Raw genomic sequence first — 72,089 nt, 5'->3', positions numbered from 1 at the left:
TGCAGATTTCAGGCAGCTCGGCAGGTTTCTTGACCCTGGCATCTCTGATTTTGCAATGCCCTTGGCCTCACTTCCAGAGGTGGTTGTCATTTGCCCTTCACCCCACAGAGCCACTGGCCTTATTTGTCTTACTGATTCCTCTTTCCTTTAGCATTTTCTATTTGTCCACCCTATCCCTTCCCTCCAGACCCCTCAGCAAGTCCAACTTCTCCCTCTGTAGGGTAAAACACTTCGGCCCTTTCTGGATTTTCCCACAGCCATGAAGGTGTTCAGAAAATATAGGGCCTCCTAGTGTACAGGATCCAACTTTTTTGTGAGGTACTTTTAATCATGAAGAGCAATATTTCTTTTCCTTTTACCCAAATCTAGGCTCCTGAGGAATAGACTAAGAAAAATGTCCATTTTTCCTGAATGGCTACTCGGTGATAAATGGTGTTAAGAACTGTTTACCCCATGGGCGGTGTGCATTCCTTACTGGTCACACTCCCCACGTGAAGGCAACAAATAATCCCTGAGGCTGGTGCTGACTCACAAACCAGTGAGTGCCTGGTTCTTATGATAATGATGAGAAGGCAATCCTTGTGGTGATGCATCCTCCTTCCCTCACTCTACCAGTTTCCAGAGAAGCAGACTTCACCCTTTAGGCCATGGCTTGGAGAATCTGATCTTGGCTAAAGCAGTCAGAGCAACCAATCTTCCCCAAGCCTTAGTGACTGACTTAAAGATGGCATGTGATCCAAGTCTGGCCACCTGTGAATCATGAGACTTAGTGGAATTTTGTTTCTACTATTTGAAAAGCAAGCTCCCTCTTTTTTGCTGGGCAGGGCAATGAGAAAATAGGAGGTTCAGAGCAGCTATTTGAAAATAAAACAAATTACAGGAACATTGGAACAGAGTCAAGAGATGGCAAACATGAATCCTTGCACCAAGAAGTGCCTGATGTCAGCCCTGCCTCTGGACGTCTTGGTTATGTGAAACAGTCCTTCCCCTTCTTTGGGCCTATCAGCTTGGGTTTTCTAGCACTTGTTATCATGAGTCCTAACTGATAAAGCAGGCAAAGACTGAACTCACCATTCATCAGAACTGACAGTCCTGTGATACCTCTTGACTGTTTCTTCTGAAAGTGGAGAGACTGCAAAACTGAAACAAAATGCTTCCCTGTTAGTAGTCTTACAGCTGCAGTAGCTCAAAGGCCAGAAACCTAAAACATGTGGGCCTTCCCCATTGCACCCTCACATGGGTCCATCATCAAAACATTGGCCAAGAAATCAGTGTCTATTTGCCATCAACTGAGACACTATGCTCACAGGAGGGTCCTCCAGATGGACCACTCCCATGGTTGATGGGATTCTAGTGAGAGATTTTCATGTGAAATTCACCAGTTACTTCCTTAAATGGCTAAAGGCAAACTAAAGTTAAAATTAATGGAAAACCTTGGCAAATTCTGGAAGAAAGGGGCTATACTCTCTACTTTAAACCCACTTGCTCCAAAGCCTTCTGGAAAAAGTGGCAGAAGTCAGCCAAGGGTAAGAATTCCTACTACAGTCAACTCTACTGGGTGTCTGCCTCTGGTATCCAGTGAAGAGGGGAAACCAAAGTTTCATGTTGTCCTTTTATTTCCAAGTTCAGATGTTTCCTCATGAATCTGGTTTATAGATGTCCATCAGTTAAATATCATTCTCTTTCCCAGGGACAGCTATTGCCTTCTTGTTTTGTTGTTGTTGCTGTTTGTTTGTTTTTTGTTTTATGTCCTGAGAATTTGGCTTATCCACCATCAGTTTGGAGGCCCCCAAAATAAGGCCAGACAGAAATGGGGGCTGCACTCCATTTGCATCTAGGGTCCTGCCAACAGTTGCTAATTCTCAGGGAGATTACCTAAGTCTTTCTTCCTTTTGGATATATTCAGGCTCTAAATCTTGGGAGGGTGGTATCTTTTGCACCCTCTTTGGGGACTTCTCTTATATCCATGGAGTTGTTCAATACTGTCAAGAGTATTTACTGCTTGCCCCAGATGAAACCTAGCAAGATACAGGAAAGGAGTTTTTTTTTGTTTGTTTGTTTGTTTGTTTTTTTGAAATAGTTCTATGGTCAAAAGTTGGCCAGATTGGAAGTTAATATTTAGTTTTTTTGAAATAGTTCTATGTTCAGAAGTTGACCAGATTGGAAGCTAATATTTGGAGGCTGATAGAAAATTTATTTTAGGCCCTCTTCCCTAAGCTAAATGAAACTAGGTACCTAGAGGGAAAGAAAGGCATTCCAAAGACAAATGTCTCTAAATATAGAACATAAGAATTTTTTGATTCCCATTTTCATTGAAGATTGTAAAAAAGCAAATAGAAGATGATACAGTTGAATAGTTGGCTCAGCTCCTTGACAGCATTCAGATTGCAAAACAATTCTTCAAGGAATTACACCTGTCTTATTTTATAAATTAAGTTTTTAGGAAAACAGAAACACAGCTCTAGAAGCAATTCAAAGCCCACCTGTCCGGGGGTGCCTGGGTGGCTCAGTCGGTTGAGTGTCCGACTTCGGCTCAGGTCATGATTTCGAGGTCTGAGTTTGAGCCCCCCGTTGGGCTCTGTGCTGACAGCTTGGAGCTTGGAGCCTGTGTCAGATTCTGTGTCTCCTTCTCTCTCTGCCCCTCCCTCACAAATGCTCTGTCTCTCTCTGTCTCAGAAATAAATAAACATTAAAAAATTTTAAATTAAAAAAAAAGCCCACCTGTCCGTTTCACCAACCACAAAACCTTCCTTATTAATCTCAAAAGGCTTGTAGGCATTGTAAAATATCTGGACTTAGGAAACAAAAAGCCGCTTGCAGATACTTGCATTATTTTCCTGTGCCTTTGAGATGTAAATTTTCTACCCAGTCTTCTCTAGGAGTGTTCTATATCTTTGAAATGCAAATTCAAGGTAGATAATTCTTATCAGAGGTGGAATAAAGGCTAGTATGGGCAAATATATTTGTAAATCTTTGCCACAAATATTACTGAAAAGCTTAAGCCAGCTGAGCAGGTAGCCTTAAATTATTCCATCTGCCAGAAACACAGTTTGGAACCAATTGTACTTTTATAAAGCAGCAAATTTGAATTATTGTACCTGTTTCACGGACTAAAAATTTGAAACAAAAACTATAAGATCTGTTTCTGTCTATATGTTTATATATGCATGTTATATAGATCCATGGAGTTTTTTGTACCTCCAGATGATATTGTCAAAATTAATTTGTAAAGAGCTCTATTTAATTGGCTTAAAGAAAAGTGCTCTATTAAAGTGTACTGTATAGATAGAAATATTCTCTCAAAAAAATTTTAAGAAGTAAAGAAATATACTCTCAGAAATATATAAATTAACCCAAATGTTTTTCAACTTCATGTGATCAAGATAATCTTCAGCAAACAAAAGTTTGCTGGTTGGTTTTATTAAAACAGGTGTGTCTTCAGAGTTACCAGCATTAAATACAATATGGACATATAAGTTTTGTTCCACCTAGGTTTCTAGGAGTCAAGCTTATGCTGTACCTTCCAAAATCTGTGAGCAAGAAAGATAGCTTAAGATGATGGTTAACAGTTTGTGTCTCATGATTTTTTTTTAATAAATAAGGTATGCATTATTGAGAACAGGTAAATTAGATATAAGTAAGATACAAGTTTATAGTGAATTTTTCAACTGTGCTTATTATATGTATACTTAAAAATAGTTGATAAAATATTTTTGGTAACTAGAAAGCTTAAAGTTATACCAAGTGAAGTTAAATGATGAATATTCATTGAATATGTAGATATCTTCCAAGTAAGATAAAATCTTCAAATTTTAAATATTGAACACAAATTTATCTACTTTTGATTACTTATTACAAAGGAAGTAAAGATATTTGGGTCTTTCAGTAAACGCGTATGCTGCCACATTGAAAATTTTACTATGAGGAAAAATATATTTTTAGAAATTGTGAAGCATATTTATAAACTTGCCAATCTACAGAATGCTAGTGCAACCCAGCGTCCACAATTGCTTACATCTTTGTTTTCACTAGGAATTAAGAATTATAAGGTTTAAGAATTCTACTCAATTAGGGGCGCCTCGGTGACTCAGTTGTTTAGGTGTCCAACTCTTGATTTCAGCTCAGGTCATGATCTCAGGGTTCCTCAGTTCAAGCCCTGCTTCAGGCTCTGCATGGACACTGCAGAGCATGCTTGGGATTCTCTCTCTCCCTCTCTCTCTGCCCTTCCTTCCCTCTCTCTGTTTAATAAATAAACATAAAAAAAAGAATTCTAGCCAATTAAAACTTCTTAGAAATAATGAGTGAAATGAAATAACTGTAGAGGCTGCTTTTAGGCAACAGGCTTGAGCAGTGCAAACCTGACAAGACAACAGAGCCCATAGGGACCCAGAGCTGACACAAACAGGCTCAATAAGTCATAGGCCCAAATCAACCAATGGGCTACTTAAAACCATGCACACTTCCTAAGATTACCAAAAAAGGAAAATTCTGTAGATCCCTGTACTCCCTCACTTCACCCTATAACCATAGCCCCTCACCACTGCTTCCTCTTGGCCAACTGTCTCTCCTTTTCTGTCCTGCCCGCAGCTCCCTTGAGGTGTCTTCAGTAAACTTCTATCTCCTTTGTTCTGCCTTGGGGTGAATGTTCTCAAGGCCTGTGCCTCTGGTGCAGGTGCCCCACAACAACTGTGTATGAAAAATAGATAACTACGACTGTTTGTTTTAGAATAAGAAAAGGAGGGGGGAACATAAATGGAAATACAAGAAGTTGTAGGTTTGTGAAAAAGAAATCTTGGAAAAAGAAATTTATGTGTAGGCAAGCTGGCTAAGATTGGAATGGATTTATTTGTTTATAATGAATGAATTTTAATTTCAAAAGTACACTTTTTATTTTGCAAAATTAAAATTTGATTTTCTCTCTAAAAAGACAGTGTTTTTTTTAAGATTATCAGTCTGCTCTTACTACAAAATTACAAATATTTTTCTTTATCTTTTAAGTAATCTGCTAGAAAACAAAACAAAACAAAAAGTTGTATCTTACCAAAATAACTTACTGTGCTTCATGTCTTTATCAGGTATTTGATTATTTGAGAAAATCCAGTCTTCTCAATATTAAAAGACCTATGTTTTGGGGATTTTTTTTTGTTTTTTGGAGTTTGTTTTTGTTTATTTTTTATAGCTATATAAGTTTCCATATATGCCGTCAAAGTCTTGAGTGTCACTTTGATTAAATGGGTAACTAAGTATTGTTTCACAGTGACCTATGATTCTATCTGATCAAGTGTTTTGAAGCCTTTTGATACGTTTGATAAACTGAAAAACAAATTATAAATGAAATCTTTTTGACCTCAAACTAACTATGGGATTTTCTACAGGGACTCTGAACATTTGAAAAGATTTGTTCATTCTCTCTCCTTATAAAAAGAGACTAAATTGGGATGCCTGGGTGGCTCAGTCATTTAAGTGTCCAACTTTGGCTCAGATCATGATCCTACAGTTAATGAGTTCTAACCCCACATCAGGCTCTGTATTGACAGCTCGAGCCTGGAGCCTGCTTCAGAATCTGTGTCTCCCTCTCCCCCCCCCCCCCCTCACACTCTGTCTCTCTCTTTCTCTCTCTCTCTCTCTCTCTCAAAAATAAACATTAAAAATTTTTTAAAAAAAGAGAGAGACTAAATCAATTAGGCTTATTTGATAAGCCTAAATTACATTGTTAAATTACATTGAAGGTATTGTCAAATAAGAAGTGATGTTTAACCTTCTTAGGTTATATTTGTATGAGTATATGTTTTATTTTTTTATTTATTTTATTTTTTTAATATGGAATTTATTGTCAAATTGGTTTCCATACAACACCCAGTGCTCATCCCAACAGGTGCCCTCCTCAATGCACATCACCCACTTTCCCTTCCCTCCCACCCTCCATCAACCCTCAGTTTATTCTCAGTTTTTAAGAGTCTCTTATGCTTTGGCTCCCTCCCTCTCTATTTTTTCCCTTCCCTTCCCCCATGGTCTTCTGTTAAGTTTCTCAGGATCCACATAAGAGTGAAAACATATGGTATCTGTCTTTCTCTGTATGGCTTATTTCACTTAGCGTAACACTCTCCAGTTCCATCCACGTTGCTACAAAAGGCCATATTTCATTCTTTCTCATTGCCAAGTAGTATTCCATTGTGTATATAAACCACAATTTCTTTATCCATTCATCAGTTGATGGACATTTAGGCTCTTTCCATAATTTGGCTATTGTTGAAAGTGCTGCTATAAACATTGGGGCACAAGTGCCCCTATGCATCAGCACTCCTGTATCCCTTGGGTAAATTCCTAGCAGTGCTATTGCTGGGTCATAGGGTAGGTCTATTTTTAATTTTTTGAGGAACCTCCACACGGTTTTCCAGACTGGCTGCACCAGTTTGCATTCCCACCAACAATGCAAGAGGGTTTCCATTTCTCCACATCTTCTCTAGCATCTATTGAGTATATGTTTTAATATAAAGATTCCAGAGATTGTATAAAATTCCTAAAAATCTGTCATGGTATAATGTTACTGCTCATAATTCCAGTTATCATCGTAAAATGTTATGTGTTACAGAAATAAAATTTTGGGGTCAATTGCACTATAATGAACTCTCGTGAGATCTTTAACCATGGCCATTTCTAAATATTTTGTAATTTACAGAAAGTTATTGTTTTACTTAGATGCTTTTGCAAAAGTGAGGTTCATGGAAAATATCCTACACTATGAAGATCTTTTTCCACCTTTTCTTCTTGCTCTGGCCTGGAAAGATAATGGCATTATTTACACATCTCAGGCTATTGCTAGGATGGGCAGGGGGGTAATCCAACCTCCAAATGACTATTGCAAATGCCATGATGGTGGTAGTTCTGTAGTTCTGCCTGTCACACACTTCTGATTTCCAGTGCCTTAGCTTCACTGGAGCACTCCACTCCTTCTCTATAATGTTGGCCTCCTTAACCCTGGGAGGACATTTTTGACTCTAAGGAAAAGATCAAGGTCCACCAAAGCTAGAGCTTCCTGGCAGAGTTCATTGGATTTGCTTGTAAAGTTGTCCTGACAGTAGACTAGCTTGGGATTAGCTACTTGCAGATCAAGAAGGAATTTGTGTAATAACCAACACCTGCTATATCTGGATAAATACTTCTGGGAAGGTAGAGACACAGTTACGTGAAATACATAAAAGGACAATTAATTTAAAGATGTATCCCCTTCTTTGGGATCATTTCTTGACTTACTTGATTCTTGCTGGTTTGGTTCATGGGGACCATGTCTCAGGAGTGCTCTCCAAACCATGGGTATCATTTTTTAAAAAAATATTTTTTAATGTTTATTTATTTTTGAGAAAGAAAGAAAGAGACAGAGCATGAGTGGGGGAGGGGCACAGGGAGAGAGAGAGAGAGAGAGAGAGAGAGAGAGAGAGACATAGAATCTGAAGCAGGCTCCAGGCTTTGAGCTGTCAGCACAGGGTCTGACATGGGGCTTGAACCCACAAACTGCAAGATCATGACCTGAGCCAAAGTCGGATGGTTAACCGACTGAGCCATCCAGGAGCCCCTCCGTGGGTATCATTTTATTGCTAATAATTATTATTATCTCCCTAATACACTACATTCCCTCAAAGGGTGTTTTTTTGGTTTTTGGGTTTTGGTTTTGTTGTTGTTTTTTGTTTTTGTTTTTGTTTTTGTTTTTTGCGAGAGAGTGCAAGCAGGGGGAAGAAGCAGAGGGAGAGAGAGATGTTAGTCAAAAATATCAAAAGGTTTTTAAAACACTTGATCAGATAGGATCATAGGTCACTGTGAAACAATACTTAGTTATCCATTTAATCAAAGTGACATTAAAGACTTTGAAGGCAAATACAGAAAATAACATAGCTATTAAAAAAAGGATCCTATCAAGTACTCTTGACCACTGACACTGCTGCCAAGTTACAGAGTATTGAAACTTGGGTCCATATTTCAAAACCATCTGACACCTTGTCCTTCACAAGTGCTAGAGATTCAGAATCAAATTGATGAGAAAGAGAAGTAGCCAACATTGAAGAAGGCTGCTCCACCCAAGATGTTGTATCAAGAACATATTTTTCCTTCCCTTTTTCCCTCTCTAACCACCCTTTTCCTAATTCTTACATTCTCAGGGTGAAGCCCAATGCAGGGCTTGATTCCATGACCATGGGATCATGACCTGAGCTGAAATCAAGAGTTGTACACTGACCCGACTGAGCCACACAGGTGCCTTCAAAAGTTTTAAATGCATGTAGGCAATCATTGACCAGGTGATAAATGGCCTCTGACCAACTAAAACAATGAAAGAAAACAGAAGAGTGTAACCAGCTCCAAGAATACAAGCTTGACATCTCTTGTAACTAGTACTCTGACACCCCAGAGGCAACGATAACTGAGAGTTACACTAAAGCCAGTATCTTCTCAGAACTCTTGAATGGTCAAGAGGATGATCAAAAGTGAAGCAAAGCTGTTGAAACAAATTTTTAGATTCAAGATAGAGCCACTGCTGCTCAGGATGCCACATCAGCAAACCTAACTTTCATGTTCTGTAGAGTCTCCACTTGACCAGAAACACAAACCATCCAGTCAGCAAAACCCCAAATGCCAGTCCAACTCTGAGCTTTATACTTATTTTCTTGTTCTTTGATCTTTCCAAATAAGGCCAGATATGCAACCTTTGCCAATTATGCCCTGTCTCCATGTTGCTGCTTCTAATGTTATATAAAACTTTCCCTTGACCAAAATTCCCCAGGAAGAGTGTGCCACCACTTCAGTGGCACTGTAGTCTCCCAATTCGTGCAGCTTTTCCTTGTATAAAGGACATGACACTTACTACTAAATTGTTTTAGTTTAGTCATTTGACAATCCCATGAACAAAGACAAAAGACAACCACAGAATGGGAGAGAACATTTGCAAATAATATAGCTAGAATGGAACTTGTTTCCTGAATATATTACAACTCAATAAAAAGACAACTAACCAATTTTTAAATAAATAAACCTAATTTTAAAAATTAAAAAGTAACCCAATTAAATTTTTAAAAAGACAACCTAATTTTAAAAATCCCAAAGGATTTGAATACACATTTCTCCAAAGAAGATATGCAAATGACAAAGAAGTACACACACACACACACACACACACACAAATGCTCATCATTAGCCTTGTCTTTGTTCATGGGATTGTCAAATGACTAAACTAAAACAATTTAGTAGTAAGTGTCATGTCCTTTATACAAGGAAAAGCTGCATGAATTGGGAGACTACAGTGCCACTGAAGTGGTGGCACACTCTTCCTGGGGAATTTTGGTCAAGGGAAAGTTTTATATAACATTAGGAGCAGCAATTAGGGAAATGCAAATCAAAATGGGATATCACTTCACACCCACTATATGGCTATAATAAAAAAAATTAAAAATCAAACAAAAACAAAACAGACAATAACAAATTGGAACCTGGTACTGTAGGTATGTAGGTACCTACATACCTGGTAGGTTCCTACCAGGTACATTCCTGGTAGGAATGTAAAATGGTGCAGCTGCTTTGGTAAACAGTTTGGTAGTTCTTCAAAAGTTTACGCAAATGGTTACTATACCACCCAGCAATTCTGCTCTGATACAGATACCCAATATAAATGAAAACATGACCACATAAAGACTTACACATGAATGTGTGTAGCAGTGCTATCCATAATCTCAAAAAAAAAAAAAGAGGAAGAACTCATAAATGTCTGTCAATTGATGAATGAGTAAATAAAATGAAGTACATCTATGCAATAGAATATGGTTGTGCAATACAAAAACTAAGTTCTCATAGATGCTACAACATGGATGAATCTTGAAAACATTACGGTATTTAAAAAAAGTCAGCAACAAAAGGACCACATATTGAATGATGTCAAATGGCTAGAAGGAACAAATTTATAAAGACAAAATGTAGACTAGTGGTTGCCTAGGGCTGGAGGCAGTGGCGGGGTGGGGGAAAGCAGAGAGGTGGATGGTGCTAAAGGGTAAAGGCCTTCTTTGAGGGTAATGAAAATGTTCTAAAGTTAGGTTGTAGAGATATTTGCCCATTTCTGTGAATAGACAGAGAACCGCTGAACTATACACATTAAATGGTTGAATAGTGTGGTATGTGAATTATATCAGAATAAAGCTATTTGAAAAAATCCATCCTGAAGCTCCATTTATCCAAGCCAAATGTTCACTCTGTGTTCTTTCCCATTTCAAATAATTTCCAGCCACATTGTCCATTCAAGCCTCAACAAAATTAAACAAGTACAATTAAACAATTGTACTCTCATTATAAATCGACATAGAAATTTCCCACCATACCTCCCCCCACCCTTATTAACTCATTGCCAGGAAAAATTAAAGTTCAAGACTAACTCCCCTTGCAAGGTGAAGTGCTAAAACATTAAAATCCAAAGGAATTAAAGCCCCAGGCAGAATTCTCTTATTCTTGTGTGACGTAAAACATCCAAAATTTTAAGTCAAAGTTTATAAACTATCCTCCCTTAATTCTTATTCAACTCAGACTCAGCCAAAATCTGAACCATTGAGATTCCCAGTTTCAGTGCTTGGGTAAAGTCCAACTTCCTATACAGCAGTTAGAGCCTGATTCTCACTATGATTGGGTATAGGGTTGAAAGCAGCAATTCCCAAACTGTGGTTCTTGGATCAGCTGCAGCAGCAGTAACAGCATCCAGGAATTTGTTAACAATGCAAATTCTCAGGGCCCACCCCAACCCTGCTGAATCAGAAACTCTGGGGGAGGGTCCAATAATCTGTGTGTTAATAAATAGGCAGCCTCCTGGGTGGCCCCCATGATCTTCTGGTCTGCACACCCTTGTGTAATCAGTCCCCTTCCCTGAGCATGAGCTGGTCTTAGTGACTAGTTTGCAATGAAAAGGCTACAGCAGAAATGAAGACATGTTACTGGCAAAGCTAGTCTATACAGTCTATAAAGACTGTGACTTCCATCTTGGGTACTCCCTGGCTCTCTAGCTCTCAGATCACTAGCTTCTGTGATGAAAAGACACTCAGAAAACCTGTGGAGACACTCACATGATGGGAAAACAAGGCTTGCCAACAGCCATGTGAGGAAGTTTGGCTGCAGTCCCCCCACCAAACAACGCCAGACAGGCCTCCATCAGAGACCACAGCTCTGGCCAACAGCTTGGCTATAACCTCACAGGGACCTTGAGCCAGAGGCACCCAATTAAGCTGTACACACATTCTTAACCCACAGAAACTTAGGTAATAAAAGGTTACTGTCTAAAGCTTCTAAGTTTTGCAGTAATTCATTACACAGAAATATGCAACTAATTTATATATTATTATGTAATTAGGTGATTCTGATACAGGGTAAGGTTTGTAAACCACTGCTTTCATGTTGGAGGTGGTCAATCCCCAACTGGAGCAGAATTTCTCACTCTTGCCCTTGCTTTGCAGTAAGGATCAGGTAAGTTTTGATGGCTTTACCTACTTCTCAGATTGGTCACTAACTTTTCCTGACTCTGGTGGGGCTTGTGTTATTTGCCAGACTGAGTGCCTCCCTTTCTTGCTTTTACTTTCTCCTTGCTTTCAAATCCCGCTCATTTCCTCTTTTTACACTATATTTTGCCCGAGTGGTACCCTCTAGAAAGATATAAATCAGTAAGAGCTAGTCTGTCAAAGTCATCTGCTATTGAAACAAGTCTTGTCCATTATCTCTTCCTGAGATGGATAATTTGCATCTAAGGAGACATTTCCCATCACAACGTCCACTCACCTCAGCTCCCTGTGGTAAGTGTGTCCTGCCTCTGCTGCACTCTCCCTTAGTTTCCTTCTGTTCATCAAGCACACTCTCCTGGAAGTGAAGCAAACTTACATCTCCACCTATAATGTCCACATCACCTGGAAACCCAGCAAGAGAATTTTAATGAGTTTATGTTGATGAAATTGATTGACAAATCCGATCTAAGCTGTTGTCCTCACCCTGGCTGCACAAAGAATCACCTAAGAGCATTGGACACATGCTGACCCCCAGACTCCACCCAGACTGCTGAAGTCACACTCCTCAGGTGATTCTCATGGTTTTAGGGAACAATCCCTCAACTCTTCTTACTGTGGGTACTCTTTGTGCAGCACCCTTCCCCATCCCCATAGTTTCATGGATCTTCCCCCTCCTCTACAGGTGTCATTCCATTCTGTCCTGAAACCTGTCTTCTCTTCACCAGTGGGATGCCTTTGGCTCCAGGCACTGTTTCTAATTCAGTTATAACATATGTCTCCTTTACCTCACCTTTTTAGTGCCCCCTTCAAGAGCAATTATACACACTGGTCTCTATTTCCCTATCCTGGCCTTCAAATCCATTTTGTGTTTCATGCCAGTCTCATTGATCGAGGTACTTAAATTCCTAGGGAAGACTCTTCCTTTAGCTAAATTGGTGGGTATATCAGTTAGTGTTCTCCAGAGAAACTGAGTCAATAAGTTTTATGTATATATACTAAGAAATTTATTTTAAGTAATTGGCTCATGCGATTATAGGGGCAAGCAAGTCTGGAATTTGTCGGGAAGGCCAGCAGCCTGGAAACTCAGGAAGAATTTATGTTATTATCTTAAGGCAGAATTCCTTCTGGGAAGCTCAGATTTTGCTCTGAAGGCACTAAACAGTGGTTGGACAGGACTTATCTATGACATTGCCAAAGGTAATCTCCTTTACTTAAAGTCAGGTAACTGAAGATGTTATTCATACCTCCAGCAATGTCTAGACTAGGGTTTTACTAAATAGCAGAGTCAAGGAGATACCTAAAATTTAATATCACCATTGGTTTTCTTCATTTTTGTTCTTATTCTTCCTCTGTTCCAGTTTTGAAAGCTAATCTGAAGAATGAAACACTTCTGTTCTTGCTTACATTTCCAAAGAAATATCATTCTAGGGACAGGATGTTCCATACAGAGGTCTTTCAGTGGTATTTCTGGCCTTTAGCTTTACAGTGATATCACTGGGAATATAAAAAATTATTTTTATAATTAGAACAAGGAGTGTAGTGACATCAGCAAGAAGGCTGTTTTGGGCCATAATATGAGCTTAAAGATTTGAGAGGATACTCATCTGGGCCCAGGTTTGTCTTTCAGAACCAGTGTTATGGCTGGACTGGTCTTTGTGGTTCTTATTATGATGGCAAGATACCCTCAGTAATAACCAGAAATATGTAGAAAACTTAAAGATGCAACAACAACAACTATTAGAACAAATAAATAAACTAAACAAAGTTGTAGGATACAAAATCAACACACAAAAAATCAGTTGCCTTTCTATACACCAATAATGAACTACCAAAAATGAAATTTAAAAAATCCCACTGACAAGAGTACCAAAAGAATAAAATACTTAGAAATAAACCTAACTGAAGAGGTAAAAGACATGTACACTGAAAACTATAAAATACTAATGAACAAAATGAAAGCAAAAACAAATAAATGGAAAACAGTCCATGTTCACGGATTAGAAGAACTAGTATTATTAAAATGTGTATACTACCCAAGCAAATTTACAGGTCCAATGTAAGCCCTATCAATATCCCAAATATATTTTTATATAAGTAGAAAAAACAACCTGAAAATTCCTAAGGAACCATAAAAGATCCATGAAAAGATCCAAAGCTGAAGGCATCACACTTTCTGGTTTCAAAACATATTACAAAGGTGTTGTGATCAAAACAGTATGGTACTGGTATAAAATAAACATACTGACCAATGGAACAGAATTAAAAGCACAGAAATAAGCCCACGTGTATACATTCTACTGATTTTTGTTAATGGTACCAAGAATAAACAATTGGGAACAGATAATCTCTTTAATAAATGTTGAGAAAACTGGATGTCTATGTCCAAAAGAATGAAATCAGACCCTTATTTTTCACCATAACAAAAATTAACTAAAAATGGATTAAAGGTTTGGATGTAGATTTGTTACCCCAAGTTCCCAGAAGAAACATTACAGAAAGTTTCTTGACACTGGTCTTCAGCAAAAATGTTTTGAATGTGATACCAAAAGCATAGGCAACAAAAGCAACAATAAACAAGTGGGACAATATCAAACTGAAAACTTCTGTACAACAAATGAAACAATCATCAGAGTCAAAAGGCAATCTACATAATGGGAGAAATCAGCTGCAAACCATATATCTGATAAGGAGTTAATTTCCATAATGTAATTTCATAATGTATAAGAAACTCATAAAGCTCAATAGCATAAATAAATAAAAAACCCAATTTAAAAATGACCGAAGAACTTGAATAGACATATAAACAGTCAAGAGTTCTATAAAAAGATGCCCAATATCACTAATCATCAGGGAGATGCAAATAAAAATCACAATGAGATGTCACTTCACATTCCTTAAGATGGCTGTTATCAAAAAAACAAAAGATAAGCATTGGGGAGGTTATAGTGAAACTGGAAATTAGACAGTGTTAGTAGTAATATAAAATGATGCAGCTGCTGTGGAAAATAGTATGTAGATTCCTCAAAAACTTAATAACAGAACTTTCATATGATCCAGCAGTCCCACTTCTGAGTAGATATACAAAATAATTGAAATCAGGATCTCAAAGAGATATCTCTTTATCGCATTATTCACAATGACCAAGATATGGAAACAATTTAAATGTCCATCAACAGATAAATGGATAAAGAAAATACAGTATATATTACACCACACACACACACACACACACACACACACACACACAATGGACTATGTAATTCCTCCTTTTAAAAGAAGTAAATCTTACCATTTGTGACACTGTGGATGGATCTAGAAGACATACCAGGTGAAATAAGTTACTCACAGAAGGACAAATACAGTATGATTCCTCTTACTTGAGGCATCTAACATAGTCAAAGATGTAGGCAAAAGAATGATGGTTTCTAGGGGTGGGGGAGTATGCAAAGTTGCTGTTCAAAGGGTAAAAATCTAATTTTATTTTATTTTATTTTATTTTATTTTTTCTAAAAGCTAATTTTACAAGGGAAGTAAGTTCCAGAGATCTGCTGTACAAACATAATGCCTATGGTTAACAATAAGGCATTGTGTTCTTAAAAATTTGTTAAGAGAGTAGATTTTATTTTAAGTGTTCTTATTACAAAAGAGGAGGACACAAGAAGACTTTTGGAGGTGATGGATATGTTTATTACCTGAACTGTAGTGATTGTAACATGAATGTATGCATATGTCCAAACTCACCAAATTATGTACATTAATTATGTGCATTTTTGGCATACCAATTATACTTCAATAAAGCTGAAAAAAAAATAAAACAAAGTAAATTCAATGTGTGACCCTGGATTGCATCTTGGTCTGGGGAAAATCATTTCTATGATGGATATTAGTTGAACAAAATCTGTATGTGGACTGTAGATTAACCATTAATGCTATATCAGGTTAAGTTTCCTGATACTTATAATTGTCTTGTGTTTCTGAAAAGAATGTCCATATTTTTAGAAAAGACAACTAAAGTATTTTGGGGTATTACATAATTGTAAAATGTACACACGAAGAAAAAAATAACAAAAATGTGGCAAAAAATGTTAATAATTAATGAACCTGGATATATGGGAGCTTTTGTACTATGTTTACAGCTTCCTTAGAAGTTTTAAATTATATCAAATAAAAGCTTAAAGGAGAAAAAAGATTAGGGCAAGGAGTTTATGACGCTCATGGATCCGCATTCTTTCTGCCCACACCTCCTAGCCAGCCATAACTCACTGGGCACCCCCAGCTGCAAGGGATCTGAGAACTGGTGTCCAGGCAGATGGTCTTGTGCCAAGTCACAGCTCAAGAATTCTATTGTTAAACAGAATACATACAATATAGCAAGAATGAGCAAATGGACCCAATTGTTATTCACATAAATAAAATGTATCTGTGTCACTGCTTTCTATATTCTATAAGTCAAACGTCAATGTCCATGAAATTGAACTGATCTTGTATGAATGCAAAATATACCATCACCCTTGTATGTGACTTAGAATCAAGGAGGGAATCTCCACCTCCATGAAATACCTTCCTTCTTTTATGTGTCCTGGATCCACTTCCTTGGGATATGCACAACCTTCTGAGAGCAATCACCTTTCAGACATCTCTCCCCCTGTTTCCTCTAGCTAGACAAGTCTCCTGCTGGTGCCACCCTACCCCCCACCCCAACTTGGCAGAGCCCAACAGGGGGCAGCTGGTCGCTGGCCCGAAAGTGCTGCAGAGGTTCATGGCCAGCGCCAAGGCAGAGACTGGAGGAGGGCCTGTGAAGCTTAGAGGCAGCAGTTGACAATTGGAGACGGTAGTCACAGACCCTTGTTCAAGATACAGTTAAAAATTTAAACCCAGCTTGCATGTGTGCAAAATATTTTCCACCACTTAATAGTTTTGTTCCTTCTTTAAATATGTGTGTATGAGCAAAGGGAGGGAGAGAGGGGGATTGGTTCTCTGATGGGTTAGATCCTTCATTTGGCTTGGGAAGGCAGGAGACATTATATCTTAAAGAAATTAGGGTATATGCTTTCAGGTTTTTATGATTTGTGAGTCAACACCCCAAAGGTGGATAAGTGGGAAGCAGACAACGGAAAAATCACTGGCAGAACAGACCAGGTGTGGGCAACAGTGCTATCATTCCAGGTACACGTTTTTGCTCTTTGGTGCTACATTTTCAAATAAGAAACTCCCTTGGGGACCAAAGGTTAACTAAAACTCTAAGTGACCATTAGGACAAGAAACTTAAACACAAGCACATTCTATTTCCAGAGGAATGACTACGTTTTCCGCTAATTCCCTAAAGCTCTTCTTCCTTACCTTTTCCTTAACATTCTTACCTGTGTTTTAAAAATATGTGGACAAAGCATTCCTCTACCTATAAAATTAACCCCTGACCCTAAGTGTGGCCCTTATTCCTTCTCGCTGATATTTTTCCCCTTTGACAATTGTTTCTTCCCTGTATCCTATTCCAAATGGCTGTGGCCCTCTGTTTTTCTCTTTTCCCTTCTCTCTCAGAGCTCCTATCTGGTTTTAAAAATGTAATTAGCACATCATTTCAGATGAATGCTATTTCCCAACCTCTTGTTGGAGAATTTCATTTGGATGTAGAGAAAGTCAGACACTAATATCCAACCCCACATGGAAACGTGGGCAGCCCCAGGACGTGATGAAAATATCCCAATCCTGAGGTTCCACACTGAGAAACAGATACTGTGTTGTCTTCTGTCTGTACTGGGGCCATTTGACAGGTTGCTGTGATGACGCACACGTTTTCTATCCACTTGTGGCAATTGAGCACTTGAACTAGCATGTGTGACTGAGAAACTGAATCTTTAATTTGTTACTTTGTTTTGAATGTTAAAACTGAGCCGTATAAAACTTTTTTCATTAAACACAATTCTGTTGTTTTGGTAGGATTACATTTAAATTTAACTGCTGGAAATTTGGTGTCTGGATCAAGATAAACTTGGTACCACAGAGCATCTTATTAATTTTTTTATATTGGTTGCCTATTGAAATGATAATGTTTTGGATACATTTGATCGATAAAACTATATTATTAAATAACTTAACCTGATTCTTTTTCCTTTTGAAAATGCAGCTCCATGATACTTTGAAACTATACACATGACTCACATATGTCTATTGATAGTGCTGGTAAGTATGGTAATGCATTTCAAATTATTTCAGCATAAACAGTGGAAAGTGTATGTGTTCACAGAGATAAAGTTGCACAATCTAAAAACAGCTGAGTGCTCATGGCTTCATCAGGAATCTCCATCCCAGGGTGGAGATTGGAATCAGAAGTCACTAATTAGCAAAATGGCCAGCAAAGTAACATCTGCTATTATTGAAACCTACACCAGAATGTTTAATCAGCCTAAAAGCTGATAGAATTTATTTGTGTGTGTGTGAAAATGGTATAATGTTTTGGCTGAAGAAAAGTTGCACAGAGTCTGCCACCCTTGGATAAAGGAGGAAAGCCCAGTAACCCCCAGCATCTCGCAGCAATGCTCAAAGTGGGTGGCTGTGCTGGCCCTGTGACACTCCATTTCCTGGAGGTCCTCATGCTGAGCCACACCCAGAGAAGGGAGGCTGGCCCACATAATGTCTTCATTCCCGAGTCACCTTCTCAAGTAAACACCAGCTGGAGAATGGAGAGTGAGCCACAGGGAGAGCCCACAGGACTGCTTGGTGCCTGCATGTTAATAATGTGTGTTTGGAAAAGTTGGATCTGAGGCTTGTTTCTATAGCTGTGTGATGCGGTTGGGAGGAAGGGGAGATCATGTAGCCCTCTCTTAACTTTAATTGGGAAGGATTACTGATACCGATGAAAAGATTGACTTTTACTAAATGACCAAATTAGCTTACTTTATTTCAGGACATCCCTTCATGGGCAACAAGGCTAGGATAACTAAGTGGGTTATAGTGCACCACATGCTACTACAGACATACATCTTTTTATTCCTCTCTCCCTCCTGTACTCTTAGCCTACCTCTTTTTTTTTAATGTACCTTCTTTCTCTTTTCCCTTCTTTGTCCCTAATCACCTTCTTTCCTTAATTTCCTTATCTCTGTTAATACAGCCATCATTTTCTTTACTACCCAAACTGAAACCTGTGTTGACTTCTCCTCCTCTCTCTTTTCTCACCCCTCTCCATATTAAAACAATCTTCATGATTGAGTCAGTAATCAAAAAGTTCCTAACAAAGAAAAGCCCAGGAACAAATGGCATTCACCTTTCAGTAGGTGAACAGATAAATATGCTAGGTACATCCACACAACAGAATATTATGTATTGCTACAAGAAAATGAGTCATCAAGCCATGGGGGAAACTTAAATGCATATTAGTAAGTGAAAGAAGCCAATATGAAAAGTATTGGGAAAATATGTGGGATTCCAGCCAGATGACATTCTGGAAAAAGCAAAACTACAAAGGCAGTAAAAAGATCAGTGTTTCCAAGACTAAGGAAAAAACAGGAATAAACAGAGCATAGAAGATTGCTCTTGCATTCTCTCTCTTTCTCTCAAAAATAAACATTTAAAAAAACCTCTCTTTTAAAAATTCATCACATTTAAAATTTTTTAATGTTTATTTATTTTTGAGACAGAGAGAGACAGAGCATGAGTGGGGGAGGGGCAGAGATAGAGGGAGACACAGAATCTGAAGCAGGCTCCAGGCTGTCAGCACAGAGCCTGACGTGGGGCTCGAACTCGTCAACTGTGGGATCATGACCTGAACCGAAGGCAGACGCTCAACTGACTGAGCCACCCAGGCTCCCTAGAAAATTCAAATTTTTAATGATAAAAATGAAAAATAGAGACAGAGGAAAACTACTTCAACATATTAAAGGTCATACAAGAAAAACCCACAGCTAACCTCATTCTCAATGGTAAAAGAATAAAAGGTTATACTCTCAGATCAGAACAACACAAAGATGTCTGCCTTTCCAACTTCTAGTCAATGTAGTACTGGAAGTTCTAGCCAGAGCTATTAGGCAAGGAACAAAGACAAAAACCATTCATATTGGAAAAGAGAAAGTACAATTATATCTGTTTGCATATGACATGATGTTATATGTACAATACCCTAGAGATCACACACACGTTCGAACTAATAAATTCAGCAGTTGTAGATACAAAATCAACATAAAAAATTATTTGCATTTCTATACACTAATAATGAACAATCTGAAAAAGAAAGAAAACCATTTTATTTGAAACGCATCAAAAATAATAAAATACTTAGACATAAACTTCACTAAGGAGATCAAAGACTTATATACTGATGAGTACAGGGTGTTGATGAAAGAAATTAAAAATTAAAATCCTGTATCCATGGAAGATATGACAATATCATTAAGATGGCAACACTATCTCAAATAATCTGCACATTCAAACTAATCCCTATCAGAATCTCAATGACATTTTGTAGAAATAGAAAAATCCATTTTACAATGAATCTAACCTTAAGAGACCCTACATAACCAAAACAATTTCAAAAAAGAACAACGTTGGAGGTCTCACACTTCCTAATTTCAAAACGGACTACAAATTTAAAGCAATGCCATCCTGACATTAAAAAAAAAAAAAAGTCATAAAGACCAATGGAATAAAATGGAGAGCCTAGAAACAAACTTTTGCATATATGGTCAAATGATTTTTGAGAAGGATACCAAAGCCACTCAGTTGGAAAAAGAGAGTCTTTTCAACAAATGGCTAAAACAAGGCAAGGATACTGCACAAGCTGTGAAAACTGGATATCCACATGTAAAAGAATGAGGTTGGACTTTACCTAACACCATATACAAAAGTTAACTCAAAATGGATATAAGACCTAAATGTAAGAGATAAAACATAAAACTCTCAGAAGGAAACATTGGGGAAAATTTTCATGATACTGGATTTGGCGATGATTTCTTGGGTCAAAAGCACAGGGGACAAAAGAAAAAAAATAAATAAATTGGATGCTTTTGTGCATCAAAGGGCATTATCAACAAAGTGAAAAAACAATCCAAGGAACAAGAGGAAGTGTTTTCAAATCACATATCTAAAAGGCATTAATATCCAGAAAATACAAAGAACCCCTACAACTCAACAACAAAAAAAAACAAACTCTATTCAAAGATGGACAAAGACTTGAGCAGACATTTATTCAAAGAAAATATGCAAATGACTAATAATCCCATAAAAATAATCAGCATCACTAATCATTAGGGAAATGCAAATCAAAACCACAATGACATACCATTTCACACCCATTAAGTATTAACAGAAATGATAAGAAAAAACAAAGCAAAACAACAACAAAAATGGAAAATAATAGATGCTGATGAGGATGCAGAAAAATTGGAAATTCAGTCCACTGTTGTGGGAATGTAAAATGGTATAGCTGTTACGGAAAATAGTATGGTGAGTGTGGTGATTTCTCAATAAATTAAAAATGGAGTCATCAAACAGTACAGCAATTCCACTTCTGGGCATATACCCTCCAAAATTGGAAGTAGAGACTCAAAGAAGTATTTGTATGCCCATCTTCATAGCACCCTTACTCACGACAGCCAAAAGGTGGAACAGCACAAGTGTCCATGGACCGATGAATGGATAAACAAAATGTGGTATATATATCCAGTTGGATATCATTCAGCTTTAAAAAGGAAGGAAATTCTGACACCTGCTACATGGATGAAACTTGAGGACATTATGCTAAGTCACAACAAGATAATCGCTCTATGATCCCACTTATATGAAGGGCCTGGAGTAATCAAATTCATAGGGATGGAAAGTCTAGTGGTGGCTGCCAGGGAATGGGGGGAGGGTAGAATGGAGAGCTGTGCAATGCATACAGATGGGGAAGATGAAAAATCCTGGAGATGATGATGGTGATGATTTCAACAGCAATGTGAATGTACTCAATGCCTCTTAAAATGGCTAAGGTAGTACATTTTATGTTACATATATTTTACCACAATAAAAAAATGGGGGAAAAAACCTCCAAATTCAGGCAAATTAATTTTCCCCTAGAGTGTTTCTTGCATTGATCACTTCCTTTTCAGTGGTTGCAGACACTGAAGTCTCGCCTCATGCCAGAAACAATTTTCCAAAATGGCAAGTTCATTCATTACCCATCACTAAGACTAGGATGGTCAGAGCAGGGTTTGGAGTGTGGATTTCTGAGGACAGTTCTCATCTCCCACAAAAGGCTCTGATGTTCTCCAGTAGGGACATGCTGGGCTAGGACCCAAAGAGGGTCACAGTAAGGAGAAGGAACAGTGTGTGCTCTTCCCATGAGAGCTCCTTTCAGTGCCCAAAAGATCCATGACTTGCAAGAGGCATGACATGGGCAGGACACTCCTTATGCAGTAACCCTGAAGAAACTTCAGATCCTCCTCCTATTAACATGTTGCCTTGTGCTTAGGAATGCATTCATTGCATCAAAAGATGGTGACACAGGAGAGGTCAGAGGACCCTTGAGACCTTCCACTCAGTGGTTTCCAAAGGCTGGCCTATAGATGATGCCCTTCCTGCTGCATCAGAATCACTTGGAGAGTTTGTTTAAAAGAAAAATGTAGGTTCCCATGCCCCACTGCCAGAGGGTCTGAGTCTATCAGATAAGACCTCAGAATCTCTATACATTTTTAAACTCTCCAGGTGTTTCTGAAAGGGAGTCAGATTTCAGATTGTTGCCAATGGCAAGTAACACTGAATGTAACCTGCAATTGAAGTTGAAGAGTTTGAGTGTAAGTCTGGTAGAGCTCAGTGGTCTCCCTGTAGCATAAGGAGGATTTGGACCAAATAGTCCCTGCCCATGCCCTCTAGGACCCAAGTAGACTTTGGGATTGGTTACACCTCTAAGACTTTAGTAACCCATCTAAGGACACAGTAGAACGTGTGAGCCTCTGGGGCTAGAGCACACCTGTGCTGGGCTGAATTCAGTACTCTGAATTTTCACTAAGGAATCCTTTGGTTCCTTGGGTATTTTTGTTTGTTCACTTGGTTGGCATTTTGTGTGTGTGTGTGTGTGTGTGTGTGTGTGTGTGTGTTTAGTGGTAGAGTGCATAAACATTGTTGTGAATCAATTTTTCCAAAGAAATCTTGCAATATCATGAGGCAGGATAGTGTGCAAGCTCTGAGGAAAAATGTCCAGAAGCAGAGACAGGAGCACAGAGATGGATTTAGACTGGGGAGCCTGAAGGCAGATTCCACAACCTCAGAATCTGACTGTGAAGACCCAGGCTTCAAGCTCTTGATACATGTGGTAGTGAATGAAGAATTTTCCAGGATTATCTTAGACCATTTAATTGTAAAACTAAAGACAAGTGCCACAAATTATTCCCCAAATGACTCACTGTATTTTTCAGGGGCTTTCCTGCCCTTCTGTCCTGCTGCTCACTTGGGTACCCATAAGGAGAATGGAACACCCCAAAGGAAGAGGGAGCATCCCCTAAAGAGAATGGAGCACCCCCTAATGCACTCTTTTACCCTACCCCACCCTTCTCTCCCTGATCCCCAAACTGTATCATCCTATTGACTCTGACAGCTTCCCTTTACAGTCAGGAAGATGAAAAAAAAAAGCTGAGAACCATTATTTTATTTTTGTCAAAGTAATGTCTGCATAGAATAGGAAGCATAGCTGAACTTAAGATGAAAAACAATAGTCTCCTCTGCTCCAAGCTACTGTCCTGGCCCTGAGAGCAGGCTGGTATCCTCCAGTTCCTCTAGTGCCTTCCCTTATGACTTGTCTAGGCCACAGGCTTATATCACCCTAACCATATTTTTCAGTGTTGGACAAGATCTGTCAGGTCTCTGATATGAAAGGTAGCAATTGATCAACACAGACATAACCCCATCTCCAATATTTGATGTTTATACTTCAATACCACTATTTGCTATCTTTTAATTTGAACTACTATGTATGTGGACATTGGAGATATACATCCCAAACCTAATTCCTTAGCCTGAATTCACATGGATTTCCCTGAAGCTTAAGAAAGACATTAGCTTAGTCAAGGGCAGCTGATGTGCCTAGAAAAGTAAAAAAGGTGGAAAATGGACTGGTTTAGTATTTTGTTCCCCAAAAGGAAGTGTTATCTTTGCAGCAAGTTGACTGTTTTATGTTTCCAAAATAAGTGCCAATGTTGGACATTTGTGGTTGATCTCCAAACAACACTAATTGAGGAAGTGGAAATTTGGCTGAGTCAACGGAAACTGCTGCAGAAGACCCAAAAGGAACTCTGAATGGAACTATTTCAGGGAAAAAGCAGCCGTTGTCCATGCATGGATAACCATTAAGGAAGGCAAAAAGGACACATTTGTCAAATTGGCCAAGTTTAAAAAGACTGTTTTGAAAGAAGCAGCAGTAAACCTTGCCCCAAACTGCCAAATTGAAAAGAATTGAGAACACTGTTCACAATGTGAGTAAAATGTCTAAGGCAGGACAACCTCGATAGGCAGTGCAGACAGGGCTCCTGTGACAAAGAGCCAGTGTGAAATAAAATGGAGCAGTTGGATGGAGATTTTTGAGGTTCTATTGCTTATTTCTTATTTTATAATGCAATAAAATTTGCTCCCAGTAGAGAACAAGAAGATCCAAAGGGTGCTTGGACTTCAGCATGGGGGTAGAGAACAGGGGTAATACACAAGGCAGCAGTTAAATTGTGTGTAAGAGGCCATACAGCATCTCTGTACATGCTTTGCATGTAACTTGACACAAAACCATGTCACAGATGAGGGGAAGGGGCTGCAGGAAAGCTGAGTATGGGGCAGGGGGTTCCCAGCTGCAAGGTCAGAACACAAGGACTTGAACCCAAGCTTCTCAACACCAATTTGAAGCTCAAGAAGGTGACTTTGGTTGGCAGAGCCTCTCAAAGAGAAAACCATCATACTTGATTCTCCAGAATAAGTTTTTTTGAGCTCTGATCTCAACATGAATCAGACCATAAGTCTAAACTTAGAGCCAAACAACAGTGTCTGTTCCTATGTCCACACCATCCCAGGGAGCCTGATAGTTGGTAACAGAGCCATGGAAACCTATGTTCCCCTGCCTTCCCCACACACGCCCTGGTCCCACAGCTCAGAATATGTAATAGTGCCCACCTTGGCTCCAGTCATCTCCTGCTGGGTATGATAATTGTTAGAACCAGCTTGGGCCCTGAGGGACAATTTTCCAATAATCAAGGAGAAGAATCAAGCACCACAAATATCATTTGTTGAGCACCAAGTTCTGCCAGACATTCTGCCATTGGCTTATGTACCATTGTCTCATTCATTTCATAACAACCCCTTGGGTGAGACACCAGATGATTCTAATTTCATGGTTGTGGAAACAGAAGCTCATGTAAAGTAAAAATGTGCCCCAGGACTGCAACCAGCAAGAGGTGCAAAGGGGACCCAAACTCAGGTGTGTCCAACTCCAAAGACCTCGTCAACTCAGCTTTGCCTCCTTCCATGGTTTCTATAAATTACATCATACTGATGATGCAAATCATCTGAAAACTTGAGCTTCTATAAATGGATACAATGATGGTACAGCTTGTTCATAATCAACCCATATTCTCAGTCTGCATCCCCAGGTTTTTCTCTTGCTCTTCTGGGCAAGGACTTGCCTGTATCCAAGAGGTAATTCCAACTTCTTAGCAATACAAACTTATTGAAGAATAAAACCAAAAAAAGTTCAGAAAAGGATAAAAGAACAAATTTCATGTTTCCAAATGATAAAGGAATAGGGTGCTGGGGATACTAACAACAGCATAGCTTATAATGGCTCATCCAGGAAGAGCTTCCTAAAACCTGGAATAAAACACAGACCACCTTCCCCAAAGCCAGACTCTAAATGCAGAGTGCAAAGGGCCACAGGCCTACTGACCTAAGGCCACAACCACAAGTTTGGGGCTGGAAGGGAACAGCCCTGTGCGGTAAGCAAGGCCAAGGCCTACTAATGTGTCCTGACATTTTATTCCCTTTTCTGGCCAAGGTTAAATAATCATCTGCTTATGTTAGGCCTATACCTTCTTAACCCAGCCAAAAGAATATAAAGGAATCTCAAAAGGAACCAACATGTCTGGAAAAGAGGCATAAGATAGATATGATTTTGGAATCTGCGAGTAAAGAAAAAATTGTTCCATGAACAACGCCAAAAAGCCACCTGTGCATCTGGGGACAGGTGTCAAGCCTCAGATCCCTACTTTACACCTAACACAAACTCAAACTCCAGCTGGATCACACACCTAAAGGAAAAATCAATGAAAATAACACAGTTCAAAGAAAATATAGGATAATATGAGAAAGGATTTTAAAAATAAACATAAAAAGAACACAAACCCTCAACAAAGATGTTGATACACTGAACTGACTTCAACTTAATCTGTATAATGTACTGTCTTCAGTTTAATCTGTATAATAACAGAAATCATTAGCACAGTGATCCTTGATGAGGCTAAAGGAGGGGTTATCCCATATCCTAACAATATTCCTTCAGAGGTCCACCCCAGAGTAACTCACACATCTGCATGTGGACACCAGGATGAAGGTGCCTGTTGCAGGACCAACTCTAACAGGAAAAGAGTAGGTCGACCTAGTGTCACCCAGCAGAGAATGATTTCATCAACAATAGTCAATTATGACAAGGTTCTAATGCATTACTCAAAAGCAATGCCAGTGGAAGAACTAGATTGACAAGTGCCCACATGGGCAACCTCGCCGATACGATTTGAGTAAAGCATAAAGTTGCAAGAAATGTAGTATGATATTATTTATGAAAAATGCTAAAAGCCTGTAACTTAATGTTATACATCATTTTGGCTGACTTTCTCCCTTTAAGCATCAATGGGACAATACATGTAGAGAGCCTGGGACAGTGCCTGGCAAGAGTGAGCACACATGAATATCAGCTACTGTCCTTATTAAGAGAAAAATAAACCTCTTGCTTGTTGAAGGCCCTGTTATTTGCAGTTTCAGTTCTGCTGAGGTGGGCCTACATTTTACCCAGTAAAAGTGGTAGAGTACCATTTCATATTTGTTAAATTTATTTAGAATATTTTAAAATAAAAAAATAAAGTACATACAAAAGAAAAATAATGGGCAATGTTAGGAGAAAATTCTGTTCTGGGCACACAGAGACTTGTTGAAGGAGAAGGTGGGTGCAGGTGCACCTTAGACAAAAGTGAGACAGTTCAGGGCCTGTTGGAGTGAAAGAAAGATGTTTTAGATGACAAGATCTCAGCAACTACAGTCACATTTATAACAGGATTGGCTGTTTTTCTCCTTGTTTCAGTTTTCAAATCCATTTTGTCCACATATAGCTAACCCTTGAACAACATGGATTTGAACTGCATGGGTCCACATATAGGTGGGGTTCCTTCAATAAATAATATCAGACACTGCTATCAACATATTTTTATCTTCCTTGTGATTTTATTACTAACATTTTCTTTTCTCTAGCTGACTTGATTGTAAGAATACAGTGTACAATACATATAACACACAAAATACAGATTAACCAGCTGTTAAATTATCAGTAAGCCTTCCTGTCAATCATAGCTAAGTTTTTGGGGAGTCAAAAGTTATAGGCTGCACAGAGGTTGGTGCTCCTAACCTCCACATTGTTCAAGGGTCAGCTGTATAGACCAAAGTTCACAAAAAGCCTCTATGTTCATGTAAACAGCAATGAAAGAGATGGAACAGCCAGCTCTGGTCACAAGAAAGGCAAAGGACAGTTTCCAAAAGTGAGGAATGGAGTGGTGAGTGGGTCAGCACTCTAGCTCAGTGGGAGCATAGCTTCCCTGAGACAAGAGGCTGGTGGGTTCCACCTATGTGCACTAGGCAAGACCACTAGCTCATGATCACACTGCAGGCTGGATGGGTGAAAGGAGGAGAAACTGCCCTGGTGATTTTCCACCCAGGCATACTGCAAGTGATTCCTGATTGAGGCCACACCTATTTTACGGTAACATTAACATTTTTATTCTTCCTTTAGCCATTTACACATTCAGTTGTTACTCTTCTTCATCAGTTTAAATTTTCTGGAAGTTTAAATGAGATGCAGAGATGCATGCCTTAAATGATCAGGACTCAAAGTCTCCTGAAGACTCAAGCAAGAAGAGCACTCCAGATGGAAGAACCAGGTGAAGGGAGGGCCAGGGTGGAAAGAAGCTCTGCCATACTTGGATATTTCCTGCTCCCTCAGTGTTTTCCTTTGACCTAACTGTGATCATTGTATTCTGTGATGAGTCCTGGGGTTCTCTCTGGTGCTGTTTTCCTCTTTTGCTCACATAGACTCTGGGCACATTCTTGTTTCCCAGTACAAGAACATGAGCAATCTTGGGTTATCGGGGTAGAGCCCCATGAGGGAATATTAAGCTGTAAGTGCAGGGCCCTTAGTAAGTGGTCTGGAAACAAAACAAGCAATCCTGAGCAAGATGGTGCAGGACAGTTGGAGGGTGGGGCTGAATCAGGCTGGATAGTGAGTTAGACCACCTGGTAGGTGTTGAGCTATGAGGTCAGAGGGGGGGAGCTCAGGAGGAGGAATGCCACGTGTCCAGAACAGAGATGATGGCTTTTGCTCACCTGCTGCCTCACCTTTGGCTCCACAGAGAAGAGCTGGTGGTTTGGTCCTGGCCACTGCTGACATTTTCTGATTTCTGAAAGGAATGCTTCCAGAAATATAAGGTTTTGCATAAAGAAATTCATTGATAATAATACAGCAAAACTAGGGCACTTAACATGCCACTTACAACAATGAGAAGATCATATAAGCAAAAAATCAACAAGGAAACAATGACTTTGAATGACACACTGGACCAGATGAACCTAACAGATATATTCAGAACATTTCATCCTCAAGGAGTGGAATACACATTCTTTTCAAGTACACATGGAACATTCTCCAGAAGAGGTCACATACTGGGTCATAAATCAACCCTCAATAAGTACAAAAATATTGTGATATTTTCAAAACACAATGCTATGAAATTAGAAATCAATCAAAAGAAAAACAAGAAAAAAATTGGAAATCCCTCAAATACATGAAGATTAAAGAACATTCTACTAAATAATGAATGGGTTAACCAGGAAATTAAGGGAGAAATAAAATAGTATAAGAAAACAAATGAAAATGAATATGTGACAGTCTAAAACCTTCGGGATGCAGCAAAAGCAGTACTAAGAGGGAAGTATATTGCAAGAAGCAAGAAAGGTCTCCGAAAACGATAGCATACCTATGAAAGAAATTTAAGAGGACACAGAGAAATGGAAAAGCATTCCATACTCATAGATTAGAAGAACAAACATTGCTATAATGTCTATACTACCGAAAGCAATCTACATATTTAATGCAATCCCTATCAAAATACTACTAGCATTCTTTGCAGAGTTAAAATAAACAATCCTAAAATTTGTATGGAACCACCAAAGACCCTGAAGAGCCAAAGAAATTCAGGAAAAAAAAAAACGGAGGCATCACGATTCCAAATTTCTGGCTAAATTTTAAAGCTGTAGTTATCAAGATAGTATGTAACTGGCACAAAAACTGACACATATTTCAATGGAACAGAATACAGAACCCAGTAATGGACCCACAACCATATGGTCAACAAATCTTCCACAAAGCAGAAAAGAATCTCCAACACAGAAAAGACAATCTTTTCAGCAAATGGTGATAGGAAAACTGGACAATGACATGCAGAACAATGAAACTGGACCACTTTCCTACACCATACACAAAAATAAATTCAAAATGGATGAAAGACCTAAATGTGAGACAAGAAGCCATCAAAATCCTAGAGGAGAACACAAGCATAAACCTCTTTGACCTTGGCTGAAGCACTACAGAGGCAGAGTAGAGCTCAGGGAAGCACTGAACCATGGCCAAGTGTTGCAGGATGGTGCCTGAGCCCTGGGAAATCTTGAGACAGGCCTGGCTTTGGGGCCAGTTCTAAACTTCCAGTGGTGAGTTTCTCAAGTCACCACCTGCCCCAACACTGGGCTCTTGGACTTTCCCCTGAGAATCTCTGAGGATCACTGAGTGTATAGACTTTGATTTAAGTCAAGCGGCTATAAACTTTACCCCAAGAAGGACATAAGACCATTGGGTTACCTTGCTTCACCCCTGGAATAAACCTTGGGGACAGTCACCATATACAGCTCCCTGAATTACAGGGAGACAGATCTGGATGCAAGGGCAGCTCACCTCCTATCTTCCTGCCTCCAAAGTTCTGAGGCTAGAACAAGGCATAGGCAGGGAATGGGTTGGCTCAGTGACCCAGGCCAGATGAGCTCCCAAATCAGGAAAAAGGCATAAAAATTATCAAGGACGCAAGAAGAAGCTAAACCACTCTCCCAGAAGCCTACAGAATAGGGAGAGGAAGTTCCAGAGGAACCCTGGCTTGGAAATGAGGCTGCTTGGAGCTCTAATCACCTCAGGTCTATTCAGGGATGGGAGATGAGAGCTCTGAGTGAAGACTGCAATGAGGGAACCCCAGCAGATCAGCCCTTTCTGCCTGCTGGGGATACACTAGCCAAGAATCCTAGGGGAGCATGGCTCAGCCACACTCACTGAGCCCCCTGTGTTCTATGCAGGCCCCTTCCGGACTCAGTGAGTTCAAACCACATACTCACAGTTTGATAAAGTCTTAAATGCATTTCCATTGAATATCACTCAATGCAAAAAGGGATAGACACCAAATTACAGCTTAACTTCTGATCCATGAGGAATTCCATATCAACTTCTGACATTGAGGCATGTATATTCATCAGCCCTAATGTTGCTGCTTTCCCTTTCATAGACTATAATTAACATCTTCACCAGCTTCTTCTGGCCTTTGCTTCTGAGATCACCAAGAACTCAGCCTGGGCTTTCAGCGGGAGCACTAAGAAGCCAGCAGACCCACCTTGAGAATGCAGACTCCGGAGAACATGCTCTCACAGAGGGCATCCTCCCAGGACAAGACAGAGTCTTCTGGAGAGTTGTTCTGCCTCTTTCATCACTGTCTCTCTTTTGTTTTCCCTGTACCTTGTTCATTGGCCCTTTATATTTATTTCTCAGTCTTATCCACTTTGCCTTCTATGCTCTCAAGTTTGTCCTCTCTCCATATTTTTCCTTTTTCTCTTCTCAGTTTTCACGTTGATTTCTTCCCTAATGGATTTGATAGGCATTTAAGACATATTGTTTTTTTTAAAAAATTTTTTTTAACGTTTATTTATTTTTGAGACAGAGAGAGACAGAGCATGAACAGGGGAGGGGCAGAGAGAGAGGGAGACACAGAATCCGAAACAGGCTCCAGGCTCTGAGCTGTCAGCCCAGAGCCTGACGCGGGGCTCGAACCCACGGACCGTGAGATCATGACCTGAGCCGAAGTCGGACGCTTAACCGACCAAGCCACCCAGGCGCCCCAACATATTGTTTTTTTAATATGAAATTTATTGTCAAATTGGTTTCCATACAACACCCAGTACTCATCCCAACAGGTGCCTTCCTCAATGCCCATCACCCACTTTCCCCTCCTTCCGATCCCCCATCAACTCTCAGTTTATTCTCAGTTTTTAAGTCTCTTATAGTTTGCCTCCTTCCCTCTCTAACTTTTTTTTCCCTTCCCCTCCCCCATGATCTTCTGTTAAGTTTCTCAGGATCCACATAAGAGTGAAAACATATGGTATCTGTCTTTCTCTGTATGACTTATTTCACTTAACATAACACTCTCCAGTTCCATCCACGTTGCTACAAATGGCCAGATTTCATTCTTTCTCATTGCCAAGTAGTATTCCATTGTATATATAAGCCACTTCTTTATCCATTCATCATTTGATGGACATTTAGACTCTTTCCATAACTTGGCTATTGTTGAAAGTGCTGCTATAAATATTGGGGTACAAGTGCCCCTATGCATCAGCACTCCTGTATCCCTTGGGTAAATTCCTAGCAGTGCTATTGCTGGGTCATAGGGTAGATCTATTTTTAATTTTTTGAGGAACCTCCACACTGTTTTCCAGAGTGGCTGCATAAGACATATGTAAAATATTTATTTTGCTACCTTCATACATTTTCTGTGTAGATATGCTGCAGTTTAGTGATCTGTTTACAAAGTCTTTGACATTCTTTGACATGTCTTCAAGACATGTAGTCTGCTTCCTTTCCCAGTTTCTGTTGGCTGTATTCAGTGTCTTGCTTCTAACTGATAAATAAAGTAAAAGTGACAGTCTACAACTTCAGGTACTGGCTCATAAATGGCAATGAGGTTTCCTGCTTCCCTTAGTCCCTAGCTTTCTCTTGGATCACTGCTTTGGGTTGAGCCAGGTGTGGTGTGGAGCATACTTACAGAAAGGCCCATGAGAAGATATTTGCAAATAACATATCAGATAAAGGGTTAGTATCCAAAATCTATAAAGAGCTTATTAAACTCAACACCCAAAAAACAAATAATCCAGTGAAGAAATGGGCAAAACTCACGATGGGACACTTTTCCAAAGAAGACATTCACGTAGTTAACAGACACATGAAAACTTGCTGAACATCACTCATCATGATGGAAATGCAAATCAAAACCACAATGAGATACCACCTCATACCTGTCAGAATGGCTAAAATGAACAACTCAGGCAACAACAGATGTTGGCCAAGATGTGGAGAAAGACGAACACTTTTGCACTGCTGGCAGAAATGCCAACTAGTACAGCCATTCTGGGAAACAGTATGGAGGTTCCTCAAAAAATTAAAAATAGAACTATCCTACAACCCAGCGATTGCACTACTAAATATTCATCTGAAAGATACAGGTATGGTGTTTTGAAGAGACACAGGCACTCCAGTGTTTATAGCAGTACTACTGACAATAGCCAAAGTATGGAAAGAGCCCAAATGTCCACTGACAGATGAATGGATAAAGAAGATGTGGCATATATAGAGAAGCCAAGATGGCAAAACAGCACAGAAGCCTTTTGTGTGTCTTGCATCCATGAAATACAGCCAGACCAACACTAAACCATCCTACACACCTAGAAAACTGATTGGAGGATTAACAACAATCTGCACAACCTGAACCACAGAATTCAGCAGGTACTTGGTGCAGAGAGCTGAACTTGGGAAGCGAGAAGCCATGAAGGGTAGGGAACCCTTTTTGAGGGCAGAGAGAAAACGGAGACTGGGGAAGGGGGGAGAATACGGGAAAAGCACCCTCCCCAAAAGCAGCTGGAGAGAAAGTAGAAAACTGGAAACAGCCACAGGGACTAAACTAAAAAGGGAGAAGGGAGAAAGGAGAAAGGAGAGGGCTTAAATTCCATTAAGACTGTAAACAAGGGGAGTGCAAAGGCTGCAACTCCACAGCTTGATAATTGGTGGTGCTCTGGTGGGAAGAGCAAATCCCCAGGAACAGAGTGGTGTCCAGGAGGTTCTCAGGCTACACAGGCAAAAGCAGTTCCACTGCTGTAAGGACATTTGGTAGAGACTGTTGAAGCCACCTGGTCCCAGCAGACTCCAGAAGGTGGCCACATTTGCTGGTGCTGGGTCAAGGTCATAAAGGGTCTGGCCTGGTGCCAGATGTGTGTGGTGCTTTTTCCATAATCCCTGAAATGCTGCTGCTACACTGTCTTACGAACATTTTCTGGGACAGCCTGGCACCTGGCTGCAGTCTCGGGGCACTGGCAGCAGCAGGGTCCAGCAGGTGTTCCTGGGAGCAGCTGACATTCATCCATTGCTCATTTGGCCATTGCTCCTGTGAGACCCTCCCACAGAGGGGCAGAACGGGTCAGAGCCACAGTCCTTCAGAAGTAAGGGGCTGGGGAAAACAGCCGCATCTGAGACAAAACTTGGGAGAAAGGTACTGCCTGGGGCCTGGTCACAGAGAGTGAAAAAGCAGGGATTGGACAAGAGCTGAAGACAGAGGACAGGTGTGCGATTGCTGATCCAAGAGAACAGACTGTGTAGCTGGGTGGCGCCATTTACACCACTCCCACGCATGTGCATACGCACCTACAAGCTCCGCAACAATCCACCCCAGTAAGCTATCACCTCCATCTAGTGGAGAGCAGAGCTGTTACACTGAGCCCCACCCAACTGGGCCAACTTCGTTCTTCAAGAACACAAGTCTCACTGCAGGCTTAATTTATGGACTATAAAGAGCTACATAGACTGACTTCTAGGAGAAAATGAAGCAATTTTAGTCCTATTTCAATCTGCTAGCAGGTTCATCTATTCAATTTTCTTGTTTTTTTTTCATTTTTCTTTTTCTCTTTCACAATTCTTTTTCTTGAATACAGAAAGAGAAAAAATAAATTTTTATTTTCAATTTTTGTTGAAAATATCATTCTTTAATTTTCATTACCATATTTTTTATTTTTCTGTAATTTTTTTTCAAATTCTACTTTACTTCCATCATTTTATTTTAGTCTACTTCAGTGTATTCACCTTTTCAAATTTTCAGTCAATTTCCTTTTTTTTCTTTTTTCTTTCTTTTTCTTTTTTTCTATTTTTCATTTCTATTCTTTTTCTTGAATGCAGAAAGAGAAAAAACTTCATTTTTACTTTCAATTTCAATTAAAAATATTCTTATTTAATTTTCATTACTATATTTTTTGCTTTTAAGTAATTTTTTTAAAAATCAATTTTACTTCCATCATTTTATTTTAGTCTACAACACCGTATTCACTTTTTCAAATTTTCAAACGATTTATTTTTTTATTTACTTTTTATTTTTTTATCTTTTTTCTCCTTTTCATTTATTGTCTTTTTTCTTAAATGCAGAAAACAAAAAATTCATATTTATTTTTAATTTTTATTAAAAATATTTTTCTTTAATTTTTTTACTATACTCTTTACTTTTGTGTATATTTTTTCAAATTATGTTTTACCCTTACCATCTCATTTTAGTCTACTTCGATGTATTCATTTTTTCAAATTCTCAAACGATTTCCTTTTCTTTTCTTCCCACCCCATTTTTTTCTTTTTTTTTTCTCTAATATGTCAAACCACTTTCAACACCCAGACCAAAACACACCTAGGATCTAGCATCATCTATTCGATTTGTGTGTGTGTGTGTGTGTGTTAATTTTTAATTTCAATATTTTTTAATTTTAATTTTTTTATTTCAATTTTTCTACCTCATTAGTTCCTTTTCTCCCTTCAAAATGACAAAATGAATGAATTTACCCCAAAAGAAAGAGCATGAAGAAATGACAGCCAGAGATTTAACCAACACAGATACAAGCAAGATGTCTGAACCAGAATTTAGAATCACGATAATAAGAATATTAGCTACAGTTGAAAATAGAGTAGAATCCCTTTCTGCATAGATAAAAGAAGTAAAAAATAAACAAAATGTAATTAAAAATGCTGTAACTGAGCTGCAATCATGGATGGATGCAGGGGCGGCAAGGATGGATGAGGCAGAACAGAGAATCAGCGATATAGAGGACAAACTTACGGAGAATAATGAAGCAGAAAAAAAGAGGGAGATTAAGGCAAAAGAGCACGATTTAAGAATTAGAGAAATCAGTGACTCATTAAAAAGGAACAACATCAGAATCATAGGGGTCCCAGAAAAGGAAGAGAGAGAAATAGGGGTAGAAGGGTTATGTGAGCAAATCATAGCAGAAAACTTTTCTAACCTGGGGAAAGACACAGACATCAAAATCCAGGAAGCACAGAGGACCCCCATTAGATTCAACAAAAACCGACCATCAACAAGGCATATCATTGTCAAATTCACAAAATACTCAGGCAAGGAGAGAATCATGAAAACAGCAAGGGAAAAAAGGTTCCTAACCTACAAGGGAAGACAGATCAGGTTTGCAGCAGACCTATTCACAGAAATGTGGCAGGCCAGAAAGGAGTGGTGGGATATATTCAGTGTGCCGAATCAGAAAAATATGCAGCCAAGGATTCTTTATCCAACAAGGCTGTCATTCAAAATAGAAGGAGAGATAAAAAGTTTCCTGACTAACAAAAATTAAAGGAGTTTATGACCACTAAACCAGCCCTGCAAGAAATTTTAAGGGGAACTTTATGAGGGGAGAAAAGATGAAAAAAAAAAAAAAAAAAATATATATATATATATATATATATATATATACCAAAAGCAACAAAAGATTAGAAAGGACCAGAGAACACCACCAGAAACTCCAACTCTACAAGCATCATAATGGCAATAAATTCATTTCTTTCAGTACTCCAAATGTCAATGGACTCAATGCTCCAATCAAAAGACATAGGGTAATAGGATGAATTAGAAAACAAGATCCATCTATATGCTGTTTACAAGAGACCCACTTTAGACCTAAAGACACCTTCAGATTGAAAATAAGGGGATAGAGAACCATTTATTGTGCTAATGGTCAACAAAAGAAAGCCAGAGTAGCCATACTTATATCAGACAATCTAGACTTCAAAATAAAGACTGGACCAAGATATGCAGAAAGGCATTATATCATAACCAAGGGGTCTATCCGCCAAGAAGACCTAAGAATTGTAAACATTTATGCACCAAATGTTGAGGAACCCAAATATATAAATCAATCACAAACATAAAGAAACTCATCGATAGTAATACAATAATAGTAGGAGACTTCAACACCCCTCTCACAACAATGGACAGATCATGTAATCAAAAAATCAACAAGGAAACAATGGCTTTGAATGACACACTGGACTGGATGGACTTAACAGATATATTCAGAACAGTTCATCCTAAAGCAGCAGAATATACATTCTTCTCCTGTGCACATGCAACGTTCTCGAGAACAGACCATACACTGGGACACAAATCAGCCCTAAGTAAGTACAAAGACTGAGATCATACCGTGCATATTTTCAGACCACAACATTATGAAACTTGAAATCAACCACAAGAAAAAATTTGGAAAGGTAACAAATACTTGGAGACTGAAGAACATCCTACTAAATAATGAATAGACTAAACAAGCAGTTAAAGAGGAAATTAAAAAAGCATATGGAAGTCAATGAAAATGATAGCACCACAACCCAAAACCTCTGGGACACAGCAAAGGTGGTCATAAAAGGAAAGTATATAGCAATCCAGGCCTCCTTAAAGAAGGAAGAAAGATCTCAGATACACAACCTCACCTTACGCCTTAAGGAGCTGGAAAAAGAACAGCAAATAAAACCCCAAACCAGAAGGAGACAGGAAATAATAAAGATTATAGCAGAAATTAATATTATCAAAACCAAAAAAAAAAACCCAAAAAACAGAAAATGGTAGAATGGATCAATGAAAACAGAAGCTGGTTCTTTGAAAGAATTAAAAGAATTGATAAACCACTAGCCAGTTTGATCAAAAAGAAAAAGGAAAGGACCCAAATAGATAAAATCAAGAATGAAAGAGGAGAGGTCACATCCAACACAACAGAAATAAAAACCATAATAAGAGAATATTATGAGCAATTATATTCCAATAAAATGGGTAATCTGGAAGAAATGGACAAATTCATAGAAACATATACGCTACCAAAACTGAAACAGGAAGAAATAGAAAATTTGAACAGACCCATAACCAGTAAGGAAATTGAATTAATAATCAAAACTCTGTCAAAAAACAAGAGTCCAGGGCCAGAAGGCTTTCCAGAGGAATTCTACCAAACATTTAAGAAAAAGTTAACACCTATCCTTTTGAAACTGTTCCAAAAAATAGAAATGAAAGGAAAACTTCCAAATTCTATGAAGCCAGCATTATCTTGATTTCAAAACCAGACAGAGACCCCACTAAAAAGGCGAACTATAGACCAATTTCCCTGGTGAACATGGATGCAAAAATCCTCAACAAGATATTAGCCAACCAGATCCAACAATACATTAAAAAAATTATTCACTACGACCAAGTGGGATTTATACCTAGGATGCAAGGCTGGTTCAATATCCACAAAACAATTAACGTGATTCATCACATCAATAAAAGAAAGGACAAGAACCATATGATCCTCTCAATAGATGCAGAGAAAGCATTTGACAAAATACAGCATCCTTTCTTGATAAAAACCCTCAAGAAAGTAGGGATAGAAAGAACATACCTCGAGATCATAAAATCCATATATGAACAACCCGATGCTAATATCATCGTCAATGGGGAAAAAGTGAGAGCTTTCCCCCTAAGGTCAGGAGAAAGACAAGGGATGTCCACTCTCGCCACTGTTATTCAACATAGTGTTGGAAGTCTTAGCCTTTGCAATCAGACAACACAAAGAAATAAAAGGCATCCAAATCGGCCAGGAGGAGGTCAAACTTTCACCCTTTGCAGATGACATGATACTCTATATGGAAAACCCAAAAGATTATACCAAAAAACTGCTAGAATTGATTCATGAATTCAGCAAAGTTGCAGGATATAAAATCAATGCACAGAAATCAGTTGCATTCCTATACACCAACAATGAAGCAACAGAAAGAGAAATCAAGGAATTGATCCCATTTACAGTTGCACCAAAAAAACATAAAATACCTAGCAATAAATCTAACCAAAAAGGTGAAAAATCTATACACTGAAAACTATATAAAGCTGATGAAAGAAATTGAAGAAGATACAAAGAAATGGAAAAAGATTCCATGCTCCTGGATAGGAAGAACAAATATTGTTAAAATGCCAATACTACCCAAAACAATCTACATATCCAATGCAATCCCTACCAAAGTAACACCAGCATTCTTCACAGAGCTAGAACATATAATCCTAAAATTTGTATGGAACCATAAAAGACCCCAAATAGCCAAAACAATCTTGAAAAATAAAACCAAAGCAGGAGGCATCACAATCCCAGACTTCAAGCTGTACTACAAAGTTGTATTCATTAAGACAGTATGGTACTGGCACAAGAACAGACACTCAAATCAATGGAACAGAATAGACAACCCAGAAATGAACCCACAAACGTATGACAAACAAATCTCTGACAATGCAGGAAAGAATATCCAATGGAACAATGACAGTCTCTTCAGCAAGTGGTGCTGGGAAAACTGGACAGCAACATGCAGAAGAATGAACCTGGACCATTTTCTTATACCATACACAAAAATAAACTCAAAATGGATGAAAGACCTCAATGTAAGACAGGAAGCAATCAAAATCCTTGAGGAGAAAGCAGGCAAAAACCTCTTTGATCTTGCCTACAGCAACTTCTTATTCAACACGTCTCCATAAGCAAGGGAAACAAAAGCAAAATGAACTAGTGGGACCCCATCAAAATAAAAAGCTTCTGCACAGTGAAGGAAACAATCAGCAAAACTAAAAAGCAACCGACAGAATGGGAGAAGATATTTGCAAATGACATATCAGATAAAGGGTTAGTATGCAAAATCTATAAGGAACTTATCAAACTCAACATCCAAAAAACAAATAATCTAGTGAAGAAATGGGCAAAAGATATGAATAGACACTTCTCCAAGGAAGACGTCCAGATGGCCGACCGACACATGAAAAAATGCACAATATCACTCATCATCAGGGAAATACAAATCAAAACCACATGAGATACCACCTTACACCTGTCAGAATGGCTAACATTAATAACTCAGGCAACAACAGATGTTGGCAAGGATGCAGAGAAAGAGGATCTCCTTTGCATTGTTGGTGGCAATGCAAGCTGGTGCAGCCACTCTGGAAAACAGTATGGAAGTTCCTCAAAAAACTAAAAATAGAACTATCTCAAGACCCAGCAATTGCACTACTAGGCATTTATCCACGGGATACAGGTGTAATGTTTTGAAGGGACACATGCACCCCCATGTTTACAATAGCCAAAGTATGAAAAAAGCCCAAATGTCCATCAATCGATGAATGGGTAAAGAAGATGTTGTGTGTGTGTGTGTGTGTGTGTGTGTGTGTGTGTGTGTGTATATATATATATATGAGGACTTTAAGAGACAAAACAGAGGAAAATAAGGGAAGGAAAACAAAAATAATATAAAAACAGGGAGGGACAGAAGAGGGACAGGGACAGGGAGGGACAGAAAAGACTCATAAATATGGAGAACAAACAGGGTTGCTGGAAGGGTTGTGGGAGGGGGGATGGGCTAAATGGGTAAGGGGCATTAAGGAATCTACTCCTGAAATCATTGTTTCACTATGTGCTAACTAATTATGATATAAATTTTTAAAAATTAAAAATAAAATTTAAAAAAAGATGTGGCATATATATATACAATGGAATATTACTCAGCAATCAAAAAGAATGAAATCTTGCCATTTGCATCGATGTGAATGGAACTAGAGCATTTCACTTACACTAAGCGAAATCAGAGAAGGACAAATGTCATATAACTTCATTCATATGTGGAATTTAAGATACAAAACAGATGAACATAAGGGAAGGGAAGCAAAAATAATATAGAAACATGGAGGAGGACAAAACATAAGAGCCTCATAAACACAGAGAACAAACTGAGAGTTGCTGGAGGAGTTTTGGGTGGGGGAATGGGATAAATGGTCAAGGGGCATTAAGGAGGACAGTTAACTGTTGGGACGAGCACTGGGGTTATATGTAGGGGAGGAACCACTGGACTCTACTTCTGAAATCATTATTGTACTATATGCTAACTAACTGGGATATAAATTTTGAAAAAATGAAAAAAGTAAATAAAAAATTTTCTTTTTATGTCAAAAAAGAAAAAAAAAGGCCCATGAGTATTCCTAACACAACTGGTTAGGAAGTGTGGCCTCCAACCAACAGTCATGGGGACAGATCTCTTAGAAGTAGATCATCCAGCCCAGTCAAGTCTTTAGGTGACAGCAACCCCTGCTGTCATCTCATCTCAACCATAGCATCATGAAACTCTGGGCAAGATGTACCAGCTAAGTCACACTTGAATTTCTGACCCACAGACATTGAAATGATAATTAAGGTTGATTTAACCAAGAAAAAGAATCTGTGTGTGTATGTGTGTGTATAAAATGACGTGAAAGATAGGTAATTGACAGATAGATGATAGATAGATAGATAGATAGAGATATATAATGATGATGATAGATGATAGATAGATGATAGATAGATAGATAGATAGATAGACACACAGACCTGGCTGAAACTAAGATGCAAAGCCCCCTCTCCCCACTAGTTAGGAAAGTTGCTTCTTTGGAGCCCACAACAATTGACTTTTTTCCCTTGGGTACTCCTTCTATTGCCTGATGTCCTTGCACGATCCGATCCTGTGCCTCAGCCTCCGCAGCATGCTAAGATGAGATCTAGGGACAACTTGAGTCTCATCCTCCCATCCTTAATCCAGCAAGAAAGAGGGTGTGCACTGTTCAAAAGCCAAACTGGAATGTCAATGTGTCCTCTTTTTGTTTCTAGTACAACAGTCAAACTCTTTGTGAGCTAAGGACAAGAATTGTTATTAACCACATTGTAATATGATGGTCAATGAGTCTATTGGGGCAACGGCAGGAAAGACTTGAGACAGGCCACCTTGATTGCATTGTGAACCTTTTAAATCCTAGTACCATCTGAGCAACGAATCACCCTGCAGCTACAGTCCCCACACCACACACACACACCATACCTCAGTCTTGGAACAAGCACTTAAGACTAGATTTTAAATACTTCCTTGGGATATTGTTGTTTCCGTGTCAATAATGAGATGGTGGACAGAACCACTTTTATGCCCTTGACTCTTTTTGTCATGAGATTATTCTACAGAGATGTTCTAGAATGGAATATCTTACCAGCAGAGAGATGATCCTCACTGATCATTTTGAAATCAATGCCGTAGAAATAACTCATCTTAAAACAGAGAATGACAATGTTTGAATGACCTAAGAATGGACATTTATACAGACATATCCTAAGAGAGGGGCAATATGCAACCCTGACTGTGGGGAATTTGCCTAAAAATCGCTGGAGCCCAACACTTGATGGAAATGGCCCCAGCTCAGGCAGGAACACTCAGGGAGCTCACTGCAGAGGGGCATTACTAATTTAGCACACTGGGAGGCCTGCCTCACATTTGCTGGAAGTGGACAGTGCATGAAAGCAATAATCTGAAGGAAATGCTGTTTTAGACTATACACTTGCCCATGTAAGGGTCAGAGCTAATGCCACCTCCAGTGATGCCTCACCGGCTGTGGGCATCTGCCAACGCAACAGCCTGGCTCTGTGCCCTGGACTCATAGGCTGTGGGGACAGGCTTTGTTCCCAAGCTTCACCAACAGGGGCTAGAAATTGGCCCCGCACAATGATAACAGCCAGAACACTGGGCAACCTTGGAAGGCAAGACATATCTGGACATGAACACCTGACACTATGTGTTGGTAGGGGCAATTTCCATTCCCTGGAACCACCTGAAAGCCAAGATTTCTGGCAAACATTCTCAGGAATGAATTCCCAGGCCTGTAGTCGGGAATCATGTGGGACATTAGAAGAGCATACCTATGTTGATTATCAAAAGCTCAGCTCTGTGGTCTCTTCTGCACCAGCCAGGGGACACTGGACACTACTCTCGGCATTCCCACGGTGTTAGAGTCTGGACACATCCTAGGTAAAATAAATACAGGACTGCACACAAAGTAGCAATTAAGTGGTGAATAGCTTCCTAGCCTTCCCCCTTAGGGAACAAAGAAAGGAGGAAGAATGCTAGAGCAGGGGACGAGGGACTGTCCGGTAATGTACATAAGGGCCTACTCCAGCTGTCTGAAGTCCCTGCCATGTGTGTGAGACTCACCAAAGCTCTCCACATCTCTGAAGAAAATAAGAATACCTCCATGACATGGAAACATATATGGCAGCATCAGGTATATTGCAGTTTAAAAAAATATAAAGGTGTAGGGTAACTCTGAAGGGGAAAATAGCACCAAGCAACCTATATCAAGGCTGGAGGGGCTTCCAGTATGGGTAAACAGGTACAGAGAATTCCTAAAAAGGTCAGTGATTGAGATTTGGACTTATCAGAGGGTAAAGCAATTGCTTACTGTCTGGAGAAGCCAATGTAGATAGAATCATCAATATGACTTGGGAAAAAATTTTTTCAAGAACAATTACAGGGGACGTTTACAAAATGTGTATTCAAAATTCTGAATAAGTTAAACAATATAAAATAAGCAATTGAACATCTGGAAAATTTGCTTACGAAGAAAGAATAATCAGGTATAAAAATAAAAACAGTAAAACCTTGGATTCCGAGTAACTTGTTCTGCGAGTGTTCTGCAACCTGAGCAAACATTTCTAATAAATTTTAACTTGATAAACAAGTGATGTCTTGTAATACAAGTCCTATGTGATGCCAAACATCACATGATCACAACTGAGCCAATGGTTCTTGAAATTCACTGTGATATACAAGTGCTTTCTATCACAAGCATCACTCCAAAATGAATTATGCTCGCAAACCAAGGTTTTACTACATAAAAAAGAAATATTTGGCACAACACTTATCACAATAGCTGACTATAGAAAAAAAAATGAATCAGTCAATTCATGGGCACTGTTTAATGTGAGAATGAGTTTTGAGAGGCCTCATCCTGGGAAGGACGCCAGCTCTGAGGGCCTCTGCATGAGAACAGGCTGCCAGCTTCAAAGCAGCCTTTTTTCCATCCATAGGGCCATACGGTCACTGAGGCCTGGGGGTCTGAAATCTTACAGCTGGCAAGGAGTGGCAACCCCTTCCCTGATCCACTGCAGCCTCTATGAACCAGTCTCAGCCTGGGCCCATGCCCTACACTTGGGTGACTTCTCATTGTGATTCAGCGGCATCCTCTCCAGGGACTCACTCAGAACTGTGCTCCCCAAAATGTGGTCCAGGACCAGGACTAGCAGCATCCCCCAGGAGCAGGTGAAGATGCAAACTCTCCAGCCCTGCCAGACTTGACTGGGTCAGAATCCTGAGTGAGGAAAAGGTCCAGGGTCCTGGGTGTCCACAGGCCTTCAGGGCATTCTGGTCCCCCTGAGTTCACAAGTAGCTGCAGACATGTGCTGAAGCCTTTCACAGGCACAGAGCTGAAGCCTTGTTTGGAAAGATGTGTTCTTTAGTTCTTCCAGAGCCTCATTTGCTATTCCAGATGGAGGCTGTGAGGGTCTTTCTCTAGAACCCAGACTCTGCACACAAGAGATTGTGTCCACTGAACCCTAAGAACCAAGGCCACTAGAGGGCACCTATGCTCACCTACTGGTCACAGCTCAGCTATCTTGAAGCTCACTGGCTTTGCTCTGGGTCTGTCTCTTACTCCACCCTCCCTCCCCTAGAGCAAATTCCTACAAAGGGATCTATAGGCCCAGGGTGTGTCAAGGGTCACCCTGCTGCAACACCTTTGGAGAGAGGACTCTTACATCATCCAGCCAGACCCCCAGGCTGAGCACATGGGTGAGAAGTGCAAAGGGAGATGCAGTGAGCTCAGCTGGAACCTCCTGCTTCTGGGATCCCAAACTTCCATAGCCTGGCATAATCCCAGGAGTCAATGAGCCTTATCTGCTCTCCTGCTCAAGGTGGGCTGGGAAGCTGAGGAGGGACACAGACACATGGACCCATCAAGACCTCCATGGTCTTTCCTTCACAGGATACCCATTTTCTCTGGACAGGATCCTTCTGTCTCCCCCAAAGCTAACTCTTGGCAACTAACTCAACCTTTTGGCTCTGTCCTTGTTTCAGTGGCTCTCGTTCTACTGTTCTGCCCTGGGATCACCTTCCACTTCTACCTCTTGCTCTTGTGTCCTTGTTTCAGCCTGTGATTCTGGGGCATACAAATGAAGTCCCTCTCCAGTGAGGTGCTGAGGGAGAGGTTGTCTGGAAATCAGCTACAGGGGACCCCTCCCTCTCATTGCTGGTTCTTTCCAAACCACCCTGCCTGAGCTTGCCCCTGTCTCTAGACAGGAGGCAATTATGCAGCTTGGGATGGGGGAGTCAGGGTGACATGTGGGAAGGGACAGGGTATAATAGCAGAGAGGAGATCCAGAGGGAGGAGTTGTTCTGAAGCTGATATACTGGACCAATTCCCAAGGAGGCTCAGTGGGAGCCTGAGCTAGAAGGACAAAGGCCATGGGTGTCCAAGTATCTGTAGTCATTCCAAACTGGCGGTGCCGGTGGGCTCTGCCCTGGGCCATGCTGCTGCTTCTCTTAGGTTCTGAGTTCCTGGAAGAAGTAGAGAGTGAAGATGAAAAACCTACAATAAGCTACTTACTTGCAACTGTGGAGTATGCCATACACATATTCAACCTGCAGAGCAACGATACAAATGCCTACAGGCTGGTGCGCATCTTAAAGCCCAGGAGAGAGCAGGTATGTACCACATCTTCTGGCCTAATTACCTGCACTTGCTATGAAGTCAGTATCAGAGGTGCAGTCAGGGGTCCTATCTAGGGATATTGTTCACCATCTGAAGTCTGTAATACAGCAAAAATACAAACACCACAGTTAGTTACAGTTTTATGAAAGAAACAATTTAAAAATGCAAACACCCAGCTCAATGTATACCACATGTAAGATGTTTTCCTCTTCATCATTTTTAGAAGTTACTTATTGATGATCAAAATATGGACTATGGAATGGTAGTCCTATGAAATGATCCTGAGTAAGGCAAAGACCAAGACAGAAAGGAGGAGAAGGAGACAGATTGAGAAATGCAGAGGAGACATAATGAAGAAATATTCTAAGAAAACATATGCAAACAGGAACAGAGAACAGACACCAAGAGAGGTTGGAGTGGGGATGGAGGATCCAGGGAGAAAGGATTCTTCCTCATCCAGAGCAGCCACTGTGACCTCAGGGCCTCTTCTCTGCACTCCTCCCATACTCTTCCTAGACCATGGTTCTCAATCCTGGAGTACTGTTCTTATAATGGAGAGTCTACAGAATGCAGCCAAGAATGCCATTTTCACAGGGGCTCTAACAGGAACAAGTCTGGTTGTGTGTGTATGAAGGGGTTTGGGATGTGTAAGTGTGGGTGTGAGTGTCTCAGTGAATTTGAGTGCAAGTGTATATGTGTGTTAGTATTAATTTTTGAGTGAGTGTGTGACTTTTTGTGTGTGTAGGTATGAGTGTGAGTGAGTGTGGGTTAGTGTGTAGTATGTCTGTGAGTGTGAGCATACAGCAAGTGTGTGTAAGTATGTATGTCTGTGAGAGAATTGTGTGTGCACATTGGGAGCCCAGGACCTTCCTCTCTCTCCCTCTGGACCTCTGCCCTGAGAGCCTGAGGGAAGGGCAGTGGGAGCTCCACCCTGCATGAGCTCCACCCTCTGCAGACACTGCAATGCCAGCTTCCAGCTGGGTCTGCCACCCAAGCTCTTTCAGGCTGGGCTCTCTCTACTGTGGGTTTCCTAGATCTGCATTTGCACTCAGTTTGGGTGTTGGGGGAAATGGAGGGTGGAGTGGGGAGTATGGGATGGAATGAAGCATAATAGAGTGGAGAAGAGATAAAAAAAATTCAGAATGTACTTTGTATTAGAACAAGAGGTATCCAGAAGCCATGTTCATGTGCACGTGTGTGTGTGTGTGTTATGTGTGTGTGTGTGCGTGTGTGCTCACACATGTGTGTGTACATGTGAGTGTTCAGGCAGCATTGCAGGGCATTTTCCTATTGTCAGGCAGGTGACAGGTGTGACAATGGGGCTGTAGATGCACCTCCCACTCTGGGGCTGTTACTCAGCAAACTCTTACAGAGACAACACCCTGCCAGGCCCTGGGCACCTGTGCCCCAGGGGTGCTGTTGTAGCTTTAGAAGCATGCTGGACGTGAGGCTCAGTCTCCTTGGGGTATTTGGGGACATGGGGCAGTGGGTGTGATGTATTAATGCTGAATGACTCAGCTGGCATTTCCCCCTGGTCTGAATATCAACCACAGGCCTCTTTGCTCTGAATTTGCCAAGCTTGGCCTTACCCCCAGCAAGCTGACCCAGCCCCAAAGGCAGCTCCTTAGTGGAGGAGTGTTTGGGGCTGTCTCTACACTGCATGGATCTACAGTAGCAGTTGCTCAAGGGTACCATGAGGTGGGTTCTCATGTTAATGTCCATGTCTGTAACAGTTCAAGGAGGACAGCACATTGGCATTCTCTTTTGAGCTTCAGCTTAGAAGAACAAGATGTGGGAAATTTGATGAAGACATTGACAACTGTCCCTTTCAAGCAAGTTCAGAGAAGAACAATGTAAGACACACAGCAGGTCCTTTGGGTTACACAGTTGAGGATGCAGCATGGAGCTGAGGGGAGGTGGTGAAGATGACAGTGCCATTCCTTGAGACACAGAGGAGTGAGGGAGCTTCAGGCCTTGTCACACCCATGGCTGGTGCTGCAGTTGGAGCCAGCTGGGAAAGCCAGCCCCAAGATCCACTTGTAGGTCCCTAGCCAATCTGGGAACTGATTCTGAATGCTCACCCCATGCTAGCTGCCTGTCCCCAAGGCCATAGTGGTATCAGATTGCTCCTGGTCACGAGGATTCAGGTCTCCTGGGAAGGCCATAGGATATCCCTTCTCTGGTCTTTATTGACCTCCTTTTTCTAAATAATTCAGGGGGAGCATATTGAGATGGGCTACATGACCTTTGCCAAAATGGCTTTCTCAGGTCCCACTGAGAAAAGAATCAATGGGATGGGGATTGAGGAGGGGCCCATGACCCTCCTTCCCATGCCTTGACCAGGTTCCACTGACTTATCAGCTGCTGCTCCAGGGGAAATGATCAAGGTGAACCCCAGCTCTGGGATATACCTCACCTGGAGTGATGGGCTCTTCTGAGCTAGCACCCCCTGGGAGAGAGCACCCCAATGCTCTACTAAGGGTCTGGGTTACACTGGGTCAGCCTAAAGGTCCCCTGGAGACCACTGGCCTAAAGATGAGAAAATGACACAGGAGCCCCTGAGATCAGGACAAGGGCCCAGGTCCAGAACAGGCAAGGGGATGCACCTGAGGGCCACAGCCTGACCCCCAGCTGCTCATCCTGTGATGTGTGATTGGGATGTGTGCTGTGTTTAATGTTGAAGCTACTATTTCTAACCACTCTCCACTCACCTTCCATCCCTGTGCTTGACCCTCAGATCATCACCTGCTTTTTCACCATCGCCAGTGAGCCCTGGTTCACACTGTTTGAACTCTGGAATAAGACCTGCTTGGATGGCTTCCACAAATGAGACTCCAGCCCATCTGGCTCTGGCTGCTCTCCTCTGGGACACCAGTGTTGTCCTGTGGGTGGCCTTTCAGTGGTTGAGTAGGTCCAAGTTTTGTTCTCTTTATTTGTAAATATATGGTATCTCCTATTGGGGCATTGTGAAAATTCCTCATTACTTCATACAGAAAAATCATTAAACATTGGCATTCCAAGAAGCTTTGTGTGGCATGGTTCCAGAAGGATGGGACGAGCAAGTGAAGAAATCATCCAGCAGGGAAACATCATAGTCCCAAGTGTGTGAGTTCTCTTCCCTCTAGGACCTCTGCTTTAGTAAGTCATTAGTCTTATTATCATTGTCTCGTTGCTTTTAAAGTTCCATAGAGAATGTGAACACATATTACAATGTTGTCTTTCAGTGAGACTGTATCTACACACACACAGGCAAGGATCGGATTCAGTCCTTAAGGCCATGGATGCCTCCCACCCCCACACAGATTTTCCTCTAGTGCCAGTGCAGCTGGTGACCCCAGTACCTGACACTCCATACTCCACATCAATATCTTCCTCTACCCCTAGCTTTGGTTAGCAAGGCTTTCTCTGTACCAGTGGCACTTCATCAGCAGAGGACACACATCTCAGTGGGGAAAGATAAGGACTATGGACACACTTCACCCCCAGGAAAAGCTTCAGTGGGGAAGGGCTTAGGGTCCCAACCTCAGACTGGCAGCCAGAGATGAGAACCACAGGGTTCTCACACACTTCAGCAGGACAAAACTCGTGGCTGCTCAGTGACTCATAAAACAGCCACATTAACTTTCTCCCTCCTCTGCCTCCCTTCCTCTCTGTGTCCCCCGTCATCACTTCCTAAATGCACTACTTGCCCCAGAAAGTCTTCATTGCAGGGTCTCCCTGGGGACTTACAGCAGACATGTATGCTAGACATCTTCAGGGCTCATCCTCTACAGAGACCTGGATGGACCTCCCAGGAATGTATGATTCTAGGCTGAGCCACAGGGAGCCACTGCAGCGTCCACAGAGGCTGGAGCTCATGCAGGGTGGAGCTCCTACTGCCCTTCCCTCTGGCCCTCAGGGCAGAGGTCCAGAGAGAGATAGAGGAAAGTCCTGGGCCCCCAATGTGCACACACACACTCATTCACAGACATACACACTCACACACGCTGCAGTGCCAGCTCCCGGCTGGGTCTGCCACCCAAGCTCTCTCAGGCTGCACCTCTGCTGTGGGTTTCCCAGATCTGCACTTGAACTGAGTTTGGGTATTGTGGAAAATGGAAGGTGGAGGGAGGGTATGGGATGGAATGAAGCAGAATAGAGTGGAGAGGAGTAGAGAGAATTCCAGCAGCACTTTGTAATAAGACAAGAAGCATCCAGAAGCCATGTTCATGTGTGGGTGTGCGCACGCCTACATGGGAGTGTTCCATCAGTACTGGAGGGCCTTTTCCTATTGTTTGGCAGGTGACAGGTGTGACAATGGGGCTGTATATGAGTCTCCCACTCTGGGACTGATGTTACTCAACAAACTCTACAGAGCCAACACCCACCTGGACACTGGGCACTGGGCACCTGTGCCCCAGGAGTGCTGCTGCAGCTTCAGAAGCATGCTGGATGTCAGGCCGGGTCTCCCAGGGGCATCTAGGGACTTGGAGCTCCAGTGTGTGATGTATTAATGGTGTATGACTCAGCTGGCATCTCCCTCTGGCCTGAATACCAATCACAGGCCTCTTTGCTGTGAATTCCCCAAGCTTGGCCTTACCCCTAGCAAGCTGACCCAGCCCCAGAGGCAGCTCCCTAGTGGGGGAGTGTTTGAGCTCTCCCTACACTGCATGGATCTACACTAGCAGCTGCTCAACAGAACCATGGTGGGTTGGCATCTAATGTCTCCATGTACCACAGATAGAAAAGAGCCTGGCCTTCTCCATGTAGTTGGAGCTTTGCAGAACCTAATGTGGGAAATTTGATGATGACATTGACAACTGTCCCTTCCAAGAAAGCCCAGAGCTGAACAATGTAAGACACACAGAAGGCCCCTTGTGTTACATAGCTAAGGTTACAGCTTGGGGCAGAGGGGGAGGGGGAGTAGATACAGTGCCATTCCTTGGGACACAAAGGAGTGAGGGAGAAACCGGCCCTGTCACACCCATGGCTGGTGCTGCAGTAGGAATGAGCCAGGCAGGCCAGGCCCAGGGTCCACTGGTAGGCCCCTAGCCAATGTCATAACTGACTCTGTCCACTCACCTCATTCTAGCACCTGTCCCATAGGCCATAGTGGGGTCAGGTTGCTCCTGGCCACAAGTACCATGTCTCCTGGGGCTGAGACAGGAAGTCCCTTCTCTGAGCTTTATCCATCTCCCTTTCCTGCCTTCAGGAGAGGGGCATGTCAGGATGGGCTACATCGCCTGGCCTGTTGTGGCTATTTCTGAGGTTCTCTTGTCTCTGCCGAGTGCATGATGGTGTGAGGGTTGAGGAGAATCCCACACTCCTCCCTCCCATTCTCTGACCTGCATCCCACTGATCTATCAGCTGCTGCTCCAGGGGAAAATTTCAAGGTGAACCCCAGCTCGGGGACATGACCACCTGGTACGAGGGGCTACTCTGACATAGCATCCCCTGGGAGAGAGCACCCTAATGCTCTACTAGGGGCCTGGGTCACACTGCATCCACCTGAGTGTTCCCCTGGAGTCCACTTGTCTAAGGATGAGAACATGGTACAGGAGCCCTTGAGGTCAGGACAAGGCCCCAGGCACAAAACAGACAGGGCTCAGGCAGAGATGCACCTGAGGTCCACAGTCTGCATCCCCAGCTGCTCACCTCAGGAGGTGTGGTTGGGATGTGTGCTGTGTTGAGAGCTAGTGCCTCTGTTTTCCACCACTCTCCATTCACCTTCCACCTGTGCTTGATCCCTCAGACTATCAACGGCTTCTTCACCATTGCCCTGGGTGGTGGTATGCCCACCATACCCTGGGAAACCACCTTCAAACTCCTGTACAATGTTTGCTTCGAGGGCTTCCATTGAGTGCTGCTATACCCTGCCTGACTCTGGCTGTTCTGGATCCAGTTGCTCCTTATAGGTGTCTCTTCAGTGGCTGTGCAACACCAGCTGTTTGTTTTCTAGCAAGTGCCTGGGTCTCACTTCCAGCCATTATGGAAATTCCTCATTGTCCATTTTTTTTCATATAGAATAGATCATTAAAAATCAGCATTTCAAGAAGCTTTGTGTGTCAGGGTTCCAGAATGAGGGGATGAGCAAGTGAAGGAATCATCCAGCAGGGAAACCTCATGGTCCCAAGTGTGTGAGTTTTCTTCCCTCTAGGACCTCTGGGCCAGTTCCAGGTGGCACAATCTAGAAGCACAAGTGCTTCTGAGCTGCTGTTCAGGATCATGGGGGATGAACTACATCTCCAGATGTGCAATGACCATGACCATGAAGGCAACCCAAAGTAAAAGATGAACCCAGACAGGCCCTTGGCACTCAGGACAAATGTGACACCTGTCTCATGAATCTTCTAGAAGAAAATTTGGCAAACTTTTGTCCTTTGAGGGTCCAATGGTCTTGTTCTCAACTCCCCAGTGTTGCCTTGAAAGTACCATAGACATAAGCAGCTGACTTCAGCTCAGGTCATGATCTCGCAGTCCGTGAGTTTGAGCCCCGCATCGGGCTCTGTGCTGACAGCTCAGAGCCTGGAGCCTGTTTCAGATTCTGTGTCTCCCTCTCTCTGACCCTCCCCCATTCATGCTCTGTCTCTCTCTGTCTCAAAAATAAATAAACGTTAAAAAAAATTAAAACGAAAGTACCATAGACAATATGAACACAAATAAGGGTGTTGTATTCCAGTCAGACTGTATTTACACACAGGAAGGGGCCACATTTGGTTCTCAAGCTGTGGCAGCACCCCCTAACCAGTCATCCCTTCAGTGCCCATGCAGTTGGACTACCCGGTGGCTGACATTCCCTGCTTCACCCCAATGTCCTTGTCTCCCTCAATTTCTGCTCAGGGCTTCCTCTGTGCAAGTGGCACTCCAGAAGCAGAGCAGGCACACCTCAGTGGGGAGAAGTAAGGCAACATTCCATCCCCAGGTGGGGCTGTAGTGTGGAAGAGCCCATTGTCCCAGCCTCAGAGAGGCTGTCAGAGTCAAGATCCACAGGGTATCACACTCTCCTGCAGGACAAAACCCATGGCTGCTCAGTGACCCATAACAACAGCCACATTGACTTCTCCCTCCTCTGCCTCCCTTTTTTTTGTGTGTGCCCTTGTGATCATCTCCCAAATGAATTATCTACATCCTCCAGTCTGCCTCACAGGGTCTCACTGGGGATTCAGCAGACATGTGGTATTAGATGTCTTCAGGGCTTATCCTCCATAGAGACCTGGATGGGCTTCCCATTATTCCAGACAGAGATGGGGGAGAGCCTGGCAGTGGGCATCCTTGCTGCTGGCTGAGCATCACTCAGCATGGACACAGCTGTGCTCTTGTCCCACAGCACCCCCACCTAGTCCCAGACTTGAGTAGATTTTTCTGAAGATCCTCCCACCCACCACCCTCCTGCCTGCTCCCACATTGGTCTGTTCTGAGTTGTGCCTCAATCCACAGAGGGAAGCATAAAGGGGTCTCTTTATCCACTGTGATCCCAACATATTTTCCACAGTCAATTCCACTAATTCTACTGAAGTACCATCAGGTGGCTCTAGGAGACAGTCTCCTGTGGTGGGAATGGGAGAGGTAACTGTCCAGGCCCTTTGTGAGCTCATCCCACCTCCTGGAACTGGGGGAGTGGAGCCAACAAGGTAAGGCATCAAGTTGTGGCTCCTGGCAGGGTCTCACTAAATTTTGTACCAGATCACATTTGTGGGGCTTCATTAATCGTTCCGCCCCTCCTCCTCCCATGGGAATCTACAGAGAGTAGGGATTTTGTCACAGTTTCTACTGTGCCCAAGGCCCTGAGGGTGAGTACATGTTTCAGGTGTTCCAGCTTTGTAATAAGTGTAGGACTGAGAGACCAGTTCTTGTGGAAAGACCCCTCTCCCTTACCCCGTCCATCCTTATTGGTTTGGGGTGGTCCTGCCTGCTTCTTTTCCAGAGTCTGTGTGTTAAAGGCACAGGGAAATGGGTTTCTGCATACTCACTGTTGCCATGAGGTAGGTCCTTAGGCAAAGCCCTGCCAGAGGCAGAGACAGAGGCAGCAAGTTGCTAGAAACATAATTCAGCTGCCTGGCCAGGTCTCAATTCCCAGAAAGGAAAAGAGGCCCAGTCCATGGCTTAGTCTCAGGAGGGCTCCTTCTTCTCCTGAAACGTGAGTCAAGTGTTGACTCCACCACCCTAGCTGTTGGTTGACCTGTCAGCCTCAGTCTCTGGGTTAAGACCTGAAGCCTTGAAAATAGCTGTACTGGCTATCAAATGCTCTTCACATATTAATGGTGTTCTGCTCTGTGGCCACTTCACCAACTTCCAGGGGACATTGACACTTTCCTCAACTTTTCCAGGGTGTCAGGGTCATGATATAGCCTCAAGTAAATACAGGACTGAACACAAAGTAACCACAAAGTGGAAAGCTTGAGGAGGACTTGGAGGATGCCCAGGCTTCTCCCATTGGGTCCAGAAGGATAAGGGGGTTGGAACCTGGGGGAGGGGGAGCTGGCAGGTGATGTACATGATAATATATCCCAGCAGCCTGCAGTCCTTGCCATATGCGTGAGCCTTAGCATGACTCTGTACATTCCAGATATCTACTCCAGTCCCTGATGCTGACACCCCTCAGATCTCAATACCTTACATGGGATTCAGACATGGGTTTCTCCCTGGCCCTTGTCTAGCCCAGGAAAGGAGCATGTCCTGCTTCAAGGTACATTTTTGACTCTCTTTTTTTCAAAATTTCTCATGATCAAAGGGAAAACGAGGACATGGTGGCAAAGCCAATGCTTCTGGCTTCCATGTGTCTTCTAAAGAGCACAATTTCCAGAGAAGTGTGAGAGAAGGATGCAATTTTTCTTTGGCAGCTGCCCCCACACACACACACCAGTGGCCCAGGCTTAGCCTTAATGAGCCTTCGAATCTTGGAAGAGAATGAGCCAATATCCAGACACTCAAGTGTCTCAGAGCCTATACATCCACACATTCCAGTTCTCTTCATGCTCACATATACCCCTGCCAACTGTCGAAATAAAAACTCAGAAATCTCAGTCAATGTAACTGTCTTGATCCTGATTCTTCATTCTTACTAACTCAGTGCATCAGAAGGGCCTAGGTAGTTTTGGAGAGTTAAACCCAAAGCAGTATCCCACTAATACTATCCAGATGACTTGGCTGTGGTTAGTACAGTCTGATTTGCCCCAGATATTTCAGGTATTATGGATAAGATGCAAACAATTAGTCCAGAGTGTGTGAATGTGTTAGGTCTTTCCATGTGTGGAACCTCATTGTCAGGGCTAGGGGAGAAAGTCATGTGCCAGGGGCTGCTCATGGGAACAAGTGGGGCTGGCTAACTCCAGTTATAGAGCAAGAGAGAAAGTGTGCTGGCAGTTCAGGCTGTGCACCCACAGTGGTTGGGGGCTTAAGTGCAGAGGTGGGCAGAGAAGTACAAGATATAGGTGCTGCAGGTATAGGGATCCTCATCCCAAGGTAGGGGGAGCAATGAGACCCACTCTGACTGTGTCCCCAGAGTTCCATGACCATGTGGAGGAGGATGGAGGCCAGGGTGTGCCTTCCCCAGGACACCACTGCTGGCTGAGGTGAGAAGGTGCAAACTGTGTCCTGTTGCCTGGCTTCCCCCAGACATAGCTCAGGTGGTCCCACGCTGTCCCTCACAGTGGATCTGAACTCCACTATGAGGTTGTTTCCTCCAGAATCTGACCTTAAGACAGAAATTCAAGTGTAAGTTGTTTACTTGGAGGTAATTATAGAAAATACCAGAAGACAATAGGGAAGTAGGAATGGGAAGCAGCATACAACAGTGAGCAGATTAACAATGTGGGCAACTAGGGCTTTTGTCTTTTCACCTCTCGGAGACTGGATAGAATATGCCTCAGTGTTTTCTTCCAGGGGTACAAAGGCTGAGGCATTCCCTCCACAGCACTCCAGCCACTTCCCACAGGTGGAGAGAAAGCCTTCAGACAAAGAGGCTCAGTGTGGGTAGTGTTTACCTGTCAGCCAGGTGGCCTCTGATCTTCACTATCTCTCATATGTCTAAGATGACATGTGTCATCTAAGTAGCTCCTGTGCTACTACTGACACTGCCCTGGCTGGCCTTGACCTGCACATTAGTGCTGCAGTTTCCACATCCAGGTTTCAGAAAGTGCCTCTTTCTGGTCATGTTAACTATCTTCATTATCTTAGCCCACATCTACACACACACACACATACACACACACACACTTGTGCACAAACACACACACAGTGGTAGCCAACCTCCAACATGACCTCCACTGATCCTCATCTCCTGGTCTCACACCCTTGTAGAGTCCCCCCAACACTGAACCAGAACTAATCTGGGTGGCAAATAGTACAAGGAAGAGGTGATGGTGTGTGACATCTGAAGCTGGATCACAAAGGGCTCAATGCCCTTTGGCTTCCATCTTGGTCTCTCAGAACATTCTATCTGGAGGAAGCCATATGAAGCACATAGAAGCCCTGTGGAGAGACTGACATGGAAGAGAACAGAGATCTCCTGTCAATGGCCAACGTCAACTTGTAGTCATGAGTGTGAGCCACCTGAGAAGTGGATTCTCCAGAGCCAAATTAACCCTCATGTGAGGGCAGTGTAGTCAATGACTGAGTGTAGATACTCAGACACTCACTCAAGAGAGACAGTGACACCTGGAAACACCCCACCAAGTCTCCCTCAGATCCCTGACCCACCGACACCCTGAGAGACTTAAATTTCTTAAGCCACTAGGGGCAGGGTGATTAGACACGCAGCATTAGATAACTAACACATAAAACTGTGCACACACACATACACAAAACGGCTTACTATCCATGAAACATCAATCCCCTTGCATTTTTTCTGTTTCACGTCAAAACCAAAAGTACATTGCAAATCTAAAAATGACCCAACTATCTTCCAGTTGGATTGGTTGTCTAAAACTGTTTCTAAACCATTGGACTGTATCTTCCCTGGAGTCCTAGGCAGGGAGATTTTTGTGGAAATCCATGGAAGGAACACTCCCAAATAAGTCAGACCCTCAGAACCTTGATGAAATAACACACGAGCTCAAAACAGTTGAGCTTAGTTAGTTCTCCAGAAACAGCTGTCAGTGAAAAGTAATTTGTCCTCAGAGTTCAATGAGATATTGGAAACAGGCTCATACGTTCTTCCGTTTATTGGTAGCAGATTGTCCTGCTAGTAGATGGCAGAGTCAATTAGAACAGGCTGATCAATACTGTAAAAAGGCATTATGTTCTCAGTATCAGCCCCTAAAGAGTAGATAAAAAAGCAAAAAAGTCACAAAAATGAAGTCAATGGGTCAGTTTATTTTAATGTTTTGCAAATGTCTTTGCTTCTTTAAAATGGAAGTGAGAGCAGCTGAATATGCTAGAAGATAATTAGACCTCTTTGCATTGTTTCTTCAGCATAGTGAACTCAAATTTCCAAGGTTTGGTTGCAACAATAAAGGTGCAATAAAACATCTAAAAAAGACAAAAAGAATAATCAGCTTATAAGAAAGAAAAATAAAAAGCAAACAAATAAACATATGTTTCTATTTCCAGGTATCAGGATTTGGCTTCAGGGTGGCTAAAGGCTGCCTGAGCCAGTCATGCCTCCACAGTCTCTGGAACTGTTGAACCTGAGGCCATCTGGGAGAGGAGCCAGCCTCATTCACCAGGATGGACCACTGCCAATTCATCTCCATGTGATCTGAAGCCATCATGGATGTCTGAGCCATCATGGATAGCTGGACCCCAGAATAGCTGGACCCCAGAAACTGATTATTCTCAGAAATCCTCATCTCCAGATCTGTTGCTCATCTAGCCACCCTGACTTCCCTGCAGCCCACTGAGACTCCATGTTGCATGGAAAGCCCAGTGAATCCTACCCAGGAGCTACAACCCAACAAGAATAGTATAGAGTCCTGTATCCCTTGGTGAGGCTGGTCAAAATCAGGCCAGAGATGAGAAGCAAAGACTGCAGCCAGGGAGCTAAGGGGACACACAGAGCTCTTCCCAGGGCCTGCAGAATGAGCAGAATTTCAGGTTCCTGGTGTGGGATGAGTTCAACTAAAATCTTTATTCAGTTAGAATAAAAATATAAACTAGGAATGCCTCCACTATATCAATGGAAACATGAATGGCAACATCCAATATAATTGAAGTTATATAAGATAAAAATACTGATATACAAGTACTGATAAAAAATCAGCTTGAGGAATAAAATAGGACCAAGCTACCAGCAATCCAGACAGACCATTGGAGAACTAAGGCCAGTCCAGGGATGCATCCCAGCTAGAGTGGCATCTGGGATGGGTTCATCTGGTTCCCAGCAGTGGTAGGAAGGGGAGAGAGTGGATTTATCAGAGAGTTAACTAATTGCTTAATTTCTGGATCAGCCAAAGTAGACAGGAAACAATCAGAAAGAAGAGAAATTGAAAAACAAAATATCAGGATCAATTCTAGAGGACATCTAAACAATGTATATCAAAAATCTTTAAGAAGCGAAAAATTACTAAATGAGTAGTTCAACTTCCAGGAACTTTACCTGCATGGAAACAATAACCAGATATACATTCAAATAGAAATAAAGGATATTAATTAAAGCACTGTTCATAATAGCTAAAAATTCGGAAAACGTAACCAATTCTCAGGAATTGGCTTAGAAAAATGTGTAAAACCATTAAATGAAATCACAGTTTCACTATATGATGCTCTCACATAATTTTACAGTTTTAGAAATTCTTAGAACTTATTATTAAGTGAAAATCTAGATTATAATACAGTAGAGAGTATGATCCCAACTGCACAAAATACAAATATAAAATATAGGAAAGTTTATATAAATAACAATATATTGACAGTGGTAAACTCTACATAAGAGTATTTATGGTTGATTTTAAGTAATTTAATACTTTTGAAGGTTCCAAATTTTCTACATGAAATGAATCAGGCCAATAACTATTTAAAATCATATCAAGTTTTAAATTTATATTCCAAAGAGCTCAGATGTTTGCCTTTTCTTCATTTCTAAATCCCAACAAATAATTGAAGGAAGTGTTTAGGTCAAATCTATAAGAGTTCTATGAAATGAGAAAGGACCCTGTGCAAGGACAGAGACAGAGAGGATTCTCCATGTGATAAGAAGTGGATGCAATCAAGGTGATGAAGTCTTCTGAGCAGCAGAAGCTCCATGTAGAGGATGAGATCATAAGAGGAAACCAAGAAAGCAAACTGTCTCTAAACCCCACAAGACTTGAAGTCATCCTCAATTCTTCTCTCACTCTCCATGGCCAATCCATCAGAAATTCGAACCAAGCCTTTCACAGACATCCAGAACCCAGTACCTCTAGCATCCTAACCAACATCAGACTCCTACTGATCTTGCTGTCTCCATCCCTGCCCCCATGCTGGCTCTTCTCCATGTGTCTCTCCATGTCTGCACTCCTATTTCTACCTGGCATGTCTCGAAAGCCCAATGACTTTTATGGGCTGTGTCAATGGGCACTTTTACCCTATGACCTCTACTGTCTGTGCCAAGGGTGCCTTTGCCCTCCAAGAGCTGTGTCAGTGGGCACTCTTGCCCTCTAACCTATATAGACCACACCAATGGGCACCCTCTGGCTTCCAGTTGAGTTCAGCCAAGGAGAGACAGAGGCAGGAAGTGGGAGGCATGAGGAGTTGAGGTCAGAGTGTTCCAATGGGTTGGCTGTGGTTCCTGACAGGGACCCACAGATTGCTCCAGAAAAAAAAAAGATATTAAAAAGAAAATCTTAATGATTACGAGGGATATTAAAACATCTCAACCTTACTAGAAATCAGGGAGTGACAATGTGAAAAGGTGACAAGATCACCTTTCTCATACATCAGAATGAAAACATTTAAGACTCAACCCCAAGTGCTGAGGGAACATGAACAACAACACACACCACTGATGAAAGGTATGCTGGTTCAGCCACTTTGGAGAGTAAAACAGGTTGTAAGTCACATGTGGTAGCCCACGAACGCTTAAGCTGCATGTGTGGCAGTATGGTGGCCCCACTCCCGAGCCCCCCCTGCCCCGGGGGAAAGTCCCAAACCTGCTCAGTCAGCACCTGTCTCAACAGTCACTGCTTCACTTGTTAAAAGTGAAAATTTAAGACAACCACAGGTATGTAAAATAGCAAGATAGTTACATACAATGTAATACAGTCATATAAGAGCTTAATATGCACTAATACAAATAATTTTAGCCAATTTCTATATACATTAAATGACCCAAGAAATCATTTGGCATACATAATATTAGGTTGTACTAACATAACAAATCTCAAAATATATTGTTGAGTGGGGAAAAAAAGAACAAGAGAAAGTTCCAAAATTTGTGTACCTTTTGAAAAATATGCAAAACTCTACATACACAGATTAAATATTAAAAAAAAAACTGGTTAAGAACACCTCTCTCTCTCTCTCTCTCTGCCCCTGTCCTGTTCACACTGTCTTTCTCTATTTCTCAAAATAAATTAATAAACTTTAAAAACCTTAAAAAATAAAAATATTACTTAATTGAAAAGAAGTTCTAATAATTTATAATAATAGCCAACTTTCTAGATGTAGCCATCGACTTGCATTTGTTATTCATTAGAATACCTACTATTCATTGGAATATGAAGATGTGTTTTATTTGCACATTTGGGCAATTTTCAGGAACCACTAATCTGCCATTATTTTTGCTTAGCCATGTGTCATGCCAGCTTTAAGTATATACTAAATAGGTGTCTTCTGTGAAGACACAGAAATATACATACTTGTATATGCAGCTTCAACTATGAAAAAGAAAAAATGGATCTTCTATGAAAAGATAACCAAAACAAATTTGAAAAAGTGGAAAGGAAAGTTACATCTGTCCACCTGAACCTAGCCCAGCTTGCACAATAGTGAGAAATAATGAACAGGTGTCTATATGTGTGCTGGTGGGGGTTAGGGGAAGGTGGCATCAGCAAAAAAAAAAAACAAAACAAAAAACAAATAAACAAACACCAATAAAAACGATAGAAACAATCTCTGTGTCTACAATCTGGCCATCCTGGATCCTGAATATGATCAGAATATGGTTTAGAAAGGAAACTAGAAAATCAAAGCAGGATTGGTCCTATTGATGTTCTCAGTCTGGTACACAGACCTAACTAAGGACTGCCCCCACTTGAGGCATATACCTTTTGCATTTGGGGGTCCTGTTGTAATAAGCAGTTTTCATTTTCTCCTGAAATTTTCTTGCACATTGTTCGGGCAATTTTGACTTCAAGAAAGTAATCCAAACTCTCTGTGACCTGTCAAGGAGCAATTTAAAAATTAGAGATCATAAACGAATACATGATATCAACTGTCATCTCTGATAAACGAGTATGTCGTTGACTACTTACAGCTAAGACTGTCTCCCTGTCTGCCTCCCTCCTACAGTTTCCTTGCCAGAAACTTTGGGATAACTGGAGGGGCAGGGGTTCTTCCCTTGATGCCTCTCCTTCTGTCTGTCTCTCATCACGATGTTGAATGTTAAATAATGACAACTGTCCCCAAGATAAGGCAAGAAAACTATCCCCCCAAAAATGCTTTCCCCAGAAAGGTAATGGTTTGCTTATTGGAGCCAGGTAAATAAACAGCAGAGTTAAAATATCTTCATACTTAATAGATATTGGGGGAAGAAGACAAGACATCCCAGGACTCAAATTTACTTGGAGGGTATTGCTTCTCTCTCTAGCTTCTCTCCTCGGTACTTTTAGCAACCCCTTGTGATACACTCTCCTAAGTCCCTGACTTCAGGTCCTCTTCTTTACCTGTGCAGAACCCCCCACCAGCCCTTGTATTCCAGAGGCACCCAGGGGAAATTGAAATGCACAATGGCAAATGGAGACTTTCATTATTTAAAAGTGAGAACAAGGTAAGATTTTACAAGACTTAAGGGAGAGAAAGTATTAAAGAGAATGACTAAGTTAAACAGAATAATTGACCCTAGAAGAATCAGAGACAATTCAGAAAATACAGTAAGCATTTTGGACATTCAAAAAAAGTTGCCCAGACATTAAAACAAAATGGTTGTGGTGGAAAGAATTCTAAGTATGGTTCTTGAATATCATATATACTTTACATTTTTTCAGTTATGTATATATGTGTATATAAAATGTTTGTAAGGACAGAGCCAACTGCCCTCAGGAAATGATGAGTCAGAAATTGAGTCTTCATTTCCATTTTTTAACTCAGCAACATCCAAACATACTCCTAGAGTTTGTTTTTATGATGGGATAACAAGTTTCTTAATGTCAATACAATCAGCTTTTGGGACTGGATCGATCTTTGTGGTGGGGGCTGTCCTGGGAACTGTAGGGTGCTTAGCAGCATCCCTGGTCTCTGCCCACTAGATGTCAGCAGCAGCCCCCTCTGGTTGTGATGACCAAAGATGCCTCCAGATATTGCCAAAAATTCCCTACCAAGCAAAATCCACGCCCACTTAAGAAACACTGCTTTATATCTGAGTAATACTTCCAAGTTAAAATTATCATAAAAACAAACTGCTCTGAATCATACTCAATAGCCACCAACCAACCACCAGCCCTATCTTGACCCCTGATTGCCCAGAAAAGGGAGGGGAATGGGGGTCCTGGCTGCTGAGGCAGCCCTGCCATAGACAGGCCCTCTGACCCTCCGGCTACGGTGTCCCACTACTCACACTTCATTCATATCACTTAATCAGTAACATGTGCTCATTCCTAGCAGATATCCTGGGTTTAAATCTTGGCTTTTCTACATACTAGCTGTGTGTCCCTGAGCAAATTACTAACCACTTCTGTGGCTGTTTCCTCTTTAAAGTGCAAGAAAGTAGTTTCTATGTAATGAGTTGTGAGATTTGAATGAGCATATGAAAAGCAACCAGGCCCCAGGGCTGCTGGGTAGTTAAGTTTCTGACTCTCTGGCTAAAATGAACAAATCAGGAGACTATAGATGCTGGAGAGGATGTGGAGAAATGAGAACCCTCTTGCACTGTTGGTGGGAATGCAAACTGGTGCAGCCACTCCGGAAAACAGTGTGGAGATTCCTCAAAAAATTAAAAATAGATCTACCCTATGACCCAGCAATAGCACTGCTAGGAACTTACCTAAGGAATACAGGAGTGCTGATGCATAGGGGCACTTGTACCCCAATATTTATAGCAGCACTTTCAACAATAGCCAAGTTATGGAAAGAGCCTAAATGTCCATCAGCTGACGAATGGATAAAGAAATTGTGGTTTATATACACAATGGAATACTACTTGGCAATGAGAAAGAATGAAATATGGCCATTTGTAGCAACAGGGATGGAACTGGAGAGTGTGATGCTAAGTGAAATAAGTCATACAGAGAAAGACAGATACTATATGTCTTCACTCTTATGTGGATCCTGAGAAACTTAATAGAAGACCATGGGCGAGGGGAAGGAAAAATAAAGTTACAGAGGGAGAGAGCCAAAGCATAAGAGACTCTTAAAAACTGAGAATAAACTGAGGGTTGATGGGGAGTGGGAGGGAGAGGAGGGTGGGTGATGGGCATTGAGGAGGGCATCTGTTGGGAGGAGCACTGGGTGTTGTAAGGAAACCAATTTGACGTTAAATTTCATATTAAAAAAAGGCTTCTGACTCGATTTTGGCTTAGGTCATGATCTCGTGGTTATTAATATGGAACCCCACATTGGTCTTGGCAGTGACAGAAAAGAGCCTCCTTGGGATTTTCTCTCTCCCTCTCTGTCTCTCTGTCTCTCTGTCTCTCTGTCTCTCTGTCTCTCTCTCTCTCTCTCTCTCTTAAACTTTAAAACAAAATAGAGAAAGAAAAGGAAAAGCAACCAGAGTTGACCCTTGAACAACGTGGGGGTTACAGGAACAGTCAAAAATCCAAGTGGAAATTTTGACTCCTCAATAACTTAACTACTAATAGAAGACTTAACAATAACATAAACAATCAATTAACACATATTTTGTGTGTCGTATATATTCTATACTGTATCCTTGCAATAAAGTAAGCTAGAGTAAACAAAATTTTATTTAAAAAAGTCATAAGGAAGAGAAAATATATTTACAGTACTGCACTGTATTTCTTGAAACAAATTAGCATATAATTGGACCCATGGTGCTCATTTTTACCATCATTCACCTCGCACAAAATCTATAGCAGAGCCTTAGTCAACTGTGAACTAGAGCAAGTGGTTGCAAACTTCTTCTTTAAGAACTGGAGGGTGAATATTTTAGGCTCAGAACACACAGTCTTCTCATTGCAGTGCAAAAGTAGCCTTAGACAGCACTCAAATAATTCAGGTGACAATGCTCAATAAAACTTTATTTATAGACACAGAAATTTAAATTTTATGTAATTTTCATATCACAAAATACTATTTTTATTTCTTATAACCATTCTTAGTTCATGGGGCATACAAAATAAGCAGCAAGCCAGACTTGCCTGGAGGCTATAATTGTCTAACTCCTGATATAGATCTTTGTACGTTTAAGTTAAATCATCCAGTAAAATAAAGCTCTTTTCTTTATATAGAACCTGTGTGTGTGTTACTAAGTTTAATCTGAATTATCACCAAGCACTTTTCTTTTTGCTTTTTTTTTTGTTTAACATTTATTTATTTATGAGAGACAGAGAGAGAGAGAGAGAGAGAGAGAGCAAGTGGGGGAGGGGGAGGGAGAGAGGGAGACAGAATCTGAAGCAGGCTCCAGGCTCTGAGCTGTCAGCAAAAAGCCCAGTGAGGGGCTCGAACTGACAAATTGTGAGATCATGACCTGAGGTGAAGTCAGACACTTAACTAACTGAGCCACCCAGGTGCTCCAAGGAATTTCAAATACCTCTGTTCTAGCCTCTTTTTGAATCCATTTCAACCTGATTCTTTTGAATTCTTACCTGCATTCAAGAGTTAACATGAGCTGAGAAATAAAATGTACATTCATGGGGGGAAAGTAGCACACAGTACAAAATAATTTATAATTTGGAGGACATGAGAATTTGCAGTATATTTGATTAAATACCTGCCTATAAAGCAGAACCATTTATTTGTGGAAGTGAAAAAGCACAGATAAAGAGAAGTCCATGAAAGTATAGTTTTGGACAAGGTGAGAACTTCATTAAGGACAGGCACTAACCATAAATGAGACCCAAAGACAATTGATATTTATGAGGCTTTACTTTAGCCACCCAGTGGTGAGGGAGAGAGTCAAAGTCTGTGTGTGTGTTGAGGATGGACAAGGGGTCAAATGTCCCAGCCTCATAGAGGATGAAGCTGCCAAATGAGCCTTCTCTCCTGACCCTGTTAAGAAAAGAGTAACCTGAGTAGGTTCCTGGTGACCTGGAGGGATGTACAGCAAAGGTTAGAAGGAAGAGGGGCAAGAGGGGACAGAGCTAGCAAAAGAGGAAGAAAAGCAAAAAATGCATCCCTGTACTACATGTCACTTTGATGTTGCAGGGTAGCCCCCATGCCCCATTAGCCACTCTCTCTTCCCTTTCTTAAAGTCCAGCCAGACTGGCTGAACCCCCTTTCCTTCTGTGTGCCTACTGATTATTCTCTGGGGTTTCCCCAAACCACAGTCCAATCATCGTTCTCAGGAGACAGCACTGGTACTCTCTTCTATGATACAGTCCATATTCCAATTCCTCCAACTAGTCCAATAACATCTTTTATATGTTTTTTTTAATTATTCAAGAGATAAGACAAGACCACACATTGAATTTAGTTGTCCTGTTTCTTACATCTCCTTTAATCAAGCAGTTTTCCTGCTTTTTCTCCTTGTCTTTCATGACACTGATATTTTTAAGAGGTCTTACATAATGCTCTATAATATGGATTTGTCTAACTGTTCCTTCGTATTACCTTCAGGGGATGGATTTTTTTTCTCCCAAGATTTTATTTAAGTTCAAGTTAGTTAACATATAGTGTAGTATTGGCTTCAGGAGTAGAATTTAGTGATTCATCACTTACATATAACACCCAGTGCTTATCACAACATCACTCCTTAATCCCCATCACCTGTTTAGCCTGTACCCCCACCCATATCCCCTCTAGCAACCCTCAGTTTGTTCTCTATAGTTAAGAGTCTCTTATGGTTTGCCTCCCTCTCTGTCTTTATTTTATTTTGTTTGTTTTGTTTTATTTATTTTATTTTATTTTATTTTATTTTGTTTTGTTTTGTTTTTCCTTCTCTTCTTTCAGGGGATGGATTTTAGACAAGAACACAATAGAAAGATAAGGTTGTGTCCTTTCCATGACATCACATCAGGAACACATGATGTCAATTTGTCCCAGTGTTGGTGATGAGCATTGGGTGAGCCAGGCATTCACCAGATTTCCTAATTGTAAGGGTATATTTTCCCTCTTATAATTAATGAAAGAATCCCTCCAGCAATTTGCCCTCCACACTGTCCCACCAAGTGGATGTAGGATTCATTGATGATGTTTGCCTGAAGTAGTTGTTGCCATTATGATTTGCTACTTACATAGTCTTTTACATCTAGAGGTAGGCATTTGCCTGTAAAGAAGAGCCTTCCCTTCTCTGTCCTGGTTCCTTTTTTTCAGCAAAAGCTGGACGTGCACTTTCTTTGCTTTTTCACTGTCACAATCCATGCCTGTAATTACTCATTTTGATGATACCAGCCCAAACTATCCCAAACTGGGCCCTTCAAGAGCCCTTCTTGGGTTCTCACCTATGCTTTCTGATATGACTATAATAAATTCTGTTGAGATCGAGGAAGATGGCGGCGTAGGAGGACGCTGGGCTCACCGCGCGTCCTGCTGATCACTTAGATTCCACCTACAGCTGCCTAAATAACCCAGAAAACCGCCATAGAATTAGCAGAATGGAGTCACCGGACCCAAGTGCAGATGAGAGGCCCACGGAAGAGGGTAGGAAGGGCGGCGAGGCGGTGCGCACTCCACGGACTGGCGGGAGGGAGCCGGGACAGAGGGGCGGCTCGCCAGCCAAGCAGAGCCCCCGAGTCCGGCTTGCAAAAGCAGAGGGGCCTGACGGACTGTGTTCCGACAGCAAGCGCGACTTAGCATCTGGGAGGTCATAAGTTAACAGCTCTGCTCGGAAAGCGGGAAGGCTGGAGGACAAAGGGAGGGTGAGCTGCGGAGCCCCCCGGACGACAGAGCTCAGTTTGGCGGGGAACAAAGGCGCTCGCCAGCGCCATCTCCCCCGCCCATCCCCCAGCCAAAATCCCAAAGGGAACTGGTTCCGGCCAGGGAAATTGCTCGCTCCGCGCAAACACCCAACTCTGTGCTTCTGCGGAGCCAAACCTCCGGCAGCGGATCTGACTCCCTCCAGCTGCCACAGGGGCCCTCCTGAAGTGGATCACCTAAGGAGAAGCGAGCTAAGCCTGCCCCCCCTGCCGCCGTGCACCTTGCCTTCCCACCCCAGCTAATACGCCACATCCCCAGCATCACAAGCCTGGCAGTGTGCAAGTAGCCCAGATGGGCCATGCCACCCCACAGTGAATCCCGCCCCTAGGAGAGGGGAAGAGAAGGCACACACCAGTCTGACTGTGGCCCCAGCGGTGTGCTGGGGGCAGACATCAGGACTGACTGCGGCCCCGCCCACCAACTCCAGTTATACACCACAGCACAGGGGAAGTGCCCTGCAGGTCCTCACCACACCAGGGACTATCCAAAATGACCAAGCGGAAGAATTCCCCTCAGAAGAATCTCCAGGAAATAACAACAGCTAATGAGCTGATCAAAAAGGATTTAAATAATATAACAGAAAGTGAATTTAGAATAATAGTCATAAAATTAATCACTGGGCTGGAAAACAGTATACAGGACAGCAGAGAATCTCTTGCTACAGAGATCAAGGGACTAAGGAACAGTCACGAGGAGCTGAAAAACGCTTTAAATGAAATGCAAAACAAAATGCAAACCACCACGGCTCGGATGGAAGAGGCAGAGGAGAGAATAGGTGAACTAGAAGATAAAGTTATGGAAAAAGAGGAAGCTGAGAAAAAGAGAGATAAAAAAATCCAGGAGTATGAGGGGAAAATTAGAGAACTAAGTGATACACTAAAAAGAAATAATATACGCATAATTGGTATCCCAGAGGAGGAAGAGAGGGAAAGGTGCTGAAGGGGTACTTGAAGAAATAATAGCTGAGAACTTCCCTGAACTGGGGAAGGAAAAAGGCATTGAAATCCAAGAGGCACAGAGAACTCCCTTCAGACGTAACTTGAATCGATCTTCTGCACGACATATCATAGTGAAACTGGCAAAATACAAGGATAAAGAGAAAATTCTGAAAGCAGCAAGGGGTAAACGTGCCCTCACATATAAAGGGAGACCTATAAGACTCGTGACTGATCTCTCTTTTGAAACTTGGCAGGCCAGAAAGAATTGGCACGAGATTTTCAGTGTGCTAGACAGAAAAAATATGCAGCCGAGAATCCTTTATCCAGCAAGTCTGTCATTTAGAATAGAAGGAGAGATAAAGGTCTTCCCAAACAAACAAAAACTGAAGGAATTTGTCACCACTAAACCAGCCCTACAAGAGATCCTAAGGGGGACCCTGTGAGACAAAGTACCAGAGACATCACTACAAGCATAAAACATACAGACATCACAATGACTCTAAACCCGTATCTTTCTATAATAACACTGAATGTAAATGGATTAAATGCACCAACCAAAAGACATAGGGTATCAGAATGGATAAAAAAACAAGACCCATCTATTTGCTGTCTACAAGAGACTCATTTTAGACCTGAGGACACCTTTAGATTCAGAGTGAGGGGATGGAGAACCATTTATCATGCTACTGGAAGACAAAAGAAAGCTGGAGTAGCCATACTTATATCAGACAAACTAGACTTTCAATTAAAGGCTGTAACAAGAGATGAAGAAGGACATTATATAATAGTTACAGGGTCTATCCATCAGGAAGAGCTAACAATTATAAATGTCTATGCGCCGAATACCCGAGCCCCCAAATATATAAAACAATTACTCATAAACATAAGCAACCTTATTGATAAGAATGTGGTAATTGCTGGGGACTTTAACACCCCACTTACAGAAATGGATAGATCATCTAGACACACGGTCAATAAAGAAACAAGGGCCCTGAATGACACATTGGATCAGATGGACTTGACAGATCTATTTAGAACTCTGCATCCCAAAGCAACAGAATATACTTTCTTCTCGAGTGCACATGGAACATTCTCCAAGATAGATCATATACTGGGTCACAAAACAGCCCTTCATAAGTATACAAGAATTGAAATTATACCATGCATACTTTCATTCCACAATGCTATGAAGCTTGAAATCAACCACAGGAAAAAGTCTGGAAAACCTCCAAAAGCATGGAGCTTAAAGAACACCCTACTAACGAATGAGTGGGTCAACCAGGCAATTAGAGAAGAAATCAAAAAATATATGGAAACAAACGAAAATGAAAATACAACAATCCAAACGCTTTGGGACGCAGTGAAGGCAGTCCTGAGAGGAAAATACATTGCAATCCAGGCCTATCTCAAGAAACAAGAAAAATCCCAAATACAAAATCTAACAGCACACCTAAAGGAACTAGAAGCAGAACAGCAAAGGCAGCCTAAACCCAGCAGAAGAAGAGAAATAATAAAGATCAGAGCAGAAATAAACAATATAGAATCTAAAAAAACTGTAGAGCAGATCAACGAAACCAAGAGTTGGTTTTTTGAAAAAATAAACAAAATTGACAAACCACTAGCCAGGCTTCTCAAAAAGAAAAGGGAGATGACCCAAATAGATAAAATCATGAATGAAAATGGAATTATTACAACCAATCCCTCAGAGATACAAATAATTATCAGGGAATACTATGAAAAATTATATGCCAACAAATTGGACAACCTGGAAGAAATGGACAAATTCCTGAACACCCACACTCTTCCAAAACTCAATCAGGAGGAAATAGAAAGCTTGAACAGACCCATAACCAGCGAAGAAATTGAATCGGTTATCAAAAATCTCCCAACAAATAAGAGTCCAGGACCAGATGGCTTCCCAGGGGAGTTCTACCAGACATTTAAAGCAGAGATAATACCTATCCTTCTCAAGCTATTCCAAGAAATAGAAAGGGAAGGAAAACTTCCAGACTCATTCTATGAAGCCAGTATTACTTTGATTCCTAAACCAGACAGAGACCCAGTAAAAAAAGAGAACTACAGGCCAATATCCCTGATGAATATGGATGCAAAAATTCTCAATAAGATACTAGCAAATCGAATTCAACGGCATATAAAAAGAATTATTCACCATGATCAAGTGGGATTCATTCCTGGGATGCAGGGCTGGTTCAACATTCGCAAATCAATCAACGTGATACATCACATTAATAAAAAAAAAAGAGAAGAACCATATGATCCCGTCAATCGATGCAGAAAAGGCCTTTGACAAAATCCAGCACCCTTTCTTAATAAAAACCCTTGAGAAAGTCGGGATAGAAGGAACATACTTAAAGATCATAAAAGCCATTTATGAAAAGCCCACAGCTAACATCATCCTCAACGGGGAAAAACTGAGAGCTTTTTCCCTGAGATCAGGAACACGACAGGGATGCCCACTCTCACCACTGTTGTTTAACATAGTGCTGGAAGTTCTAGCATCAGCAATCAGACAACAAAAGGAAATCAAAGGCATCAAAATTGGCAAAGATGAAGTCAAGCTTTTCGCTTTTTGCAGATGACATGATATTATACATGGAAAATCCGATAGACTCCACCAAAAGTCTGCTAGAACTGATACATGAATTCAGCAAAGTTGCAGGATACAAAATCAATGTACAGAAATCAGTTGCATTCTTATACACTAACAATGAAGCAACAGAAAGACAAATAAAGAAACTGATCCCATTCACAATTGCACCAAGAAGCATAAAATACCTAGGAATAAATCTAACCAAAGATGTAAAGGATCTGTATGCTGAAAACTATAGAAAGCTTATGAAGGTAATTGAAGAAGATTTAAAGAAATGGAAAGACATTCCCTGCTCATGGATTGGAAAAATAAATATTGTCAAAATGTCAATACTACCCAAAGCTATCTACACATTCAATGCAATCCCAATCAAAATTGCACCAGCATTCTTCTCGAAATTAGAACAAGCAATCCTAAAATTCATATGGAACCACAAAAGGCCCCGAATAGCCAAAGGAATTTTGAGGAAGAAGACCAAAGCAGGAGGCATCACAATCCCAGACTTTAGCCTCTACTACAAAGCTGTAATCATCAAGACAGCATGGTATTGGCAAAAAAAACAGACACACAGACCAATGGAATAGAATAGAAACCCCAGAACTAGACCCACAAACGTATGGCCAACTCATCTTTGACAAAGCAGGAAAGAACATCCAATGGAAAAAAGACAGCCTCTTTAACAAATGGTGCTGGGAGAACTGGACAGCAACATGCAGAAGGTTGAAACTAGACCACTTTCTCACACCATTTACAAAAATAAACTCAAAACAGATAAAGGACCTAAATGTGAGACAGGAAACCATCAAAACCTTAGAGGAGAAAGCAGGAAAAGACCTCTCTGACCTCAGCCATAGCAATCTCTTCCTCGACACATCCCCAAAGGCAAGGGAATTAAAAGCAAAAGTGAATTACTGGGACCTTATGAAGATAAAAAGCTTCTGCACAGCAAAGGAAACAACCAACAAAACTAAAAGGCAACCAACGGAATGGGAAAAGATATTTGCAAATGACATATCGGACAAAGGGCTAGTATCTAAAATCTATAAAGAGCTCACCAAACTCCACACCCGAAAAACAAATAACCCAGTGAAGAAATGGGCAGAAAACATGAATAGACACTTCTCTAAAGAAGACATCCAGATGGCCAACAGGCACATGAAAAGATGTTCAGCGTCGCTCCTTATCAGGGAAATACAAATCAAAACCACACTCAGGTATCACCTCACGCCAGTCAGAGTGGCCAAAATGAACAAATCAGGAGACTATAGATGCTGGAGAGGATGTGGAGAAACGGGAACCCTCTTGCACTGTTGGTGGGAATGCAAATTGGTGCAGCCGCTCTGGAAAGCAGTGTGGAGGTTCCTCAGAAAATTAAAAATAGACCTACCCTATGACCCAGCAATAGCACTGCTAGGAATTTATCCAAGGGATACAGGAGTACTGATGCACAGGGGCACTTGTACCCCAATGTTCATAGCAGCACTCTCAACAATAGCCAAATTATGGAAAGAGCCTAAATGTCCATCAACTGATGAATGGATAAAGAAATTGTGGTATATATACACAATGGAATACTATGTGGCAATGAGAAAAAATGAAATATGGCCTTTTGTAGCAACGTGGATGGAACTGGAGAGTGTAATGCTAAGTGAAATAAGCCATACAGAGAAAGACAGATACCATATGGTTTCACTCTTATGTGGATCCTGAGAAACTTAACAGGAACCCATGGGGGAGGGGAAGGAAAAAAAAAAAAAGAGGTTAGAGTGGGAGAGAGCCAAAGCATAAGAGACTGTCAAAAACTGAGAACAAACTGAGGGTTGATGGGGGGTGGGAGGGAGGGGAGGGTGGGTGATGGGTATTGAGGAGGGCACCTTTTGGGATGAGCACTGGGTGTTGTATGGAAACCAATTTGTCAATAAATTTCATATATATATAAAAAAAATAAAATAAAATAAAATAAAAATAAAAATAAAAAAATAAAATAAATTCTGTTATTTTAATGGATATTTTATGTTTCATCCTGGAATAATAAAAGATGAATCCTAATTAATTTTCCTCCAAAAAACCCTAAAATAAAATTAATATATATTTGGCCAAAGACATTTCTCAGCTCTTTTCCACTCCCTGGTCTCTGTGGCCCTCCATGAAAATGGTACCCCCATGACTGCATCTTGGAGAGAAAGAGCAAGAAGAAAATGCTCACTGACCTGCTCCTGGGATTTCAGGACCTTCACCACCTTGTAGCTGTACTTGTCTTTGCTGGTCTTATTAAATCCTTTCATGGCAAACCACAGTGCTTGTTGCACATAGACGTAGGTTTCAGGGATGTCTTGGAATTTCCTCACCACCTTTGGCCTGCCCCAGGCATGAACACTTCTGGATACAAGGGCCACAGTGGCCACCAGGAGCAGCAGGCTCTGGCAGAGTCTGGCCATGGCACCTCAGCCAAGGGGGCACACGCCTTGTTCCTTTTTTCCTTCCAGGGCTGGACTGGGCTGGGCTGGCCCTGCTGCTTCTGCACCCCTAGATCTTCCTGGCACTGCTAGGAGTGAAAGAGGGATAACTTCTGTTATCTTTGTGTCTTCTGGGCTTCTCTTTCTCCTTTCCCAAAGAGAAGAGGAGTGAGAAATCACAATCACAATTCAGAGCATTT

At 41.3% G+C, this 72,089-nt stretch overlaps 2 protein-coding genes across 2 annotated transcripts; one reads left to right on the top strand and one right to left on the bottom strand.

Moving 5' to 3' along the window:
* Nucleotides 1–44,493: 44,493 nt before the first annotated feature.
* LOC115509688 (cystatin-9-like) lies at nt 44,494–47,570 on the top strand. Its single transcript, XM_030309019.1, has 3 exons — nt 44,494–44,733; nt 46,474–46,593; nt 47,478–47,570. Exons 1-3 carry the CDS (start codon nt 44,494–44,496, stop codon nt 47,568–47,570), a joined length of 453 nt encoding a protein of 150 aa, XP_030164879.1.
* An 8,534-nt stretch (nt 47,571–56,104) lies between these two features.
* Nucleotides 56,105–71,871, bottom strand: LOC115509747 (cystatin-13-like). The gene is made up of 3 exons (XM_030309046.1): nt 71,644–71,871; nt 59,902–60,015; nt 56,105–56,188 (listed from the first exon to the last, which is right to left on the bottom strand). The coding sequence occupies exons 1-3, from the start codon at nt 71,869–71,871 to the stop codon at nt 56,105–56,107; spliced, it is 426 nt and encodes a 141-aa protein (XP_030164906.1).
* Nucleotides 71,872–72,089: the final 218 nt, after the last annotated feature.

The sequence above is a fragment of the Lynx canadensis genome, chromosome A3 (assembly GCF_007474595.2).
Source record: "Lynx canadensis isolate LIC74 chromosome A3, mLynCan4.pri.v2, whole genome shotgun sequence".
Taxonomy (NCBI): Eukaryota; Metazoa; Chordata; class Mammalia; order Carnivora; family Felidae; genus Lynx; species Lynx canadensis.
Note: the sequence above shows the minus strand (reverse complement) of the source record. Positions and strands in the feature narration are given on the sequence as shown.

Coding starts and splice junctions, on each gene's coding strand:
- LOC115509688 (XM_030309019.1), top strand. CDS start 44,494: ATGGGTGTCCAAGTATCTGTAGTCATTCCAAACTGGCGGTGCCGGTGG. Junction 44,734..46,473: donor TAAAGCCCAGGAGAGAGCAG/GTATGTACCACA, acceptor TGTCTGTAACAG/TTCAAGGAGGACAGCACATT. Junction 46,594..47,477: donor CAAGTTCAGAGAAGAACAAT/GTAAGACACACA, acceptor CTTGACCCTCAG/ATCATCACCTGCTTTTTCAC.
- LOC115509747 (XM_030309046.1), bottom strand. CDS start 71,871: ATGGCCAGACTCTGCCAGAGCCTGCTGCTCCTGGTGGCCACTGTGGCC. Junction 60,016..71,643: donor TCCTGAAATCCCAGGAGCAG/GTCAGTGAGCAT, acceptor GCTCCTTGACAG/GTCACAGAGAGTTTGGATTA. Junction 56,189..59,901: donor AGGACCCCCAAATGCAAAAG/GTATATGCCTCA, acceptor TGTCTTTTTTAG/ATGTTTTATTGCACCTTTAT.